The sequence below is a fragment of the Suncus etruscus genome, chromosome 12, assembly GCF_024139225.1.
Source record: "Suncus etruscus isolate mSunEtr1 chromosome 12, mSunEtr1.pri.cur, whole genome shotgun sequence".
In the NCBI taxonomy this organism is placed as follows: Eukaryota; Metazoa; Chordata; class Mammalia; order Eulipotyphla; family Soricidae; genus Suncus; species Suncus etruscus.
Genome location: NC_064859.1, coordinates 83,525,899 through 83,597,987, shown reverse-complemented (window position 1 = coordinate 83,597,987; position 72,089 = coordinate 83,525,899). Strand labels below are relative to the sequence as shown.

The 72,089-nt window shown below is 35.5% G+C and overlaps 2 protein-coding genes and 1 non-coding gene across 3 annotated transcripts; all 3 read left to right on the top strand.

Moving 5' to 3' along the window:
- The first annotated feature begins 32,403 nt into the window (after positions 1-32,403).
- Positions 32,404-54,423, top strand: NT5C1B (5'-nucleotidase, cytosolic IB). Its single transcript, XM_049784663.1, has 9 exons — positions 32,404-32,491; positions 34,058-34,147; positions 35,445-35,582; positions 37,368-37,880; positions 38,165-38,332; positions 39,624-39,753; positions 43,625-43,747; positions 44,154-44,335; positions 54,094-54,423. The coding sequence occupies exons 1-9, from the start codon at positions 32,459-32,461 to the stop codon at positions 54,421-54,423; spliced, it is 1,707 nt and encodes a 568-aa protein (XP_049640620.1). The 5' UTR covers positions 32,404-32,458.
- On the top strand, positions 46,013-46,145 carry LOC126024795 (small nucleolar RNA SNORA51). Its single transcript, XR_007500897.1, has one exon. It is a non-coding gene; the product is annotated as a small nucleolar RNA SNORA51 (small nucleolar RNA).
- A 3,433-nt stretch (positions 54,424-57,856) lies between the features above and the next one.
- RDH14 (retinol dehydrogenase 14) lies at positions 57,857-63,217 on the top strand. The gene is made up of 2 exons (XM_049784858.1): positions 57,857-58,249; positions 62,350-63,217. Exons 1-2 carry the CDS (start codon positions 57,857-57,859, stop codon positions 62,965-62,967), a joined length of 1,011 nt encoding a protein of 336 aa, XP_049640815.1. The 3' UTR covers positions 62,968-63,217.
- The last annotated feature ends 8,872 nt before the right edge of the window (positions 63,218-72,089 follow it).

Genomic DNA, 72,089 nt, shown 5'->3' with positions numbered 1-72,089 from the left:
AAACTATAACTATTAACACTACTTTCAACATGTGATTACCCAATATGTAACAATTATATAATAAGTTGGAAAAAAACAGCAATGGACACTAATGCATATACCTATACCCTGACTATCCTTGACATAATTACAATCTTCTAAATAGAAGAATTGATAAATGGATATTGTCTGTACTCAGATATATTCAATGATATATTCTTAGAAGTTTAATAAATTAGTTTAACAAATATTGTATTAGTATAACAAATATTGGCCTTCACTTTTAAGACTTCAAAGCTCATATAATAAACAATGAATTTATTCAAAGTTATTTAACATGGAATGTGAATACGTGATGATAATAAATGCCTACTCTTGGTTATGTTCAGCAAAACTCAATGCACTTGGGTTCTGCTTCATCTCTAAGTATCAATTGGGTGATTCAAAATGATTCACTAAGTTTCCCCTATTGTTCTATAACTTTATGATTACTATATTTTAGCATTGAGATATCATGTAGAATATAATTACTATAAATCCCACTCTACTAAACATCATACATATCTGCACACATATCTCTTCTTAGATAGAGAGATAAACAGTCCTACATCCTCTAACCACTAGAAAACTATGGTTATTCTCTCCATCCTATTGATTAAGAAATTGAGACAGAGTTTAAGCATCAAGTTCATGACACAAATAACAAGCTAATTTATGTTTTTTTTTACTCAGCACAACAAAACTTCTATTTTAGGTCCCCATCCCCATTTTTTGGTTTTGGAGTCACACCCAGCAACATTCAGGCTTATGTCTAGATTTGTGCTCAGGGATTACTAATGGCAGGGCTTGAGGTAGCATATAGGGTGCCAAGTTCAAATCCAGGGCAGCCTTAGTAAGGCAATTGTCCTACCAGCCATTCTATCTCTCCACCCCCACGCACTTATTTATTTATTTATTTCCAATATCATTTAGTGAATAATGAAGTACATATAAAATGATTCTTTTTGCATTAGAGTGTAAACAGAATTATTTGTATCTATTGTTTGTCTTGAGTTAAACAGAACTCCACAGCAAAAACACTAGGCCTAGAATCAGGAAAATACTGTATCTTTCTTTAAACATACAATGAAGATACTATGTGATTTATTTTGGGGGGGTCACACCTGCCAGTGCTCAGGGGTTACTCCTGGCTCTGCACTCAGAAATAGCTCCTGGCAGGCTGGAGGGACCATATGGGATGCCAGGATTCAAATCACTGTCCTTCTGTTTACAAGGCAAACACCCTAATTTCATGCTATCTCGTTGGCCCCACTATATGATTTTCTTTAAATGTTCACTTCATCTCTTTAAACTTAAGTCTTGATATTTTTAAAATATTGAAGGATTAGATCACATCTAGGTTTAGTCACCATTCTGAGATTCTGAGAGAAGTTGACTGGTTAAAGTAACTTTGTCTTTATAAAATGTATACTTTATTTCAAGTGCAGTGACTGATTACCAAATTGCTAAGATCTTATAAAAAATGAGAATCATAATATATGTGCCATGACTGAGTAAATTTTTTGTTTGTTTTTTTTTGGGGGGGAAATCACACCCAGCAACGCACAGGGGTTAGTCCTGGCCCTACACTCAGAAATCGCTCCTGGCAGGCTCAGGGGACCATATGGGATATTGGGATTCAAAACACCGTCCTTCTGGGTCTAAGGCAAATGCCCTACTGCTGTACTATCTCTCCAGCCCCATGACTGAGTAAATTTAACCATTTGATCAACCTATTTATAAAATCAATAAATACCAGTCAGTATGTTTTCTTAATTTCATAAATATGTGAGATATAAAATTTATTTTTGTGATACATACAAGTAGAAAATATTATTATAATTAATGGCTTCCTCCAAAGTTTTACAGTTCTAGCTGTAGTCCTTATTTTTGTTATACAGGTAAGGATACTGGCTCTTAAAGTGAGTATTTTTTCAAAAAATATGCAAGGTGCAGAAAAATAATCAAGACACATCTGTTTTTCTGGCATAATCAAAAATGAGTCAGGTAGTTATATGTCCTTGAAATTATTTATACAACCCAATATAAAAATGTGATATTGGTGTGGAGAAATAGGACAGTAGGTAAGATACTTGTCTTGAATGCGTCCAACCCAAGTTTCATCCCCTGTTCCACATATGGTTCTTTGGTCTAAGTACAGCCATGTGTGGCCTATACACAAAATCGAAGACTTAGATGCATTAAAATTAAAAATAAACACGATTATCATGATGATTATAAATTCTAGTCTTAAAAATTGCTAAGTTAAATCCTGACTCTGATATTGTTACAGTTTATTTACTTTGAATTCAATAAACTCAATGCCCACATCGATCAAACTGATACAGTATGTATTTCAGAGTGAATATAAAATACTAGGATTAGCCAGGTTAACCTGACACATACTTAAAAATGGAAAATTATTCTTATTTTCCAATAAACATAAAAATACATGAGGGACTGGAGCGGTGGCACAAGTGGTAGGGCACACTAACCTAGGATGGGCCGTGATTCGACCCCCTGGCATCCCATCTGGTCCCCCAAGCAAGGTGCGATTTCTGAGCACATAGCCAGGAGTAACCCCTGAGAAGCACTGGGTGTGGCCCCAAAACCAAAACCAACAACAAAAAAATACATGAAGAACTTGAAATTACAAATACACCAGTATTAATAACCAAAGTTTCATCATACTCTAACATTAAACTACAAAATGTGTTTGTGGTTCAAAACGTATTCTACATGAATTAACAAGTCATTCTATATCTACTTGCACAAACAGCAAAAAAGTTAGAACCGGTAAATATATTAGTACCATCCCTAACTCTCACTATGGAGTTTTTGTGTTCAATATACATCTAAGTTTGAGGAAGGTTACTACAGAATAAGTAGTAACCTATACAATGTCTACTCAAAAATGATGAACTGGTTACAAAAAAAAACATCTTGTTCACTAAAATCCAACTACAAACATGTTTGTAATTATAGTGCTTAAATAAAGATATTATTTTTAAAAAATCAACTGAGATTTGGAGATATAATGCAGCAGGTAAGGTGTTTGCCTGACATGTGACTGACCTGTGTTCAATACTTGGGAATCCCATATGGTCCCTTGATTCCTGAGCAAATTGAATGTTTTGGGGCCACAAATGGTCCCAAAGAAAAGAAAAATTAACTGAAATTTTCACAAAACTACGATAATGAATATAAAATAAAAGAAGTGGTGGTTTTACCTCATTATGAATAAAGATTCGTAATTAAAAGAGACTCTGCCAGAGCTTGCAGGAAGGATAATTTGTCTTAGATGAGATTTTCTATAATAAAAACTTTTGTTTGTATGAAATTTTGTAGTGTTTTCCTTGGAAAACATTAATGCTGTCAAGTATCTTTCAAGTTTTTCAAGGAACAATTCTAATAAATGTTATTAGAACTACAACAAAATTAGTAAGGATAGGCATGATCAGAGAATAATAATAATATTCATGAGAGGCAAGAAAATAAGAATAATAAAATAAGATAAATGGAAGCACAAAGAAGAAGCAAAATTACATTGAGGTATTTTTTTTTTTTTGGTTTTGTTTTGTTTTCAGAAACGGTGAGCTTGGGGCCATAGCAGTGGTGCAAGTGGTAGGAAGTTTGCCTTGCATGCACTAACCTAAAGGACAGCAGAGTAATCCCTCATATAGTCCCCCAAGCCAGGCATCCCATATAGTCCCCCAAGCCAGGGACAATTTCTGAGCACATAGCTAGGAGTAACCCCTGCACATCTCCACATCACCGGGTGTGCCCCCCACAAAAAAACAGAAAAGAAAAGAAAGGGTGAGCTATTTCTAGATTCTCGTCATCCGATCTATTCTGTCACTTCTGCTATTCAATTATGAATGACAGGAAGGTAGGAAATTATATCTTTCATCCCTGTTTGCCTTGACAAAAGAAAATCAGTAAATTATTGCTGAATTAATGACTAAAATATAGGTAACGCCTGCAGTATATCAGTATCTAAGTACATCAGATCATACATCCCTGATTTTAAAATAATGTCTTTACTTGTCCTACATGGCAGCATGGATAGTGTTGAGCATAAACAAGTAAAAGATGATGACCACAAATCACTAGTCAGAGATGGAGGCTACAGAACCAAGGTCTTTGTTAATAATGCTCTCATTGCTTTTGAGCAATACACATTTAATATCTAGTCTACAATTATCTTGAATATCTACTCAATCTTTATATAATGCTGCTTTCATAGAAAAATATTTTAGTTTCAAGTATAAAATAAGTTATGGTGACCTGACAGATTAGGGCTCAGTTTGAAGTTAAGCACTGTAAATATCAGGAATAAAAATACATATAAGTGATTTACTTAGAAAATAAAAACACCTCTGTCTTATAAAATACGTGGGGTTACAAAACTTACACATCCCCTTACATGTCCAGGTAAGCAGGTAAAATTTAAAACTGGAGAGCATGTATGTTCTTATATGTCTTACTTCTAAATGACCCTCTTAGCTACCTTTCCTGTAGCTTATTCCACCCACCTTCCCACATCAGTCCATAATGTGTTACCAATTTTTATCCTTACTTAACCTTCTGAATCTGTCACTTCCAAATACTGAGCTTCAGCCATGGTCTCCTTAATCACTGCTCTTTTTAAAAATCTGATTTCTGTGGCACTGAAAGTATGCATTTTTGCAGAGTTTTCTTGCCCTCATAGACTCCTGTTCTATTATACTCCAAAAACTAGGTCATGATGAGTTTTGTCTGAATACTTACAGAACGAACATAAGCAAAAGTTTATAATATTCTAATAGATGAGGTATATTAATGGACTAATATCACATAATATTGAAAATGACACATAATTTTCAGATTCTTTTAAATATTGACCTATTGATCACAAGAAAATATAAGATCATTAATTTGAGAACTCATTTAAATAATGATTTAGCAAGCATCTACTACATATCAAACACTATGTCAGGCACTGGAACTTGGTATAGAATATATGATCAAACAAACCAAAAATTCAAGCAGAGAATTGAGCAATTTCTTCTATAAATAATGTCATAAATTGTGCAGCAAATCACAATTTGAATCCAGGCTAGAATTGACTAACTGGGTATCCTTAGAATTTATATCCATACTAAACCTGCCAAAACCTACATTTCTGCATTCTGGCTTCTAGAACTGTGAGACAATTTATTTTAAGTATTTACAACAGTTACTTTATCAGACTTAGTCAAGGCAACCCTAACAAGTGCATTACTCACTCATCTACCTTGATGTTGTCTTATATGAATATTTTTCTTTTGTAGCCTCTCTAAACCATATCCTTACCTTCTCACCATTGAATACTCAGAGTATAGTGCTTTGTTCCCTCTCTTAGAATGTTTATGACACTATAAGCCTATATAATATGATTATTATTCATATTATAACAAATATATTTCTAGTCAAATGTATCCTTATCTGACAGACAGAAAGTTCTTGAGAGGAAGTGACTAAAACCTTCCATTTTTAAAATGTAATTATTTTATTCATGTAACTTAACACAATACCTGAATTGTAGTTGAAATTCTAAGCCTGCCATTGAAAAGAAATAACTCAAAAGAAAACTTATAAAAAAAAAGTCTATGAGAACATGCTCTCAGTTAATACTATCCAAGCATTATTTTTTTCATGTGGAACATTGACTTGTGATTCAATTATTTGGCATCTAGTCTCTGACATGGATTATGAGAGACCCAATTGATACAAAGATAAATCAGACACAGAGTTAAGTAGTGAATCATATTATCTGTAAACAATATGGTTGGGTAAATAATATCAACATAAAGAGGCAAGAAGATTAAAACTAAATTGTGTTAATTTTATGGACATTTCAAAGGGGAAATATATGTATCTAAGGATCTAGAATCAGGGGTGTGTGAAAAATAGTGGATGATGAGGGCTAGTGACAGCAATAACTGAGAACAGAAAGACTGGGCCTTTTACTTTCTTTCGGAGGTGACCGTGAACACAGGCCTATGTGGTTGATCTTGGCTCTCCCAGCAATGTTTATTTGAACAATTCAGCATTTCTCAGAGTAGCAGGTGATTAAGCATGAATTTTCTGAGAAGAAATCAGTAGGTGGCACAGTTAGAAAACAGCCACCGCCTGTAGTCAGTTGTTACCCCTACCAGAAATAATATCTGAAAAGGCGGCAGGAGGGATGCTTATAATGACTTTGCAACAGAATGGAATGCAAGTCATGAAAATGCAAGAGAAAAGACAATGGGTTGCTTGGAGTTGCTCAGAAGGAACTGATCCAGTTCTCTGAAAAGGGCTCCTTAGGACATAGTTCTGAAAACTCCCAATACATCAGAAAACCCATCCTTACCTACAGTCTATTTTTGGGGGGCACACCTAGTGAAGTTCATGGATTACTCCTGGTTCTGTGCTCAGAAATCACACCTGGAAGGCTTGGGGCGGGTACATATAGGATGCTGGGAATTGAACCCAGGTTGGCCACATGCAAGGCAAATGGTTTACTCGCTGTGCTAGCATTCTGGTTCCCAGCATAAAAAATTTTAAGCTGAGTTTAGGACACAACAGACTGTGAAGCAATGGTTCCTCCTACCATTATTCTATTTGTGACTACATTAATAAAGCACTAAATTCTAAGTGGATTACACTTCTCTGGTGTCTTATTTTCTCATAACTTCAGTGACTACAAGTCAAAAGCCTAAATACCAATGGTGTAGACTGTTCTGAGAAATAAGATGAATATCTTATCCCGAGGTCTTCCTTCTGTGTCTGTGTATAAACTGATCCCTTCTTATCTGGGATCCAATCATATTTATTTCAGGTCCCCTCATAGGAGTTCATTTTACATTACTCGACTACCTCTTTAAAAGTCTCAGTTTCATAATGGGGGATACGGGCCAAAGTAACCAATATACATTGATGGGATTAAAGAAATCTTTGAGTACTCCCACTAAATTTCAATATATCCAAAGGCATATTGAACAATTGCAGGCATGCCCAGTTAGTCAACCAGGGTAATTTTATAAGTGTTGTCAAGAAGAACCTGCTATATGGGCAGCCACATCTGAAAAATCAAAATGATTCTAAAATGCATCCCATAACTCCTCAAACATTAGAGTACTTGCCTTACATGGTGAAGTTTGGCCTGGGTTTAATCAAGTATGCCACCAATGGATAAAGCACAATGAGGACTGGATTTCATCTAGGAACACTGAAAAAAAAAGTGGCTCATATCTGACAAATGTTGTGATCTTTAGATCAGGTAACTAAATATTCAGAAATACATTGCAACATCAACAATCCATCCCAACCCTGGATACCAACATTAGAACTGGTGCAATTTCCTGCACCAGCACCAGAAATCAGACTCCCCCGGAGGAAGCCCTGATACTGCTCTGGTACCAACTTCCTCCAGGATAGGTTAACATGACACCCCATTGACAAGGAATTAACAAAAACCCTATGTATGGGCAGGTTGCCCTACCTCACCACCTAATGGTGAGATGAAATCAGAGATGCTCCATCCTAAGATCCTAAGCAAAAACCAAAATCGCTAATTACGCAAGACTCTCTAATTACAGAGATCTCTAATTACAGAAGACTGACTTTAACAGCCACAACTGAACAGATCTTCTCCTAGGACCATAAAGAAAGACCTAGGGGTGAGACAACCAACATGCCTGGAACCTGTAATTGGTCTTATGACAGTGCTTCATGGATGGAGACCAAGAAAGTTTTCGTGGGTGGAGGCCAAGAAAATTTTCTTTCTTATTTCTCCAACTTTTACTGCACCTATGCAAAATAAAATCTTGCCACACCTGCCCCCTACTATTTTATTTATATCTGCCCCCTACTATTTTATTTATATCTCCTAGATAGGGGGTCCCACGTTTTTCATAGAACCTTAGAGCTTGAATCATTTTATTTGGCCTCATATTTCTATGTCTTTCTATAAATTGAGAAAAGAAAAAAATGTGGATGGGACCCTGGAGCCAAGTGCTCTCAGGAGCACTGAGTTAAAATAAATAAATAAATAAATAGATAAATAAATAAATGGTCAGATTTAAATACCCAAGCCAAAGTCAACAACACTAGAATAAAGACAACCAAACTATAACAAACTAAACACAAAATGGACCTGTTACACTTGTAGTACAGGGAGTAATTTGGTGGTATGGAATGCATGCTTGGAACTATGGAGCAGGGAGGTCAACACTATTGGTGGAAATGGCCCTAATTCACTGTCATATACCTGAAATATAACTTTAAAAGACTTGTAATTCACAATGGTCTCAATAAAATTTAAACAATAATATATATATATATATATATATATATATATATTCCAAGTGAAGAATCAGTGATAAAACACTAAATACCAATAATCTAATATGATATTAGAATTAGAAAAAAATATCAAATGAGAAAATGCAAATTTATATTAAAATTTTATGAAAAACATTAAGTAACAGTAAATTTGTATTGGTAAATATTTTTTTAATTATCTTTATTTAAACTCCGAGATTACAAATATAATTGTAGTTGTATGATTACAGTCATGTAAAGAACACCCCCCTTCACCAGTGCAGGATTCCTACCACCAATTTCCCAGATCTACCTACTCCCCACCCCACCCACACCTGTACTCGAGACAGGCTTTTTTTTTTCCCTCATTCATTCACATTGTTATGATAGTTTTCAGTGTAGTTATTTCTCTAACTGCACTTACCACTCTATGTGGTGAGCTTCATGTCATTAGCTGCACCTACATGGGAGGATGGGGGGAAGTAAGGGTTGGGACTGAGGCAGTAAAATATTAGAAATGAGCTTTGTAGGGCACTATCAAGGTCCCAATACAAGATGGATATTATGGATATATAGAATATATGCACACAATACTATCAATATGAAAACAAAGAGAAAAAAATTTTCACTGACAGTCCCAATATAAACCAGTGCTAGAACAGCCTGCCCTCCTCCCAGAGCGCATTCCCATTAGTGTAGGGAGACACAGGGGGAAAGCCTGTTGACCCCTAGAGAGTCCACCTAGACCAGTGCCCAGGGAAAGACTGAAGTCCAGGGGAGAAAAACCCTATACCTGGCAAGAGCTGGTCTCCAGAATCAAAGAGGAAACTGGAAGCCAAATGTCTACCTGCCCTCCTCCCCATGCACCTCCCCCATGGAGTACGGAGGGAGTGGGGAAGCCTGAGGACCACTAAGAACCCACTTCTGGACACCTGAACTGGCACCCAGGGAAGGCCTGGAGCCAGGGAAAAAAGACAAAGACAGCTGGGGGCCTGCCAAGCCTCCCAGCACTCCTCAGGCTAGGGAGAAAGGCTCTGGTATGGGGCCTCCCCAAACCCCATACCTGGCAAGAGCTGATTTCCAGAATCAAAGAGGAAACCGGAAGCCAGATGTCTGCCCGCCCTCCTCCCCATGCACCTCCCCCATGGAGTACGGAGGGAGGGGGAAAGCCTGAGGACCACGAAGAGTCCACCTGAACCCACTTCTGGCCATCTGAGCTGGCACCCAGGCAAGGCCAGGAGTCAGGGCAAAAAGACAAGGACTGCTGGGGGCCTGCCAAGCCTCCCAGCACTCCTCAGGCTAGGGATAAGGGCCCCGGTAAACTCAGTTTTTCTGATCTGTTAGTTAAGTGTGAAAATTTCTAATTTCAGTTGACAAATCTTCTTGATGCTTAATTTTGCTCCAGTCAAGTTTATCAATGCTTTTTTTTTTTGAGCTCCCTGAACATTTTCCATAATTCTATTCTAAACTTCTTATTTGAGAGGATACCTATTTGTTTCCTACTTTTTAGATTATTAGAGGAGCCATCTTGATTTCTGTAAATATGGGTGTGTACTGCAAAATTACTCCATTGGCAAGGCTGTAGATTGCTTCTTGAAATATGCAGAAATGGAATTCAGGGGTTACAAGATAAGTGTAGCTGTGAAGCAAAGTTTTCAGGTGTGGGTCCTGAAGAGGTTATAGTCCTTGGAGTCTAGGCAGGCTCAGCAGAAAAGGGGCAGAGAGCATGGCCGCCATGCTTTATAAGTCTCTGGGTACCCAATCACATGGCAGGAATTGGCCCCACGTGTTTTGGGTGTGGACATCTTACCGGCTGTGGGTCCTGAAGAGGTTATAGTCCTTGGAGTCTAGGCAGGCTCAGCAGAAAAGAAAAGAGCAGTAAATATTTTTTAAATAGCAAAACTTCTTATTTAGCTTTTTCAAAAGTTTTATAAAAGAGTATATGTTAATAATATGATCAGAAACTTTTTGGTGGTATACCTGATTAAACCCAGACTTTCACCATGTATGACAAGTACTCTAATATTTTGGAGGAGTCTATATATTGGAATTACTGGGGGCCACTAGGGTCATATACATATACATATACATACATATACATACATACATATACATACATATACATACATACATATATATATATACTATGGCAGGGTGGGAGTATATATTGTTGGGTACTGAACACAAAATCTCATATATGCTAAACATTTGGTCAGTTAGGTGTGAATAACTTTTACCAGCTATCAAGGTATGATGCATAATTATCAATCTCTAATCTTATGTATACAAAAATAAATCAAAACTTGTATAACTTATTCCTGTGGGGTAAAATAAAGTATTCCGATATGGATGAATATTTTCATATGTAGGGCTATAAAGGAGAAAGTCGTGTAATTAAATATATTGTTAAAATATATCCTAAAATGGAACAAATATCTATCAAACTAATTAATTAAACAAAAAATCAAACAAAACTAATCTAATCAAATATCTAATCAAAAAAATCTAATCAACCAAATGAATAGTCAAATTATTTTGTGAAAATAAAGCAATGCAATTTTTTTATTTATAAATAGATTTAAGCTAAAATACTACATGCCCAATCAAGTTTTAACATCATTGTAAGTATGTCCTTTACAGCATTTGAAATGGTTCATGCATTCTTTGTAACATTCTTTTACCAGGGATTGTTCATTGTTTTTCAGAAATACAAATTTAATTGGCCACCCTGAAATTTTACTTGCTCAATCTGGCAATCTTATTTATGATGTCATTCACTAAGACACATTCTCTATTTTAAATTTCTACTGCTCAAGTTCCTATAGGGGTTAGAACAGCCGAATTAATTAGAAATCAGCTCGTCAAGCAAAAAGTTAACTTTTCTACTTCAGAGGAAAAAAGTCCCAAGGAGAACATTTGAAGAGAAGCCATGCTTATAAAACCTGGTGTATATACCACACTTTAATTACCTTTGCAGACCTCTGCCTGTCCCCGTTTCTACTGTACAGTCTCAGATAAAACATGAGCAACAGGGAATCCAAGAGCCCTCATTTCTATGTTACTCCTAAGTGAAATATGTAGAGACCCCATAATGTTTTTCCCACTCTCAAACTATTCCTAGCCACACCATTGATCTATTCACAACTGAATGGGGAGGTACTGCATTGGATGTTTACTCTCTGCAGCACAAAAAGCAGAAAAATCAAGTTATGCCATTGGGATAACTCTAATTATTGAACTAAACAAGGTCATCTGGATTCTTTGCTGCTCTAAAGATGATTGTTTCATACTGTGATAAATGGAGATTAGCCAACAAAGATCCTTGAACATTTGATTTTCTATTACCCTGTAACTGACATATACTTATCCTGTTGTTACATTACAAACATGTATATATTGTAGAAACAAAAGATTCAGAGCAAATTATTTTCAGATACCAAGTCAAAGCATTCTTACTTTCCATCTCCTAAATAGTCAAGGACTCATTCTGTGAAATGACATTGTTAGCCAGAGAGATGTTTAAATTTTTTATTAAGTACTAATCCCAAACCTAAAAGATATAAATTCATTATTTTGTACAATTTTTAAAATGGTTTAGAGTAAGACCAGTAACAGTCCTGAACCCTGAGGCCTGAGGATCATATCAGTGAGAATAGGAAGGAAGGCAGCAGAGGGCCTCAAAGGAGAATATTTTGGGGATTGGATAGATAATATACATGTTAATGCATTTGCTTTGCATGCAGCCAATCATGATTTAATCCCTGGAACTATATGGTCTTTTAGCAACCTCAGGAGTTATTACTGAAAAATGAGTACTTCTATATGTGGCCGTTGCCATATTCCCCACCAAAAAAAAAAAAAAGCGAATGAAATAAAAGGACATTTATGCTATCTGATAATTAAACCAACTGATTCACCTTACCTATACCCATAGGTCCTGGTTGCTACCTGATAGGTCCAGATACCTCAAATTCTCCAAGAAATCCTATTCTCAAAAATGTTCTCAGGTTCCTCTGAGCTAGGATAGGATGTGCCTTTAGTTAATTGTATTCTGAATATTGATCATGTATTCATCCATGCAACCAATATATACTAGAGTCCTAATATTTATAAGATGTTTTTATAGATATACCACAAAGAATAAGACAAAATCACTATTATCATTGAATCTACATTTCATAATAAAAGGTAAAGAATGTACTCAGGCATACGTAATTGAGGAATTTTAACTTTATAAAGAAAAATAAAGCAGACCATTAAATAGAAAATTGCAAAAGGAAGCCCTAAAATGTAGTGACTGAAAATTCGTTTGAAAAAGAAATGATATTTAAGCAGAGACTTTAGAAAAATAAAAGATGTTTTTTAGTAGGAAATCAGGGTGGAAGTCCTTAATTAAAAACTTTCTTTACAATGAACAATGGGAAAATGGGAAGAAAAGAGGACAGATGACATCCAAAATGTAGCCAGAAAATGTGCAAAGTTGCAAGGTCATTTTTATTCAAACTAAGGGGATAGCAGATTGGAAGTCTGTGGGAAAAAGAACAATTTAACATGCGTTGTAGAAGGTTCACTCTGGTTGCTAAATGCAAAAGAAAATAAAGAATAAGGGGCACTAATGGAACCAAGGATTAGTGAGGATATGTAAGTAGCTGTTAAATTATTTAAAAGATAACAGAGAATTGATATAGGAAAAAAGCAAAAGTGAGGAAAACATTAGTGGGATTTAGATACATGATGAAAGTAGATATGACCTAATGTAAAACTGAACTAAGGAAGTGATAAAGGAAAGCTGACTTTAAGAATGTGGTGTGGGTGGCATGGAAGAGAAGAAGGCATCTGCCAAGCAGTTCTCTGAGAACTCAAGGGCCAGATAGGGTCATTTTGACATAAAAGAATCTTTAGATCAATAAAAGTGATTAAAATTCCCTAAAGTGATACTGCTTGGGCAAGGATTACCAGGGACACCCTAGTGGTTTTCTGGGAGCCTCCAGGGCCACACTCAGTATCAGTTGTATACCAGGCATGTACCTTACCACCTATATATCAATCCAGTCCTTAGTTCGACTTGTATTTTTTCCCATTTCAGGGTCAGATTCAATAATACTCAGATATTATACCTGATTCTGTATTCAGAGTTCTCTTTTCACATAATTGGTGAGACATACAATGGGGAGTGCTGGAGACTGATCTTCAGTTGGTCATATGCAAAGTAAATGTCTACTTTGCTATCTCTGTAGCACTGATTTAAGACTTTTGACTTAGGACACTCAATGAATATACTTTCCATTCACTGATATGAGAAGTGTCAAGATGTAGACTTAGCAAGTAGAGGTGACTGCTAGGTCTAAAAAGTATATTCAAATAGCAAAATTTAGGTGCTGATTTAACAACTATATGTAAGTACCATGTAGAAAGTTGCACGTAAGGTCATGGATTTACCACAAGAGATTGAATCTGAGGATATATGTATTACATATAGATGTCAGGAGCATTCACACAAAAGTAAGTAGAAAATGAGAAAAGTAATGGACATATCCCTAGAGAAATATTTTATTTAAAGGCACAGATAAGAAAAGGGATAATGTAAAAATATGCAAATAAAAATGCATAGTGATATGAGGAAACAAGAGAACACCCAGGAAGACAAGTAGAAAAAATGTTCCAAAGAAAAAGAGAATATTTGTGTATGAAATAATATAAACCAGGCCAATGTCCCAGATTCATTGCCAATCCCACTCATCTCTCTAGAGACAGTGAGGTGACATAAACTCCAGGTATGCTGGTTTTGTGGCTGTCATCTCCAAAGATGATTTGGAGTTAGAGAGCCACACACACACCACACTCCTTGGCTTTGTACTTCCAGAGTCCTGGCAGCCACATCCACTAACCACCACTGTCACTATATGAGTTTCACAACCCAGCTGCATAAATCCTCATAGTCCTGGACCATGCTGCAGCAAACTTGTAAATTTCCAGTAGGAATATATAAAGTTATATGTGAAATTATTTTAGGAGTCACAAAAGATCAACAAACAAAGCCAACAACAGAATGATCAGCAAGCAATAAACATCTTATTAAACCTTAAATAATGACATAACAACCCCTTTGCAAGATAATAAAATTTTCACAGATTTTAAATTAATGAAGATTTTTTTATAATTCCATTACTATTTCGTTTTACTAAGCAATATTAAATTAAATTATTCATACCTGTCAAAGGGCAGGCTTCAAGCAGGTTGAGAAATTGATGAAAGGGTAGAAAGAATGTCATAATGGTAGTGGAATTGGTGTTGAAATATAAAATACCAAAAATAATTATATCATGAGAAACTCTGCAAACCACAGAGTCTAAACTAAAGAAATTTAATTTAAAAAAGATATAGTTAAGTATTGTAAAAAAAATATTCTCTTAGCTAAAGGGAACTTAATTTCTCCGTTAATTTAACAAATTTCCTCTCAAGTATTCTATGTGACAAGTCTACATCTACATTAGAAATAAAAGATATAAATTTTTATTTTCTCTACAACTTTGTTTATATTATTTCATTACAGTCTTTTTGATATTATACTATTGATAAGAATGTAAATTAGTGTAGTCTTCTGGAAAACAGCACAGAGAATTCTGTAAGTTCTAAAAATATAAATACAATACGATCCAGAAATCATAGCCCTAGGATTATATCCAAATAATATAAAAACTTCATTCAAAAGATACATACAATCCTTCATTTACTGCAACAATATTTACAGTAGCCAAGTTAGGGAAACAACACAATAAGTGGATAAATAAAATATGGTACACCACAATGGAATACTCCTCAGTTAAAAGAAGAAAGATGTTAGTGTCCAGAGTGATCAGTTCCAACTATAAATGTCATAGTACCTTTTCATTAACAATAATTCAAACCACAATGTCTAAAAAAATAAAGGAAGGGAAGGGAAGTAAATACTTGCCCCAGTGGCAAGCAGGGGCAAGGTGGGAAAGAAACCAGAAACATTGATGACGAGAAATGTTCATGGATACAGGGTGCTGTACATTGTATGAATGATACTCGATCATGAACAACTTTGTAATCACAGTGCTTAAATAAAAGGAAAGAAATAAAAAAGAAAATTGATGAAATCCTGTTATTTTCAACATGAATAAAGTTTAAAGGTAAAATACTAAGCAAATTTTCAGGAATATAGTACAACGTCCCAAGGAATATTACAGGGGTTAAGGCATTTTCTCTGCATGTGACTAACTCCTTTAGCTCCAAATATGAATCCCCTAAGCAACCAGAAGAATACTCCTGATCATAGAGACAGGAATAAGCCCTAAACAACATCAGGTGTGCTCTCTTCCCCAAGAAAATATATCAGAAAGAGAAAAATATTTAATGACCTCACCTATCAGTGAAATATTGAAAAAAATTTCAGAACAAAAACAGAGACAAAACCAACCCAACACATCAACATATGTATTCAGGCAGCAGAACTGAAGTTGTCAGATAATGGGACTCAAAAGAGGCATAAAGGTGGATGAAGGTGGGTTAATTTCAATATTCTCATGATGGATACTGTTTGAAAACTTTCTTTCGTGATACCAATGATGAAACCTAGGTGAGAACCACATCTCTGTCTCCTTAAGTTTTATTTTGAAGATGTTTGAGGAATCATATTAATTAATGTAAATCAACATACTTTTGAAGAAATTTGAGAATCAATTAATCAAAATTAAAATATAGATTTTTTTTAATATTTTTAAACAGTTTGGATGGAAATAAAGGTAATTATGCTAAGAAGTCGTCAGAGAGTGATAAAATTCCTGGTTTGTTTCACTCATACATAAACTCTTCATTAATAAACTAAACAACTATCAATAATCAATAATCAACAAGAATAATTCAGACTCTGAGTACATGTTACTTGCTAGATCATGGAAAAAGGGAGAAGTGACTGGCATGAGGACTTTAGTAATAGATGAAAGGAGGTATATACACACATTGAGATGTGAAGCAGTGTCCTAATTTTATAATATTGTTTTCTCACAGGAAAATAATTATAAATAACAAAATAAAAATAACTTCAATATTTTAATTCAAGCTACCTCCTTAAAAAGGGGGAAATTGAAGTCATAGAAATATTCTCATCCTAGCAAAGTTTTAGCACTTAATTATAGCAGGTAGCATTGTTATCTCCTGCTGTTCCATCATTTCTTTTTTTTTGGGGGGGGCCACACCCGTTTGATGCTCAGGGGTTACTCCTGGCTATGCACTCAGAAATCGCCCCTGGCTTGGGGGGACCATATGGGACGACGGGGGATCGAACCGCGGTCCGTCCTACGCTAGCGCTTGCAAGGCAGACACCTTACTTCTAGCGCCACCTTCCTGGCCCCAGTGTTCCATCATTTCAATGGCCTCAGACAGAAGTAGTAGTGCATTTATAACCCTAAAAATACATATTTCCTCACTTTGCAAATGTCCTACTTCCTTGAACAAATAAGCATGACTGGTCAGCAATTTAAAATATATCTTATCAATTAATTGTCTTAGCACTACTTTGATACAAACCAGAAATAGAAATCTTCTTTATAATATTTGCACTTTTATATAATTACCCCAAAGGCGATATCCTACATAACTTTTTTATTGTATAGTTTTTTTCAACAACATTGTCTTATATCTAACATTATATCTAATGTTAAGACTCTGCAGTCTTTTCACTCAGTCTGGATTCTATTACTTGTTTAACCTCTAGCATCTAAATAATATATGGATTCAAATTTTCGTTTAGTCTTCCCTGTAGTTTATTTTACGTAGCTCTTAAAGTGTGTTTTGTGAGTCCACCTGTGGTGATATAAATAAAAGGAAGTGAATCTCAATTTTGGGGTTTAAATATATGGTTTATTTCAATAACATATTAATAAATAAGTAGAAAAAAGATATCTGGCCTGGACAGAGTACAATGGTGTAAGTATTCATTTGCCTTGCATGGTCATGACCCAGGTTCAATTTATGGCACTCCTAATGATTCCTAGAGCCCCATAGGAGTGATCCCTGAGCTGATTGGAGTAAGCTCTAAAATTTTCTGGATGTAACCCCAAAACAACAAACAAAAAAAAAGCAGAGATCTGAAAATAAATTTTACTTATATCAGGAATAATTTCAATGCATATCTTTTCTAATATTTTTATTGCATTGGCAAAAAATCATCTTCCTGTGAAAAAAACACTATGATCTTGACTATCTCTTTAACAAATGCTCCTGATAAATATATTTTCAAATCAAATCTACTATTAGACAACCTAATAGTTCGTTACTATAATAAATGATCAGTCGGTTTGTATTTGCTAAAGCAAAGTGATTGCCAAGGGTATATATTTTTCCTTCATCTTGATTATCTATGTTATGATAGAACAACACCCTAAACATGATTCTATCAATTTACTAAGCCATTACAAGACTTACAGATCATCTACATCATTTGTTCTTTAGGACCGTTAACCTTTATTTTAGGGCATCCTGAAATACCTCTTCTCTCTCCTTAGGCTAGTACTGGGGTAGAATATTCAAGAGCCAGAAATTCTGGTTATTTTTCTAGTTATTTAACTGACAGAGGGATCTTGGGAAAGTCCTGGTATCCAGGATGCAATTTACATCTTAGGTTGAGAATAGGAAATAAATGAAATAAAGTATACAAAAATATTCCACAAATTGCTAACGGACCCCTTAATAGAAGCTTACAAATTTTGAGTTCTAGCCACAGAGGACAGTTAGTCTTTTGGATTCCAGACAACAGGGAGAGAAATGATTATTTTAGAAATGATTATTTTATTTTAATGTAATACAAAACAATATAGAAATATAGTCCTTCACCAAACAAATATATAATTGAAAAAATAGCATGATGATATTTCCAGTTTGTTTATCTTATACCACTCTCAGATACTAACAGAGTTCTCTCTCTATGAAAGTCCTTCCTGACCAATAATGTGTTTAACCACAACTTTAAAGAGGATTTTAAACTATCACGATTCTCAAGTTCCTTCTTCCCAAAAAGAACCACAGAATAGCTTTATACATCTCGTTTTTGTCTGGACCAAATCAAGTCAAAATGCCAGAAATATATTAATACATAGTTGCATTATAAGACAGTGTCATCATAACAAACTGGTGAAAACCAGAGCAGTTTTTATTAACAACAGCAGAACCTAATTTCATTGGTTTTAATTTACCATTTTTACATTTTACTATGACATTATCCAGATATAAATTGTTATGATGAGAAGTCATTCACTAGGGACAAAAAAAGTTATAACTCTGCTTTTTAAAAAAGATTTTGCATATATCAGTGAAGGACACACTAATAAAGATTGGTCTGGAACATTTCTCTTTATGAAGATTGACTTATCAGCAATAGTTACTGCAGCAGAGTTGGAAATTACATAATTGCCAGAAACTGTAGATATTTGACTTGGCAAGAACTTTAGATTTATCTGATTATTTTTGTAAGAATTGGGCCCCTCGCATATTTAGAAATGTTTAACAAAAGAACAGTAGAATACAAATGAAACAAGTAAAAATCCTCTTTTCAAAGACTACATTTAACTCTATCGCCATTGTTGTTATAACACAAACAAACTAAACACAAACCTTTGGTGATGGTGTTGGGCAAAAGAACTACTTTAAATTAAAACATTATGAGTTACTCACATCTGGATATTTTCTCCTGCTCCACAATCATTCTCGCCTATTCTCTGCTTACTATTATCAGTGGACAATGCTCTATGCGACAGAGCCTTGGAACATATGCAAACATAGTAAGTAGCACACAACACCAAAGGTCATATTCATGGGCAGGCATGCTATGATCTCTGTCTGTATTGAAAAAGAAAAACTTAAGAAGACAAATGACTAGAGAAAGAGAGAAGACTGGAGATAAGAGAAGAGAAGGAGAAAAAGATAAAAGGAGGGCAGGAAATGGGAAAATAGGAAGATAGAACAGAAAGAAGGAAATAAGGAAGAGTGGAGAGAATATTGAGGAATATTATAAAGTTACCTTTTAAATAATTTTCTAAAATAGCAACATTAAAAATACAAAAATTAAATAGTTGAATTAGGGAAATGATTAATAGAAATAAGAAAAATAAATACAATACATTATTTTGGATTTTAACCTGAACAGAGAATAATATAACAACTACAAAGAATATCATGTTGAGATCATTTTAAGCATGGGCCAATACCATGGGTTAGATAATAGTAAATTAATGTTATTTATTGACTATGATCACTATATTATACATTCAATTTTCTATATACTTCCACAACAGTAAAAACGCCTGTTTTCAATAACACATTGAAATATTAATGTGAATAAGGGATACAGTATCTCCTTATTTTAATTTTGTAAAAAATTAACCACCCATCTATATAGGAAAAGAATAAATGGATAAATTAACAACTATCTGTGAATACACATAAAGGCAATCCAAAAAATTTCCTTGGATATTTCTTGAAAAATCAAGGAAATTTTAATTTTTCTCCAAAGGAAATTTCAACAATTTTCTTTTATAACTTGTTTACTTTTTACTGTTTACTTCTTTTTATAGCTCTAATTACATCAGTAATCACATGCATTTAATCAATTAACATTATCCTTTTTCTTATTCAGTTCACAGTGTTCTAGGATAATCTAAATAATTCCATATAATAATACCATGTTACATGGTCACAGTGTCATCCCAAGATAAAAATGGTCACTTTTTCTTGGGAACTCTTCTGAATGTCATTTAAAAGTTCTTACCAAAAGTGATAAGTGCATAAAGTAGATAATGATGTAGAGGAATTGAAAAGTGCAATGGAAGTAAGTTGACTCAGTAGAATTCTGTGGTCAAATGAATGTCACAGTGTTGGGAGAAGCTGTCTATGGCATTCATATTTCTGCTCATTTAACAGGGCTTGAATACTAAAACATTTGGAGCACAAGTCCTTAAACTATATCCCTAGGGACACATGCCACCCACTTTGGACTTTTATCTAGCCCACTGGGTGTTTTTGCTACTTCTGCCTGTCCTGCTTAGCAGTCAATTCGTTCAGGCCTGCAATGCACGTGTGTGGAATTGTGCTCCACACTCTCTGACTCCTCCGTCTCTCAACTCCTCCTCTTAGTTTCAAGCAAGAGTTCTCAATCTACAGTCCCTGGTCAACTATTGTTCATAGTCTGGCCCTCTAACAATCGGAGGAACAGTGAACTGGACCCCTGTTTTAAAAGTGTGAGGACATCTGATATGGAGGAAAAGTATCAGTTCAATTTTGATTCTAATTACAGATTTCCAAATGTGGCAGCACTGACATTCTTTTGTGTAGAACAGTCTCTGTAAAGCTATCAAGTATACTAAGCACCAAGGTAAACTAAAGTTGTGAAACTCAAATTGCTACCATTTATTTTAGGGCTGCTACACAATGAATTGTGAGGCTAATTTTAAAGGTCATAGAAGTTGACTTGTCAAACATCTATTCTCTAGCATAGAAATTCTCCAGCTGGGGACAGGAACTTTTACATTCATTCTCTTTTTATTTTTTGTTCTCTAGGAAATATTTACTTCAAACAGTGCATGAGATGCATACCGAAAATGAATACCTATCTCTACATGTCCAATGTGTTGCTAGCACCCACAGTCATCAGAACAGAGAGAGAATGGGAGATGGAAACTAATAAAAGAAAAACTATCAATCTTAAAACCAAACTCTAGAAAGCTGAAAAATGTCACAAAAGTCTAGTTTTTCATATGCATCATTCAAAGTACAGAATCCAAGGTGGACTAAACTCATAATCATCCTTGAAGCTGCATTGTATTGGGAGATATATATCACCGACCTACATTTGGCAACAGCCACGAGGGAAGCAACTTTTAAAATAAAGCTATTTGTTCCCCAAATAGCAAATATACATATTTTCCTCACCAATAAAGTTGTCAGAAATTCACACAGATGCCAAATTGAAAAAATAAAAATAAATGAAACAGACCAAAGGAAAACAAAGAAACAAAACTCTTACTCTCTCGTTCATGAGGCACTGAATTTCAGGGCAAGTCCTTCCCTAGGTGGCCACAGGGTTCAGATAAAATCCTCCCCCAGATTCAATGAAATTTGTTTATGCAGGTGAATCTGGAGGCAGGGACCTGAAGAAAGGGGTGATTTCTATGCACCTTTTCTGTGCCAAACATTGTGCTTCGCCCCCCTCATTCCTTATTTCCTTCCTCTCTGTGAGCTCGGTATGATTATCATCCCTGCATTACAAGTGAGGAAACAGGCTGAGAGGTTAAGCAACTTGCAAAGACACAAGCGAAGTGGCAGCACTAATGTTGAACTCACCCACATGGGACAACATCTGCAGCACTGTGGCATTGTTAGGAGGTGAACTTGCTGCCTGGAAGCTCCTGGGGCTTGGGAATAAATTTTCTACAACAGTCACTTCCACTATGTAATGGCTGAGTGACAAAACAGTGATGCTGCCTTGTGGGGAATATGATGTCAATATTCTAGTCTATTTTGTTGCATTTCTTTCTAAATCTACCTAAGAAAGAGACTTCCTTAGTGCCCCCACAGTCCTACTCAGATGAGACATTTGCTCTTCAGTAAATCCAGAAACTCCTAAAGGTGACAAGCATGTAGTATTTTCCTGCTTTGTTCAATATTTCTTCCAAGGGTTGGTGGTGGAAAGCGGAAGCTCCGGCTCCCACAGAGTCAGTTTCAAGACAGCCTTTATGAAATCCAGGAAAGATCCTTCCTAATGCACAGTAGTTTCAGGTGCAGGAGCTTGTCTGTGTGCCAGGAACATGCGGAGTACACACATTTAAGGACTGCTTAGCACTTGTTCATCTGGCTGGCATGCAGCAGGAAACTCAGTAATATGTTTTTTTCCTATGGATGAGGCATAGCAAACTGATTAATGATGTGAGGGAGAGTGGGCTAAGGAAGGGAGTTCTACAAATGTTTCTTTTCCCAGAGCAGCAGCAGGCATGGGGAAAGAAAGGTGTGCATTGTAAGGGGGTGGCAGGCAGTATTGGGCTAATTAGAGTTTGGTTAAAGCTGGTGAGTGTCAAACATTCCTGCTGATGGCTGTTACTAATGGGAGAAATGGAATCATTTGTTAACTTTACTTATGAAAGTGAGTGTTGAAGGCAGGATGGAGGGGGAAAGGGTGAACATGGGCCATTTGGACTAAGTAATATGAAAAAGTGGAAAAAACTTCTCATGTTTTTTAATTTGTATAAAGCAAGTCCATTTTATATTGGGTTCAAGTTCCCTTGGTTTTATGAGAAAGTGGTCACCAATTCTTATTTAACTTACATGATTTTCAAATTCTTTATATATATTCCAATTAATTTATCTGTAGCTGCTGTTTAATATGCCTCTAAAAATAATAGTTATTGTCTTAGTGGGTTGTGTTTTTAAGAACTTACCATGATCTGTGCTATGTGCTTTTATTCACATCATTAAAGTTTTACAACAAAATTGTCATAGAGAGATATTCATTTAATTCCCACTTTAAAGATGAAAATACTGAAGATCAAAGCCCTAGGGGGTCCTCAAACTTTTTGAACAGGGCGCCAGTTCACTGTCCCTCAGACCATGGAAGGATCTGACTATAGTAAAAACAAAACTTATGAATGAATTCTTATGCACACTGCATATATCTTATTTTGCAATGAAGAAACAAAACAGATACAAATAGAATATGTGGCCCGCAGGCCATAGTTTAAGGACCACTGTCCTAGGCTACAGTCAATGGCTTTATAATGTTTCTTGCATTTGTATTTTACAAAGCATTTTTACCTTTAAAACTGACCTAAGAAAAATATTTTAATATATTCCTGAGTACAGGTATTTTACATTTGAAATGTTTTGTTTTGTTTTGTTTTGTTTGTTTTTTTTGGAATGCTCACTGGATATTTTATTTGACAGTTCTTTAAGTACTGCTGTGGTGTTTCACCTTCTTTTTTCCCTTCATCTTTCAAACCAAGGATGAAAGCCTCTAGAAGGACTCCTCCTATTTCCAGAGTATCTGTTTATTTTTTTCTTTTCTTTTTTCCATGTTATTACTTTTCTCTTCTTCAAACAAAACCACATAACTTGATCTAGTCCCGCCTCCCAAATGGGGGGGTGGGAATAAGGGAGGTACCGAGACCAAATAGGTGTAAGACCACTAAATAGTAAGCTAGGCACAGAGGGGACCACTTATTCTAGCAGCCCCGGGGGTAAGGGAAGAGGATATGGGAAGAAGGACGGGAACGGAGGTGGAGGGAAGACAATTCGGTGATGCGAATTCCCCTGATTTTATGTTAATATGTACCTAAAATATTATTGTCAACGATATGTAAGCCACTATAATTAAAATAAAAATTATATTAAAAAAAGAAAAGTTCAAATGGAAAAATATAGTACTTTCTTTCCTTGAAAGCCACTGAATGTGACTAGATCCACAAAACCGTATGATTCCACAAGCACCTCTAGAGTGATCCTTGTACACAGAAACAAGCGTAAGCAGCCTACAAATCAAAACACTGAGCAAAAAGAATTCAATATGACAGAATTTGCATTCTAGGACCCCTTGGGATCACTTAAATCTCTGAATCGTGTGTATATATTCTAGTTGGTAAAGACTGGACTTAATTCTCAATGCAATCAACATGAAAATTCCTAAGAACCAATTAAAGAACTTTGCTAATATATAGCAACTTGACGACAAATATAAATTTTTGAGTGTTTGGGCCACCTAGTTGAGGTGAAGTTCACCCCAGACTATGTATGTGTTCAGGGATCACTCCATATTGAGCATCTATATGTGATACCAGGGTAGGTATGCCAGACAAGCACCTTAACTGCTATACTATCTCTCTAACCTAAATATACAAATTCTTCAATGAAATCTAATGTGCAATAATACTCAGCCTGTCTAGTGTTTGCTTATCTGGGAGGATAGCGCCAGCACCTTGTGGAATCATTTGTCATTGATAAGCACTAGGCATGTACTGTGTAGTACCATATGCCAATATTTGGAATCATGCACAGAAAATCCAAATTAGGATTGTACAGACCAAAAGATCATACGCAGTTCCTGGAGATGAGTGCCATGGTTCTTGGCAACAAAGAAGTTGTCAGATTAGACAGACGAATGCCTTTAAATCCTTATATTAGTGCTTAAAAACCTTATCAAGCCTCTGTAGGGGAACAACTAAGACATGCTTTTCTGTGCTGTAAAACATCTAATAAATGTTACCAAAATTTCTCTTTGTTTGTGTGACCATTTTTTTTTTTTTTTGGTTTTGAGCCACACCTGGTGATGCTCAGGGGTTACTCCTGGCTCTGCACTCAGAAATCGCTCCTGGCTTGGGAGACCATCTGGACGCTGGGGATCGAACTGAGGTCCATCCTGGATCAGCCATGTACAAGGCAAATGCTCTATCACTGTGCTATCCTTCTGGCCCTGGTTTTGTGACCATTTTTATTAATGCCAAGAACCAACAAACTCTAGAATCTACAACATATGAAATTAGCCAAACATCATCAATTTCAAAAGTAAATTATACGTCACTGGAAATGTATTAATGGCATACTCACATAATGAATAACCTTCCCAGAACTTTTACTTTGCAACCTTGATTTATCATCAGAATGCTGGTATAACTATCATTGGGGCTAACCCAGTGTATGCATACTGTCTTCCAGTCAACTATTTCAACAAAGAATTCCCACTTATTTCTTTCTTTTTTTTTTTTTTTTTTTTTTGGTTTTTGGGCCACACCCAGTGATGCTCAGGGGTTACTCCTGGATGTCTGCTCAGAAATAGCTCCTGGCGGCACGGGGGACCATATGGGACACCGGGATTTGAACCAACCACCTTAGGTCCTGGATTGGCTGCTTGCAAGGCAAACACCGCTGTGCTATCTCTCCGGGCCCCCACTTATTTCCTTTGATAAAAGCAGTCTACCTATATACATGAACAAGCTGATATAATAAGATAGTTCTTAATTGTGCTCTGACAATTATAGAAACATGGCCTGCACATGGCTCATCAGATGGATATAGATTAGGGCTCATACTGATCTGTGAAGGCATGCATGATAGTTATTTAAATTAGCCAATTAATAGCATAATATTTCATAAGTACTTTTTGTTCATCTGAGTATGAAATAATAAGTCCTTGGTGAGAAAATTAAACTAACACATTGACACTGGTACTTGTGGGAGAAAGTAGCTGGAAAATAAGATTTCTGCAAACTGGCCTTGAATATAAAAGAATGTCTCTGATGGGAGACTTGTGTTCCCTGCTGCTATGTGTGCAGGATGAGCTAAGGAGAAAGTCATCCAGGTCAAATAACCTGTCCTTACAAACTATTTAGGTTAATAGTGCCATAAGCATTGCAACCACCATCTTCACATACTGTATGATTTAATGATGCCATGAGCATTGTAGGCACTATCTTTGCATACTATCTGTTTTAATGATGCTAGGTACCTTCTGACCACTGTGTCCTCATACTTTCTGTTTACTATAATGCCTAAGTAATGTAAAGCTGTATTACCCACATTCTAAAGTTTGCCTTTAAAAGCCCTGCCACTACCTTCAATAAACAAAGTCTATTGCTCTGACAATACTTCCCTGCAAGTGGTCTGTGGCTCACAACCTTCTCTCCTTTTCCAAAGTCCAGTCTCAAAGGCTTTAGGCTGGGAAGAGACCCTTACCCACCCTTGCATTGGCCTCATTGTGGGTCCCCCAGCTAGAGCCCGTCATTACTTATAACTGGAGGTTCACATTTAAATGCAGCTTAAATAACACAAACTACAGTATATTAAGCATCGATACACTAAGTAAATAAAATATTTTAAGCTTTAGCTGCAGATATTACTATAGTACTATCAGTTTTGATACTTTGAATTTAAATTGTTTAACTCTGATGGAGAAGTTAAAAGTAGAAAATAATATGAAATTTGTAAATATATCAATAAAGAAATTAATGAAGGCTTTGAATGACCAGTCTCTTTTGTCCAAAAGGAAACTAAGAAACCAATCATTTATCCTCACTTTTATTTTAAGATTAGGTCCATAAAATGTTAGTGTATACTCCATTTACATACCAAGATACTCCATTCTATATCAGTCTCAAGCTCACAAACCTAGGATTACTACAGGATGCCCATTTCCACCAATCCTTAAACAATATCTAAACATAAGCATAAAAAGGATTTACAAAAAAAACACAGGAATTTCTTTATATATTTCTTTTTATTACCCATATCAACTCTCACTATTCTTACACACATGAACTTTCTCTCCCCCCTATATAGAGTTATTCCTACATATATATATATAAATATATATATATATGAAAAGTCTTTAAATTAGTACCTAGAACTATCCTAATTATCAATTATTTCCTGGGGTACATAAAGTTATTCACTAACTTGAAAAATCAAATTTTATTTAATTATTATTTTTAATTCTCCAAAATAAGGTCAGTTAAAAGCATATAGGAGAGAAAAATATAAGTTGACATCTGACAAAATACAGATACACTTTAAAACTTTTGATAATTACCTACAGTACAATTTTTAAAACTTATAAATACTGGAAATTAAACTATGAATAATTATGTAAACCACATTGCCTTTAAAACTTTAAAAAGAAATAAGAAAAGCCACTCAAAAAATCATATCTTTTATGCCCATATTAGTGTATAACTTACTAAAAAAAACAAATATAAAGAGACAATACAAGCAACAAATGCAAATAACAGGAAATCCTGAGTAGTGTTTTTCAATGATTATGCTAACATCTAAGTTGTTTTTTTTTTTTTTTTTTTTTTTTTTTTTTTTGGTTTTCGGGCCACAGCATTTTGATGCTCAGAGCTAAGCTAACTCCTGGCTAAGTGCTCAAAAATTGCCCCTGGTTTGAGGGACCATATGGGATACCGGAGGATCGAACCATGGTCCTTACTTGGCTAGCGTTTGCAAGGCAGACACCTTACTTCTAGCGCCACCTCGCTGGTCCAAACATCTAAGTTAAGGTATACTGATATGAACTCATTTTAATCTTAATATTCCTCAAACTAACAAGTTTTTGACATCATTAATGAATAAGTATACTGAATTTTCTAAAATAGTGTTAAGGTAAAATTATCTAAGTGATAAGGCACTGGTAAAAAAGATCAGAACAATGACCCTGTTGTTTCCAAAATTCTACATTCAAAATTTACTAACCATGCTTGATAACAACTTACTTTGTAAAATTCTACATTCAAAATTTACTAATCAGGGCTACAGAGACAACTCAGGGTTTAAGTAAGATCTTCTCTTGTATGTAAATAAACCCAATTTAAGCTTCATCACAAAACATGATGACATGAACACCTCTAGATATGGATCTGAGAACAGATCCATGAGTCACACCTAAGCATAGCTAAGTGTGATCTCAAAACAAAAGAAAATTTCCTTAAAAATGTCACTCATCAAAAAAAAATACAAAAGGGTAACAGAAAAATTTACTAGTCAAAAATTAATTTTTTCCTATCAATACTAGGCAGTTTATTATGATGTCAATAGTTCTCAAAGCCCTTTAGAGAGTGTTATATTATTGCCATTTTAAGAATAATAAAATGAAATCTGAGTCAAATAGGTGAATCAAAGATATAGACTAGGAAAGTATGATTTGAACATAGTTCTATTTTACTATAAAACTCAGAACTCTTTTAATGCCAGTGATAAAAGATCTCTAAAGAAAGTGGATTATGGGGCCGGAGAGGTGGCATTAGAGGTAAGGTGTCTGCCTTGCAAGCGCTAGCCAAGGAAGGACCACGGTTCAATCCCCTGGCGTCCCATATGGTCCCCCCAAGCCAGGGGCAATTTCTGAGCACTTAGCCAGGAATAACCCCTGAGCATCAAACAGGTGTGGCCCAAAAAAACAAAAAACAAAAAACAAAAGAAAGTGGATTATTAATTACTTAGTAAATGACCAGAGAGGTGATTAATAGTTAAAGTATGCACAAAATGATAAATTGTCTAAAATTAAAAATACAGAAATATTCTTAATAAACAATGAACCACACAACTTGAACTAGCTAGTCCTGCCTCCCAGTTAGAGGGGGAAATAAGGGAGGAACCAAGACCAAATAGGTGCAAGACTACTAAGTAGTAGGCTAGATACAGAGGGGACCACATATTCTAGAAGCCCTGGGAGTGAGGGAAGAGGATATGGGAGGTAGGACAAAAACGGAGGTGTAGGTAGGACAATTTGGTGATGGGACTCTCCCCCGATTTTATGTAAATATGTACCTAAAATATTATTGTCAACAATATGTAAGCCACTATGATCAAAATTAAAATTATATTATAATTATAAAATAATAAAAAAATAAACAATGAATTATAACTTTAAATTGGTGAATTGTTTAATATTGTTAACTATAGTTCAATAAAGTAATTTTCTAAAAGGGGCTATGTGAAAGCTTATTAAAGAGAAATTGAAAATTGCAAGACTAAGGTAGGTGAGGAATAGAATTAAAGTAAAATTACAGAAATACATTAACAGTTGATGAATGTATCTAAAATGTATTTTTTCCAAAATAATGTCTCCCACAATATTTCTTAAGAGAATTAAAGATCATATTGATTTTTAAATAGGTCTTTATTCAAAATTAATATTGATAATTTGAGAATAAATATATAATACTGTAGAGAAGGTTGGTGAGGAGACTATCCCTATCTCACTAAAAATCTCATTGACCAAAGGCTAAACATTAAATAGGCATAATTAATATACCTAAACATTAATATGTTAGTAAAAGTATTTAATATTTTGACATATTAATTTTCTTTTTTTTAACTTTGAAGGCAATAGAACCACTTTCAAGAATATTTATTTCTAAATATTAGGGTGGAACTGATGCTGCTGGTACTTGTGAAAATGGACATTTGGAGACTTTATAGGATAACTATACTGAGTTTTATTATTCAATATGTGTCATACATTGTAGAAATGTACTAGCTTAAGGAGACTCAAATAAATTCTGCAAAAGTTCCAAATAACATCACAAATTCTCAAGAAAATAATAGCAGAAGGTCAGTCAAACAGGAGTCATGTAATCTGTCATTCAGTAACATTTTTGTGCAAGAAGATAGGTATCCTTATAGTGTAATAATTATGATAAAATATTTAGCAAAACAACTATTATACTTAACCTTGATCATATTGTAGTATTCTAAAATACGTAAGGGACCAGAGAGATAGTATAGTGGGTGGGGTGCAAGTCTTGTACATAAAAGACCCAGGTTTAATCTTGGCATCCCAAATAATCCTTTTGAACACTGCAAGGAATAACTCCTTAGTGCATGGTCAGAAGAAACCCCTGAGCATCTTCAGGTGTGGTTCCATAAACAGTAAAATTATAAAATATGTAAAACCCCATTTTAAGAAATTTACTCACAACTAGAACTAATGATCATGATTTAATTTAGTTAATCCAATTTTCATTGATTTGGAAAGGCCACAGACAATGCCATAGCTTTATAACAAATGAGTTTTATTTCCAAGGTTCTACCATGGTGTAAGTAATAGAAGCCAAATAAAAGATAGGAGTCCATTGTGATTAATTTTATATATCAACTCTTCTGAGCTAAATAAAATATGTCCACATAGTTGCTAAATCATTATTTCTAGATGTGTATGTAAATCACATTAATGTTAGGGTTAATAGAATTAAATCAATACATTATTAAAGAATATTAATTAATGATTAAGATTAATTAATTAGTTAATATGGGCATTATTCAACAGATGGGCCATTAGAGCAGAAAAGTGGAAGAAGTAATGAAAAATTTTCTAACTAGAATATCCACTTTATTCTCTTTCTCTTACACATCTAACTTCTGATATATTAACCTTTGGATTACATAACATAAATCTAAGTTCTCAAATATTGATTTATATTGGTAGTTAAAGCATCAATACTCCTACTTTAAAGGCATTAAGATAAGGATTTATATCACTGGTTTCTCTGGTTCTGTAGTTTGAGATGACATATTGTGGAACTTTTTGGTCACTATAACCACATGAATCAATTTCCATTTATAGATATATATGTATATATAAGTACATATATATGTTTATATAAGTACACATTCATCTTATATTTTGTTGATTTTTTTCCTCCATAAAAATTTAAATATCAAGTTTTTACATTATTGTTTTCTTATTCAATTCAGGTAAAAAATTAAAAAATAATAAAAGAGAACAAATTAGAAAATTTGGAAAAATATAATAATTACTTAATATCCCCCACAGCACTGAACAAAACACTACACCTACATATTTAAGTTCCAAAATATAAAATAAATGAAAATACTTAAAATGCTCATATTTTTCCCAGACTATATGCTATGAGAAAAAAAAACACTAATCAAAACCAAAATTAACATATGGATGCTGAATTATATAAAAGAGCCATAGAGGAAATTTATCTTTCATGGATGTTAGAAGAACTAGTTAGAAGTCAATGATGTGGGCCCGGAGAGATAGCACAGTGGCGTTTGCCTTGCAAGCAGCCGATCCAGGACCAAAGGTGGTTGGTTCGAATCCCGGTGTCCCATATGGTCCCCCGTGCCTGCCAGGAGCTATTTCTGAGCAGACAGCCAGGAGTTACCCCTGAGCAATGCCGGTGTGGCCCAAAAACCAAAAACCAAAAAAAAAAAAAAAAAAAAAGAAGTCAATGATGTGTTCTCTTATATTTTGAAAAAAAAATCTGAAAATATTTTTATTCAGTTACTATTAGAATATCTGCTCTTTCAGCCTGACCTACTTATTTTGTATCAATAATAATAGTTTTTGGCATCTAAAGAATGTGAAATTACCATTTGATTGGTTATGCAAAATAAATAATTTGAAAATTATGTTCCACAATAAAATTTTTAAATGGGGACTAAGCTAAAGATTTTCTATTTGAATTTGTATTATAGGTAGGCAAAATTATGAAAATACAATAACTAACATAAATCACTTACAAGTGTTGGTCATTTTCTAAATATATTAATAGTTCAAATCACAACTATTAATGATATTGCTGTCATTATTATCACCATCTTATAAGGGAGGAAATTGAAGTATGAAAATTAACAACATCCCCAGATCACAATCAGACATGGGTAGGAAATGAAAGAAAAAAAAAGTCAAATCCAGGTAGTTTAAATTCAAGCCTTCATATTTTACTTTCTTGAGGATTTCTGATAAACTTAAAATTGCCAAAACATTTTTATAATAGTTAAATTAAGGGATCAACTCTTTTAAAGCAAAATGAGAAATCTGTCTTGATCCATAATAATTTGACAGCATTTGGCAGGCATAAAATGTATATCTAATCTAGTTTTCTTATTGACCCTAAAACTAGGTTTGTGAGATGCAGGGCTATCTAAAACCAGGGCTGGTTTTAACATCATCTCTGAATGTATGCAAAAGGGACATGATTGTTTTAGTGGTCAACAATGAGCAAACAACTTATAATACAGAGCAATTGTCAATTTTTCATGCTATATCTAGCTACCAGTTTCCTACTTTGTTAAAAACAAATGGCGTCTCCATTGGGAAAGAAAGAATAAAGACTGCGGCTAAACTCTAGACAAAGAATGTAAACTCAAAATGAACTATCAAACAGTTCTTTCCCAAACTGTAATAAATAATAACAACTAGAGCCACAAATTAGTTTTACTTTCATATTTGTTTTTTTCAGACATCAGAGCAACAATAGGAGTGATAAGTTTATGACATAATAATGCTTCAAGATATTTAAAAATAAGGTAATAATATTGTATTCTATAAATTAAACACTTAAATATGATTTTATAAATAAATACTTAACAAAATGAATAGTGGCTATGAGTGAATACATTAGAATACACAGAAATAGTATTGTTTATTTTTAGTCACATTCAAAGAGTCAGTTTGTTACTATGGAATCACATATGATGTCATGAGTTTGAGATTTCACCACTTCAATCCTAGACTCAGCTGCAGAAACAGCAGGAAATGGAGCTGGGGAAACAAAAACCTGCTTAACAACAAAATAAGTCTGAAGAAATGAGTCAAACATCTCTGAAACCAAAAAAGAAGGTAAGTGAATTGAAGAGTTTAGAATCTTGCCAAAGAAAATCAGAGAATTTTCCTCACGTGTGAGAATTATAAGGTGAAAAATAGACTTCTTTTGATGAAAAAACAGTCGAGTAAGAAATAAGATATATAAACAGGATACAATTCAGTGTTCGATAAAAGTATACTCAAAAGAAATAGGAAACACAAACAAATTCTTGAAACAAGGGATTTCTTCTAAATCATGCTCAGCTTGATTTTGAATAACTTTAAAGAAAGGGAATTGTGCAAGGAAATATGGCTGATATGAAGGCAAATACAAGGCATTTGGCTTAAGAACAGAAATAAAGTCTTGAGTATAGTGCATGCAAATCAGTAGTAGGAAGGATACGTTGAGGCTCCTGATCTGTCTATCCAAATGAATACAGACTGAATCCATAGATAAAGTATAACTAAAATTATGTTTTAAAAAGATCACTTTAAATAATTGTGTCAAAAATTAGGAAGTCTTGTGGTCATGACAACTGATCAGTGCTCTTAGAAAGTAGGTCTCTGTAATCACAAACTCAACTACTAATGTTTTGTTTTGTTTTGTTTTGTTTTTTTCTGGGGAAAATATTTCCTGGGGAAGACACAGAACATATGAGGAGGAATATAAACCTCAAGTCCTCATAATCTATGCTAAACATTGAGGACCTTAAATATGTATACATATATTAAAAAATACCAAACATGATTACATTATAGCTTTTGATGTAATTAACAGCATAAAATTATACAAATAGTGCCCAAATACAATACTATTTACTGCAATAAAAAATTAGAGTACATACCAAATTTATACAGTGAGTTATCTTCTTAAATCTCCTGTATGTTCTTCCCTGTGTTTACTAGTAATAAATATAATTTAACAAGCTATAAAAATTAGATAATATAAACAAGGCCTAACAAAAATTATATGTATAGGAATAAGGCTTTTTTGTTTTTTTGTTTTTTGGGCCACACCCAGTAGTGCTCAGGGGTTACTCCTGGCTATCTGCTCAGAAATAGCTCCTGGCAGGCATGGGGGACCATATGGGATGCTGGGATTTGAACCAACCATTGTAGGTTCTGGGTCGGCTGCTTGCAAGGCAAACACTGCTGAGGAGTAAGGCTTTTATTTTAAAATCAAATCACAATTTTGTGATACTTAAAGCATATAAAATTGGAGCTATGACTTGTTAACATAAATTGTAATGATACGTGGAAAAGGGAAAAGTTTCAGCAATTAACAATGAAGTGTGTGAACAAATTCACATTTTAATACAAATTTTAAGCCCTAGAAAATTCTCCCAAAGCATTTTCATATCAGTTTCAAGTGGTAAATTCTTCTTGTTTAGAATATATAGACCAACAAATACCTATTTTTAAACTTTTTCTCTGTTATCTTACTCATGTTTATCAAAGGAGATAGAGCTAGAGTTTATATACTAATGATAATTTTAGGATATAGACAGAATAATTCTGATCTATTTATCTTTTTCTAAAACCCAGGATTTCTAATGTCCCTTATATTAAAAATTAATAAACATTTTTTGTTTCCATATCAAGAATGAAACTGGATCAAGATACTCAAAAGACAGTGTAGACTCAGACAAACGAAGGGATTCCGAGAAATCAGGAGTTCGACTGAACACTCAGGTGAGTTGATCTCTTTAAAGTTGGTGAAATAATCAGAGCAAAAAGTGTAATAGAAAATGTTACAGGACTGGGAATTCTGGGAGAGGAGCATGAGCTGTCAATATATGTTTTAAGGGCTATCTAATATCCTCGTGGATAGGCTAAGGAAATCTAGAATAAGCAGGCCCCTGACTTCCCCCCGCAGTCTACATTCCCTTGTAGAATATATGATTTAGGAAACACAACCATCTCCTTTGCTTAACCTATAGTAGGAGATGCTCTTTGCTCAATTTAGGGATGGAAGGGGATTCTGGCCATTTCATTGACCAATTTCTGCACAATCTTTCAGATGAGACGTGCATGCAATCCGAATCACATCCTGAGATGTTGCCCCATGAGAGGTCACACGTCGTGTAGACGCTGCCTTTGTGCAGCTGAGGGAACAGTACTTCTTACCCCCTGCCGCACAATACGTATTTATATTCACATGTGCCTGTTGTGGCAGCAGGGCCAACAGATGACCAATCTGAGGGTGAGCATAGATCAAACTATTGATTTTGGAGGGGAGTTATATAGGCAATCTGGGTGAGGGGAAGGATGTGGGGAACAGAAACTCTTCCACTTGCCTCTCATTGCCTCCTCTGTTATCATTTCTCCAGAGGAAATAGTAAAAATTTCTTCCCATATATTCAGCTGCCTTGGAGCTCATCTGAAGCTGTTTAGACACCAGCTGCCCTTCTCTTTGTAGTCTGTGGGGGGAACAATGGTGGCTATGTCATATTTTATATGTATAATCTCTAAAGAAAGAAATGGGGGAAGAAAAATAATGAATGCTACTATGTTCAATATAAGAGGATATCAGTTAGCACCTTGACTTTGCATGTTATTTTAGGTATATCCTACTTTATGTTTTTCATAGATGTTAGGATTGGGCCTGATATATAATATTCTAGAATACAAGGCCACGGTTGTCATGAGCAACCTTGGCTCATAAAGGCCAAATATCTCATTAAGTACTGTTATGTTCTGTCTGACATGTCTCTTCTGTTAGATACATTCTGGAATGAGTGGTCATAAATAACCTTATGTCATAAAGGACAGATACCTTATCATTAGATACTACTATATTTATTCAGAAATGGCTTTTCAGTAAGACACACCATGAAGAGTATAGCCATAGACAACCTTGGGCTACAAAAGCCAGAGAACTCATAAGATCTTGTTATATTTAGTCTAACATGTCTATTCTGTTAGATACATCAAGAAAAGAGTGGTAGTGTGAGGCATTACATCCTTGGGTTTTTTCTCTCCTTCAAAGGGATCACAGGACTTATCATTGCCGAAGACAGACTCTCGAGGTTACCTCTTGCGAAATCAGTGGTCAGGAACTTCACGAACCCCATCAACAAGAGCTCCATCAGTAGACGAGCACAGAAGCAAGACAGCCAGTCTTAAGGTAGAGATCAAGGTGAAAGGCAGGAGTGCATGATAAAATAATAATAAAACTAGTAGTAGTAAGTCAATATTAATGCTTGTTTATGCCAGGGTTTGTTTTATAAGTTTTCTCGGTTTTAATTAGTTTTGTCTCCCAGACCAAAAAAACTATCAATGTTAAATATTCCGTATGATAAACTAAAACATATTAAGAACATAGCTGATATTTCATATTAATAATGCTAATGAAGATAAGTTAAAACTTAGGATCTCTAAGCCTATATAGTGCACTCAATTATTAAATCTTTAAAAAATAAAGCCTTTTTATTAGATTAATAATAAATTTAAAATAAATTTAATTACATTAATAGTAAGTTAAAACATAGGATCTATAAGTCTATATGTTACACTCGATTAAATCTTTAAAAAATAGAGTTCTCTTTTCATTGTATTAACATTTATTGAATACCTGACTCAGAAAAGAGGTTTAAAAGTCAGAAAAAAATTTAATTGTTGGAGAGTGTGAGATTATATGGTACTTTGAAGGTTTAACTAGACTTGGTCTCACAAAAACAAGCAATAGTTTTCCATATAAATAGATGTTTTAATAAATTCAGTCACTAAAATAATATGCATTTCTAGTTGTTCAGTTATGTGTTTAACTATTGGTGCAGTAATGTAACCAAGAATATGTGAATATGTTTCTTGAAACTTGTAAGCAATAATCTGAAGTAACATATAGACATAATGTATCACACATATTAATAAAGGATTCCTTCCTCTAGAATAGTTCCTATTTAGGAAGCTGACTCAAATTGAGTTCCAGTAGCGTAAGAAGCTATAAAGTCAATAGTTAATCTACTACCAATCTCCTAGTAATTCTATTCACCAAACTCTTAGTAACATACATACATATATATATATATATATTTATTTATACATACATATATATACATATATATAGGAGGATGCTAGTAGGTTAATTATATATATCAATTAGTAAACACTTCTAGTAAACATTGGAGATAACAGTGGAGATGATGCTCGGAGTTACTTTCAGGGTCTTTTGGCCTGCTTGTTCTTGGTATTGATTGGTGATCACATTAATAGGCAGTAATAGGTCCTTTTCTCAATCCCTCTGCTCTACTTGTAGGTCTCTGACTAAAACAGATATTCCTGAAGCAGATGATAGAACTTCACAAACTCAGTTCAGCCGTCAAGGGGCAAAAAAGAAATGATGTATCTATCTAATAAAAGGGAAATTATGGGCCTGGAACAGTGGTGCATCGATGGGGCATTTGCCCTGCACTCAGCTAACCTAGGATGGACCGAGGTTAGATCCCCTGGCGACCCATATGGTTCCCCAAACCAGGAGAGATATCTGGGCGTATAGCCAGGAGTAACCCCTGAGCATCACCGGGTGTGGCTCCCCTCCCCCAAAACAAAAACAAAAACAAAAATAAGACAAAAAAAAAAAAAAAGAAGAGAAATTAAAACTGAAATAGGCTATGGAATTCTTAAGAATTTAACAGGACATCATATCTGTAAATATCTTGAAATAAAATAATTAGACCCTGTTAGTGCTAATTAAATTGCTAAAATAATTAAGCAGTTTAACGATTTTAAAGTCTCTAATACTTTAATTTAACTTTAAATGCTGAAATAATCACCCCCAGTACTGCTAATTAAGGTGTGTGTGTGTGTGTGTGTGTGTGTGTGTGTGTGTTAGGGTGGTTGGGAGGCAGAGGGAGGGGGCAAAGTCGTTCCAGATGAACATCAAATGCAGGTTCCTATTTTGCATTACCAGGTCCCCAGCAGCTCTACCACCTCCAGGACCTCATCTACCTCCCCTAGCCAGCAAGAGTCACCAAAACTATCTGCCCAACCTTCACCAGCCACAGCACCTTTGCAGCATACACCAAGCAAGCCTGTAGATTCTTGTCCTCCCACACCCCCGGAATCACAAACACAGCCCATCTCCTCCCGGCGCAGCAGCAAGATGCATGAGAGTCCGGACACATGGACTCCCGGTGGTACCCGAGATGGTGCCCGAGATATGCGAGACGGCCGGGATTCAGTGCAGCATCGTGACTATTCCCGCACTCCCCCCGCTGAGTGGAAGTCCTACAATCAGCCACCGCCCTATAACCAGCCCCCACGCAGGTCCATGTACGGCCCTCAAGTGGATCGAGACTGCTTGTCCGAATTGGCTAGGCAGCCACCGCAGCAGCGGGATGAAGAGGATGAAGATGAAGAAGCCTACTGGGCCTCTGTGAGGACTCTGTATGAGAAGACCCCGAGCAGCTCACGACCTCGGCCGGTGAGCAGGCTCTCTTTCACCCTGGTACGCTCAGGTGCCCTCTCTCAAAGCCCCACCAACCTGAACCCAGCTTAGACTCCCTCCTTTCCAGGGTTCAGAAAAGTCCCCAGTGTTCTTTTTTCTCCTCCACACTCCTCTCTTCTGAAAACTGGAGGTTGCTAGCTTTGACTCTCTCCAACAGAGCCCCTATTTGTCCGTCTCCCCATGCTATCCTGGAATATGACCATTCCTGATTCCTTTTGAGCGCATGATGGTCCTCCTTCAACTGGTGTTCTTCTCTGCAGCCCAAACCCAAGCATGCCATCACCATCGCAATATCATCCCAGACACTTTTCAACATGATGGATGGTAGGAAAGTCTATGAAGAAGAAGGTCTGGAAAAGTACATGGAATATCAGCTCATGAATGAGAACGTCATTCTAACCCCTGGTCCAGCCTTCCGCTTTGTCAAGGTAAGCTATAACGCTGTTTTGGACCAGGACCCTTGATGGTAAGGAAAGGACACAGGACACTTGGGATCTCTGCTAGATTTCTTTATAATTCCTAACCGATCTTATCATTCTTTTGTACTTGCCCTTAAGTTATTTTTGCTTTTACAGATGTCTCCAAACTGTTGAGAAGGGACAGTCAAACCCAAGCTCTCTATAGAGGCCTTTGAGCTCCCTTAACTAAAGACCTAATTATGACATAGAAAGAGAACTCTGTTAATTTCCTAGAAAGAGTAGAAAGAAACAATAAGAAGTTAACAGTTCTAATTAACAGAAGTTAGCTGAGCCTAAAATTCAACTATTTTATAAATGTCTCAATTAAAAATTAATTTTTAAAACAAAGTTTAATTTCTCTTGTCTTCAAATATAACTTTTTTAAAAAAGTAATACGCTCTTGTCAGGAGCATAGATTTAAAATTTTTAATAGCCAAAATTCTTTGAATTGAACTGAAATGTATGTCACATATAATTCTGAAGTTCTATATAATGAACATAAACAAATTACATGATATACTACACAAAAACAGCATTACCAGGCAGAAATAAATGGCAGATGTAAACTTTGAATATAATTATAATTACTAAATAAGTTAGTAACTATAGGGGCATGATAGATGCATAAAGAATCCAAATTGATAGTCTTATAACACAGACTTAATTACACATTTTGAACAATACAGAAAACATTAGCATGTCTCTATGCAATTATGAACATTAGCAAGGTCCATATATAATTTTATAAATTATTCTATATTGTTAACAATTAAAATATTTTGATAGAGGCCAGAGTGTTAGCACAACAGGCAGGTCATTTACCTTGCATATGGCTGACCCGGGTTTGATTCTCAGCATCCTGTATAGTCCCCAAAGCACTGCCAAGTATGACCTGAGTGCAAAGCAGGAGTAACCCCTGAGCATCACTGAGTTTAGCTAATAAAAAATTATGATAGTCGATTTACCAGTCACAAAGAAAGTATAAAGTATAAAGCAGTTACTCCTTCGTTCTTTTTCCAAAAGATCATCATAATAAATCAAAGCAGAAATAATATTCAGTGAACACTACCTATCAGTTAGCATTAACTGAGGTCACGTAAAAATGCAGGAATGAGTGGCATAACCCTGCCTTAAAGAAGCCATAATCACTCACGGAAGAAACTTCAGTGTCTTAATTTGACACTGATGGGATCCTTTCCCTCCAGTTTTCCAATATTCACCTTGTCTGGCCTTTACACCCACTGATGTTTGTAACCTGCAGGCCCTGCAGCACGTCAATTGCAGACTCCGTGAACTGTATCCTGATGAGCAGGAATTATTCGATATTGTACTGATGACTAATAACCATGCCCAAGTGGGAGTGCGCCTTATAAACAGCGTCAATCACTATGGTAAGTAAAATAAATACCATGTGGAAGAACAGCTTGCTGCTCTGGAAGAGAGAAGCCATGTTATTTTGCTAACTGTGAGCCTAACTAATGCTGTGTCTTTGATACTGACACCCCCTTCGGTGTGAGAAATGTTTATTTGCCTATGTCAGAACAAGAGAGACCATGTTCATTTTTTAACTTCAGCAGAGAGTTGGGCCGAAAGCTCTGGATTTAACTTGTCAAGTGTGAATTTCAAAGTCTTAATTCCAGGACCTGAAATATATTTCCCTGTTTTATGTTTTTCACTTCTGAACTTGACTTCAAGGAGCTGTGAACCCAGAGGTTTTCTCTTTGTGATCAAACTTCTTGCTCACCACAAAAACATGTTAAAGGTTTAAAGGTTTTCACCTTTCCTTTCCTCTCTTAAAATATGGCCATTCCTGGCTATTATATCTATATACTAAATCCAAGCTCATGCCAACAAAATTAACTTTTTTATATCTTTACATGAAAAATTTGATGGTCTCTAGTTTCTTCATACTATTTCTGTAAGTGCGATTTCTAAAAGAAAATCTCCCTTCTTCCTACAATGAAACTGCCCAACTTACTGGTTTGTTTTACTTAAGAAACTATAAGAAACTATTTCTAAGTGATATTAACAGTCCTATGGGTATGAAAAACAAACCAAAACTAAAATATTTATATTATTTTAAAGTATAAGTAAAGTTTAAATAAGGGGTTAAATAAGGCCAACTTAAGATAACCAAGATATATTACATTGAGCACTGCTATATGTGTTCAAAAACATTTTAAGAGGAGCCAGAGAGATAACATGGAGGTAGGGCATCTGCTTACATTCAGAAAGACGGTGGTTCGAATCCTGGCATTCCATATGGTCCCCCATGCCTGTCAGGAGTGATTTCTGAGCCCAGAGCCAGGAGTAACCCCTGAGCGCTGCTGGGTGTGACCCAAAAAAAAAAACAAAATAAATAAATAAATTTTAAGAATTTTTAGAAATTAAAAAAAATAGATTTAGAAAATAAAAAGTATATTATAAGTATGAGTATTTATTGTCAAAATTGGGAAATGCAAGAATGATAGTACAGTGGATAGGGTGTTCACCTTGCATGTGGCTGACCAAGTTCAATCCCTGACATCCCAAATGGTTCCCCAGACCTGCCAAGAGTTATTTCTGAGTGCAGAGCCAGGAGTAACCTGGTGTGGCCCCAAATTAAAAGCAAAGAATAAAATGCAAAAGAAAAAACTTGAGAGGGGCATACTAGAATTTACTTGTGGTTATGCAATTACTCCTGGTAGTGCTTCAGGTATCATAAGAGATGCCAGGGATCAAACCCAAGTGCTTACAAAGAAAGCACTTTATCCAACCTACTGTTTCTCCAGTACCAAGTATTGATTTTTTTTGACTTTTTGTTTGTTTTGGGGTCACATCTAATGATATATAACCCTGGCTCCTCTGTCAGAAGTCACTCCTGCCAGTGCTTAGGGAGTCATCTAGGATGCTGTGGCTCAAAGAACATCAGCCCTCTTCCCAAATTGATTTGGTACTGAAAAATATTTAAAAGTTTTTATCTAAAAAATGCAAACAAACATCACAGAATTATGACACAATAACAGACAGCAAGTAACAGTAACAGTAAGGTGTCTGCCTTGCAAGCACAAGCCAAGGAAAGACCGCGGTTTGATCCCCTGGCATCCCATATGGTCCCCCCAAGCCAGGGGCAATTTCTGAACACTTAGCCAGGAGTAACCCCTGAACAGCAAACGGGTGTGGACCGAAAAACCAAAAATAAATAAATAAATCATTTATTGGCGCAGTGGTAGAGTATTTGCCTTGCACAGAACTGACCCAGGATGGACCTAGGCTTGATCCCACGCATCCCATATGGTCCCCCAAGCCAGGAGAGATTTCTGAGCTCATAGTGTCACCTGAGTGTCACTAGGTGTGGACCAAAAATCAAAAAAAAAATCTAGAAGAAAAAATTAAATTTAGGTCAAAAGATATCTGATAAAGATTCTGTATTTACATAGTCAAATTACTTTCTGATGACATATTCCTTTATGGTTTTTTTGTTTTGCTTTGTTTTGAGATGATTCCTGAGATGCTCAGGGCTTACTCCTGGCTCTATGATCGGAGATTATTCTTTTTTTTTTTTTTTTTTTTTTGGTTTTTGGGCCACACCCGGTGACGCTCAGGGGTTACTCCTGGCTATGCGCTCAGAAGTTGCTCCTGGCTTGGGGGACCATATGGGACGCCGGGGGATCGAACCGCGGTCCGTCCTAGGCTAGCGCAGGTAAGGCAGGCACCTTACCTTTAGCGCCACCGCCCGGCCCCGGAGATTATTCTTGGTGCTTTGGGGACCATGAGGCTCTGAGGAGCAAACTGGGTCAGCCATTCATAAGCCAAGTTTCCACCTACTGTGACCCTGGCTTGTACCCATTTATAAAATACGCATAGTGTAATGGGTATCTAATTTGTAAAACTCACTAATACCTAGTGTTTTTTCTTAAACATTGTTGATTAGAAAATGATTTAATGGTATATTAACTTTTTGTATTCTAATAATTTCACAAAGTATCAGGAAATAAAAATAGAATGACACTTAAATTTGAGTCACCCCTCAAGTGGTCTTTTCAATAAGTTGAGAAAGTTAGAGAAAATAAGACTTTCACAGTCTTTCTACAAATAACTGTGAAGCCAGGCACCAGGGACCAGATTAATTAATTTATATGTATTTTTGCACAAAGCAACACAACTCAGCTACTAGAAAATGATGAATTCATACAGTTTACAAAATATTAATGAATTTATAGGTTGGAATGTTGAACAAAGTAAGTCAACAAGAAAAACACAACTATCAGATTATTTCATTCATATTGAATAATTTGGAAATAAAGCAAGGAAACAAAAAATTTAAAATCTTAAATTTTGATCACAGATCTGCATTTTCCTTAGGGAAGAGCAGCAACTAGAGGAACAAAGTCTGTGGGAAGGAGAAACCAATCTTTGGGGAGTAGAGGGATTTCAGCACTTAGAAGGGTATACTTGAGGTGCCTATTTACTTTTGAATGAGTGTGAAAAGGCACTTTTGATCTCATATCAGGTATTCAGAGAAATAAATCAAAGAAATAGACAATGGTTACTAAAAATAAACCCTTAGATGGACTTGAGAAAGCAAATTTTAAGGGTGGAAGGAAGGACTGAAAGGGTGAGTACTGGGCACTTTAAGTGCTGAAGTGATGTGGTAACACTGTACCCTAAAATACATAAATTTAAAAACTGCAAACAAGTGTTATATCAATTAAAAGAGAAAAAGATTTCCCTGGGAAACAATAGGTTGTCTCAATTTAAAATGAAAAAAGTAATAGCAACAACAGTAATAAAAAGGAGTCATTAGAAACACAAGCTACTTAGATGAGATTTTCTTTTCAATAATGAAGATGATACTTGCCAAAACATTGCGGTAAGAGTAAATTGGGACTCAAAAGAGATGGTACAGCAGGTAGAGCACTTATCTTGCAAGTGGTCAACCCAGGTTCAATGTCCAGCACCCCACATGGTCACCCCAAAACTATTCCAGGAGTGAACCCTACGAATAGAGCCAGGAGTAAGCCTTGAGCACAGCTGTATGTGATGCAAAATAGTAAACAAAAAGGAAATACATTGGTGTAACCTATATATAAAAGTTCTTCAGAATGATCATGAATAAGATCTATTTACCTTCTGATATAAAACTGCTGAGACATTGTCATTCTCAGTGAATTTTTCAGTATCAGCAGACATTCGATGTTCAAAGGGTAACTACGTTTGCATTGAGAGTATATCATTAAGTTCCTTCTGTGCCATAACTCAGCCTTTCTTTCTCAACAACAGGACTACTAATTGACCGCTTCTGTTTGACTGGGGGCAAAAGCCCCATTGGCTATCTGAAAGCATATCTCACCAATTTCTACCTTTCTTCTGATTGTGAAAAAGTGCAGGAAGCAGTACAAGAAGGTATTTTGTTTTCCTCATTCCTTAACAAAGAGGTCTCCTCTACTAATCACATTAGACTTTACATATGTTTTATTTGGCTTAAGTGTTTGCTGTATGTTTTTTCTAAGGTGGTCACACAAGTGGCAGCCCTTAAATTTGTATTTTAGGATTTTCATTTTCTTGGAGACAAACTTCCTCAGGATTGTTCTGCAAACCGTGTTATTTTAATTTAATTTTATTTTGTTTTATTTATTATTTAGCCATCTCTTAAAGAAATGGAAGTAGTGTAAAACATTGTTTAGAGATGTGTAGCTAGAAGAACTGAGTCAAGTTATAGCCAAAGAGAAAACACAGGTCTAGGAAAGTGTTACCTTTATTTATGTGATAACTTGTGTTGAGGATATAATAAATCTTTATGCTCTATCAGGGATAGCAGCTGCAACAATGTATGAGGGACCGAAGGACATGACTTACTGTGACACACAGCTCCGTGTGGCCTTTGATGGGGACGCCATTCTCTTTGCTGAAGAAGGAGAGCATATTGCTAAGGAACATGGGCTGGATAAGTTTTATCATGACAGTCTATGTGAGAACAAGCCTCCTGCTCAGGTAGGTTTAAGAGTGTAGAACTGATTTTTTTCTACCTTTTAAAAATATTTAGACAAAATATTCATTGTGGTGACCTAAATTATTTTTAGGCAGCTCCCTCTTCACCTACACCCTATTTCTTTTATGAACTCTCGTCTTGAAGTATTTTCTGTTGTATTTAGTATTATTTTACCAACCTTATCTGTCCTTTTGAAAATGTTTCTAAGATTCATATCCATAATTATTTTCTCTATAAAAGTATACATAGAATCCTTAGTGTATTATTTCCCAATTCATTGCTTAATTGTGAAAATCTGCACACTTAAGAGCTAGAATTTAATAAAAAGTTGATATTTAAAGAAGTTTATTACTAATAATGCCTAATCAATTTAACTTAATGTTTTAGCATTTTTGCAATCCATTCCTGTAGTGTTGAAAATCATGGTCTGAAATATACAAAACCAGTAATTCCTTAGTGGAAATTTAAAAAGAACATTGAATTCTCTGAAAAAAGTTGAATATTAATTTCTGAATCTTAAATTATGGAAAATTAATTTTAGATGGATCATTCATTTAAGTTTCAATAATCTCAAAGAAAGCAATCGATTATGTGCATTTATACAAGTATTTTACATATTTCTATATAAGTTTCCTTTGCAGCATAAACCTAGTATTATAATTCATTTGGTTTTTGGGTCACACCCGGCAACACTCAGGGGTTACTCCTGGCTCTACACTCAGAAATCGCTCCTGGCAGGCTTGGAGATCATATGAATGCCAGGATTCAAACCACCGTCCTTCTGCATGCAAGGCAATGCCTTAACTCCATGCTATCTCTCCGGCCCACTAAAAAGATTTTTAAGTTTTATTTTTTTTAATTAAAAATTACTTCAGGATAATAACAGCATTTAATCCTCTGGGATTTTGCACCATAAATTATCCCATATTTTAAATCATTCTTGCATTAAACAACTAAAATTGTAAAACACAAAATAGGTTATTGAGAGAATACGCTAATTAATGCATTTTGGGGGGGGGGGGTTTGGGTCACACCCGGCGGTGCTCAGGGGTTACTCCTGGTTGTCTGCTCAGAAATAGCTCCTGGCAGTGGCCCGGAGAGATAGCACAGCGGTGTTTGCCTTGCAAGCAGCCGATCCAGGACCAAAGGTGTTTGGTTGGAATCCTGGTGTCCCATATGGTCCCCCGTGACTGCCAGGAGCTATTTCTGAGCAGACAGCCAGGAGTAACCCCTGAGCAACGTCGGGTGTAGCCCAAAAACAAAAACAAGAAAACAAACAGAAATAGCTCCTGGCAGGCACGGGACCATATGGGACACCGGGATTTGAACCAACCACCTTTGGTCCTGGATCGGCTGCTTGCAAGGCAAACGCAGCTATGCTATCTCTCCGGGCCCTAATTAATGCATTTCTATAAGTATTTTTATGCATCACCCAATGGAAAAAGTGTTCAGTGAGTGAGTGAGTGAGTGTGTGTGTGTGTGTGTGTGTGTGTGTGTGTGTGTGTGTGTGTGTGTGTTTTATTTGGTTAGTTTCACTTTTTTTTTTTTTTTTTTACATAAAAGGGATAACTTTTCTCCCTTGGGGAGGAAAGACACGTGGGATATTGGTCATGGGAATGTTGCACTGGTGAAGGATTTATATATATATTAAAAATATAAAAAATAAACAGAAAAGATAAGGCCTCCCAATTCTTACCACAGGCTGTGTTCTTTACACTGACTGTATAAAAAGAGAAGGTACAGTACATGCACCCCATATACACCTCAACCCAGGCCCTTTGCTTGGTCTGTATTGTGAATTGGGGGACAAAAAAGGGATAACTTTTATATAAGGACTAGACTTTTTCCAGATGGATCTATCTAATAAAAAAATAGAAATTATTGTGTGGATTAATCTCAATTCCACAGCTAGATTTCTACCCCAAGGACAAATAAAACATGCATTTACAAGGACTTATACACATCATTGTCCATTGGAGCATTTAGTACATAGGTAAACTATGGAATCAGTCTAGATGTTCAACAGCAGATAAGTGAATTATGAAGATGTGACATAATTTACAGTGGGATACTATATGGCTGCAAAGAACTATAAATGCATGCAATTTTCTGCAGCCTGGACAGAAATAGAAAATAACACTTCAAGTGAAATAAGTCCAGAAGGAAAGACACAGGGTGACCTCACGATCCGTGGTATATAGAATAACTTGGTAAGGGAATGCAATATTTTAAACAGAAATGCTAGATCAACCTTGACCTCAAAGTAGGGAAAAGAATAAAGAAAGAAAGAAATTAAGAGGGAGAATTAAGTGGGAGAAGGAGAAGATGAAAAAAGAGAAGTTATAAGCGAAATGGTCAGTGTCTTCAGATATGCTGGTAAATCAGCATGGTATATATTCAAATCATAGGCTTTACTGAAAAGTTAAGAGCAATGAAACATAAGATTCAAACTAAAACTATCAAACTTAATCATGTGCCTGTTAAGATGGCAGGTTGAGGAGTGGGGCGAGAATTAGGGAACATTAGAACACTGGTAGAGAGAAGTTGACATGGTTATTGAAATTGATGCTAGAACTTCTCTCCACCATGTACTGTACATGCGTACATTTTACTTTAACCTGTAACATAACACTATTTTTATTTAACACATTGACACTGGTGCATACACCTTAAGGCTTACAATTGAATATTGTGTTATCACAAATTGCCTTACCAGCATCAATATATTAACTATTATCTTTATGATGAATATAATATCTATTAATATATTAATAAAAATCAATGATATATTAATAATAGTAATATAATAAAATGTATTTTGCATTCACCCTTGCTTCAAATATTTACAGCAATCTACGTTACTTTGTGTATAACAAAAGCATATGGGTTTTGTATAAAAATAAAAATCTATACTTTTAAAAATACATGGTCGCCAAAATGTTTTTACTTTTCTTTGCCTCAGAATCTATTATTTTTCATTCTGAAAAATGTTTGTTGTATTGTATATAATTTTCTGTACTTTCGTTTAATAGTGTTTTTGGTTTTGTTTTGGGGTCACACCCGGCAGCGCACAGGGGTTACTCCTGGCTCCCTGCTCAGAAATCACTCCTGGCAGGCATGGGTGATAATTTGGGATGCAGGAATTCGAACCACCATTGGTCCTGGGTCAGCCGCTTGCAAGGCAAATGCCCTCCCACTGTGCTATCTCTCTGGCCCCACTTAATAGATTTAAAGGTGCTTGTCCATTGTGCTATGATGCATATTCTTTCAACAAATTATTTAAAATGTATCTTTGGTTCTTTCTATGTGCAAAGTGCCTGAAATTTTTCTTGCTACTTTAAAAATTTGTTATATTCATTGGTTTCAACTGCTTAAATAAAGTGTGTGAGGGGTGTATGTATACACAAATAAATTCATTTCAATATGTTGCTTTTCCACCAATATTTTCCCTCTATTTTTAAGTTTAAGTAATTTGTTGATCTTTCTGCAAGTTCACCAAACCTTCCCTCAGTTATGTGGATTCTAGTAAAATAGCATAAAAGGCATTCTTTATGTACCATAATAACTATTTCTATCATTTCCACTCCATTTCTGTTCAAGCCACTAGTCTACTCATGTCATTCACTTTTCATTACAATTATATATGTCATTTATTTTCAAATATGTCTCTGATAATATTTATGAATTTAACTTGAAACTTTATTGATCTTTTGTTTTGGTAACATTATGAATCTTTAGTGATCTTCATATCATAGCAGAGGGACAGTAGAAGCTTCATTAAATAGTATTTTTACCTCGTAATGGATATCCCTCTTCTTTTATAATTAATATAATGAATGAAATAAATAAAAAAATTCAATTTAGCATGCACTATTATTATTTTACTTAATTTCACCCAGATTTAAAATTTCTTTAATGTGCTAAAGTATTTTAACAACATTCCTGCTTGTTTAAGCTTTTTTTTAAACTTTCAATCAAGTCTTTGTTAGTTTCTATCAGCTAGCTTAGTGATATGGAGAAGATAGGCATTCTTTTTTGTCATAATTTAATTCATAACTAATAAAAATTTTTTATGTCCCTAGTCTAAGAAAAGTTTCACCATTTATCTTGTCTTTCTGCTAGATATATATATTTTATATTATGGGGTCACACCTAGCAGTACTCAAGAATTACTCCCAACTGTACTCAGATAACACTTCAGGTTGTGCACAAAGGACCATATGTAGTTAGTTCCAAGAATTCACCCTGGCTTGGCTGCATACATGACAAGGATATATGTTGTTCCTGGCTCCATATTTCTTTTTTGTTTATCTATTTTAGCTTGGGAGTGGCACTGAGTGATAGTCAGGGCTGCCCCCTCAGTGATCAAAGATTACTCATGATATAAAATTAAACAAAAGCATTTAGTAAGCAAATTTAAATTGCTGAGTTAGCTCCCAAATCTTCATATTTCTTCTTTTTATAAATTATATACTTGCATTATTATGCATATCCATACATTATAAAATATACAATTATAATAATAAAGGTGAATTCTGATACCTGGTTTGAATTGATGATAAAAAACTATACCCTCTCTACTTTTCTGTTATTGCCATAAAACATATATACAACTTTATATGTTACAGATATTTGTGTATATTTACATAAGATATCTACATAGATTCATGCAAAATAGAGATAGATAGATAGATAGATAGATGATAGATGATAGATAGATAGATAGATAGATAGATAGATAGATAGATAGATAGATTATAGGTTACACATGATATACCTAAATAAATACTCCTCACCTTTTGGACATGAATTATTTTTAAGTTAGAAACAACAATATTTGACACTGCAAATGGTCTCCAGAACACTACCAGGAATAAGCTCTGAGCACAGTAATAAGGAGTAGCCCCTGAGCACCACCATTTTGAGACCCAAAGTCTCTCCTTTAACCAAAAAAAAAAATATTGCAAGCAAGAGTTAAAAAAAAAAGTTAGATAAACCACACTTTCAGTAATTTTTTTTTTCATGAGTAGAGAAGAGGGACTATTTTTAATGTAGGAACAGTCTGTATAAAAATGTTGGTCTTTACCATCCTGCACTACAGTTTCAAGGAAAACCTTTATTTGGGTGATAGATAAAAAGCTAGACTACACAGATAATATAAAAATATATCATGAGAAAAATGTAAAAAAATATATAATATCAAATGAATTGTTATCAATTGAAGAAATGTTGCCAAATTAGAAGTGAAAATTTACACTAAATATTTAATAGGACTTTCAAAACTTACTAAAGTATGTTCACAAAGTTAAATGCAAGAATAAGGGAAGCAATGATAAAATATTAGTACTCCAAAATGAATGGAATTGAAAAATATTTTTTAAAAAAACTAAAACATATCACAAATAAAGAATATTTAACATGTACATGAATGAATACCTTAGAAAAATACTAAAAATATATGACTTTAACCCAACAATAACATGTTTGTAACTATGGTGCTTAAATAAAGATATTATTAGAAAAATTAAACCAACAATTCAAAAAAACTAAAAGCATATTTCACATGGAAGAAGAGAGGGCTCAGAACAATTGATATAAAATATATTGGGGCCGGAACAATAGCACAGCGGTAGGTCATTTTGGTTGACTTAGGATGGATCTCAGTTTGATCCCAGGCATTCTATATGGTCCCCCAAGGCCAAGGGCAATTTCTGAGCATAACCAGTAGTAACCACTGAGCATCACCAGATGTAGCCCAAAAAAATAAAACAAAACAAAACAAACAAAAAGAATATACATCAAGAAAACATCTTCAGTATGAGAAATTTAATGGTGGGAGTCAGAGAGATAGCACAGTCATAGGGCTTTTGCCTTGCACGCAGCTGATCCAGGACTACAGTGGTTCGAATCTGGCATCTCATATGGTCCCCCATGCCTGCCAGGAGCAATATCTAAGTGCAGAGCCAGAAGTAACCTGAACTCCACTGGGTGTGACCCAAACTCTGTCCCTACCAAAAAAGAAAATTTAATGGATTATTAAACTAGTAAAATATTACAAAGTCCATACTATGCAATAGCATAATAAAATGTTAATCACTGAGATAACTCCTAGAAAAATAATTAAACTTTAAACATATAAAAAATAATTATCTGGAAATCACATAAATATATAAGTGGGTGGAAATTTTTCTGCATAACACTCAATTGCAAAAGAGAGAACACAACTTAAAAAATAACAATAAAGAAACTAAATTGGGGCTGGAACAATAGCTCAGCGGTAGGGCCTTTGCCTTGCATGTGGTTGATCCAGGACAGACCTGGGTTCAATCCTCAAGTGTCCCATATGGTTCCCCAAGCCAAGAACGATTTCTGAGAGCGTCACCAAGTGTGGCCCAAAAAACAAAAGGAAGGAAGGAAGAAAAGGGAGGGAGGGAAGGAGGGAGGGAGGGAAGGAGGGAAGGAAGGGAGAGATGGGGGGAGGGAAGGAGGGAAGGAGAGAGGGAGAGAAAGGAAGAAAGGGAGGGAGGGAAGGAGGGAGGGAGAGAAAGAAGGAGAGAGGGAAAGAAAGAAAGAAAGAAAGAAAGAAAGAAAGAAAGAAAGAAAGAAAGAAAGAAAGAAAGAAAGAAAGAAAGAAAGAAAGAAAGAAAGAAAGAAAGAAAGAAAGAAAGAGAAAGAAAGAAAGAAGAAAGAAAGAGAAAGAGAGAGAGAAAGAAGAAAGAAAAAGAAAGAGAGAGAGAGAAAGAGAGAGAAAGAAAGAAAGAAAGAAAGAAAGGAAGGAAGAAAGAAAGAAAGAAAGAAAGGAAGAAAGGAAGGAAGGAAGAAAGAAAGGAAGGAAGGAAGAAAGGAAGGAAGGAAGGAAGGAAGAAAGGAAGGAAGGAAGAAAGAAAGAAAGGAAGGAAGGAAGAAAGGAAGGAAGGAAGAAAGAAAGGAAGGAAGAAAGAAAGGAAGAAAGAAAGGAAGAAAGAAAGAAAGGAAGGAAGGAAGGAAGGAAGAAAGAAAAGAAAGGAAGGAAGAAAGGAAGGAAGAAATGAAGAAAGAAAGAAAAAGAAAGGAAGGAAGAAAGGAAGAAAGAAAGAAAAAAGAGAGAGACAGACAGAGAAAAAGAAAGAGAGAAAGAAGAAAGAAAGAAAGAAAGAAAGAAAGAAAGAAAGAAAGAAAGAAAGAAAGAAAGAAAGAAAGAAAGAAAGAAAAGAAAAGAAAGAAAGAAAGAAAGAAAGAAAGAAAGAAAGAAAGAAAGAAAGAAAGAAAGAAAGAAAGAAAAGAAAGAAAGAAAGAAAGAAGAAAGAAAGGAAGGAAGGAAGGAAGGAAGGAAGGAAGGAAGGAAGGAAGGAAGGAAGGAAGAGAAAGAATCTAAATCATGGATTTTCTATTTTTGATCAATTAAAAGTAAAATAGTGTAATAGTTAATAGTTAATAATATGTCATATTATTATTTCCATGTTATTTTCATGTTATTTTTTTAGAGGGACAAGTATTGGAGGTCATCTTTTAGCAAATTTGGAAATGCCCAAAGGCATAAATGGGTATTGATTATATTTAGACATGAAGCTAAAGCCATAGAGGGAAGCAACTTAAAAGAAATAAATTGTTAAATGCTTTAAATATATTAAAAGTGACCCTGCATCTTCAAATTTACAGCCTGCTAGGATCAAAGTAATTTTTTTTTGGGCGGGGGGTCACACACGGCAGTGCTCAGGGGTCACTCCTGGCTCCAGGTTCATGGCTTGGAGACCAAATGGGATGCGGGGATTTGAACCACAGATTTTCTGCACACAAGGCAAACGCCTTACCTCCAGCTATCTCTCCAGGATCAGACTAATTTTGATGCAAAATTATATAGAAACTTACCATGCTCAATGACTAAAATCAGTAACACAGAAGGATCAACTAGCACCACAGGCTCAGCAAACCCTCAGACTTTCCTAACACTAATTTAAGATAAAATGATCATCACATAATGAATTTTATTAGTCTTCTGACATTCATTTTGATAAGATCATGTTGCCATCTTGTTGTAACGGGCAGTATGAAGTCAGTAAACAGGGATAGATGGAACAGGGAATATGGAGAAAGGAAGGCCTCAAAGTTGGTGGATTTAATATTAGATAGAATGTTAAATGCTTGAGACAACTGTATTAAGAACAGCATTGAAAGTCACTGTTTAAATTAAAAATATTGAAAATTATAGAAATTATATATGCTCATGAAAACTATAAAATTATGGAAGAAAAACTTTTAGAATTACAGTTATAAGTTATAATATACAATTAGTGAATACAATTCAAATCTAATAGAAACATATTTAAAAAATAAAATGTAATAATTTTATAAATATGAAAAACAAACAAAAATAGATGACAAAAGAGTCCAAAGTCACTTTTTCATTATCATTAAATCCTAGATTTTAGGATCAGAGCAATAGTACAGCAAGTATGGTGTTTACCTTGCACAAGGCTGACCCGGGTTTGATCCCCGACAACCCATTTGGTCCCCAGAGCCTGTCAGGATCGATTTATGAGAGCAGAGCCAGGAGTAACTCCTGAGCACCTCTTGGAGTGGCCAAAAAGAAAAGAAAAGAAATTAAAACCTTACATTTAAGAAAGAAAACTGAGGAACTAAAAGTTATAGTATAAAGGCAATCAGTAGAAGGAAATAATATAAACCTCCCCATTGTTAGAAGAAACACAACATTGTTAGAAGAAAGACAAAATGACATGTTAGTATATAATCTTAATAATCATTAATCATGGAAAATATGGCAAAATATGGCAAAACCATTAACTACATGTGTAATAATAATAATAATTGGACTTTAAAAATAACTAAGTTTTAGAATTTAAGACTTTAAGATTGACTCACACTGGGCTGGAGCGATAGTACAGTGGGTAGGGTGTTTGTCTTGCACACAGCTGATCACCAAGGTTCAATCCCAGGCATTCTATATGGTCCACCAATCAAACCAGGAATGATTCCTAAGAAAGAGCCACCTCTGAAAATTTCTGGGTTTTTCCCCAAAACTAAAATAAAAGATTGACTTACATACCAAAATCCAATTCAGTTTTATTTTTTATTTCATGTATTCCAAACACAATGTGTTCAAAGAAATTAAAGATAAAAGTGTGAAGTTATAAAGAAAAATTGTAGATTGCTCTAGTGAACAACTGTTCAAGTGAACTGAACCACTGAACATACAATATACAGGTGTTAATTTAACAAAATAGCAAATTAAAAGCTTATGTGAAGTGCTGGAAAAATAGTATAGTAGATAGTGCACTTGCCATGCACACAGTCAACCTGGGGTCATTGCCTGGCATTATGCCTGAGGACAAAGCCAGGAATAAACCCTGAGAATCAACAGGTATAGTCCCCAAACAAAAACTATAAAAACTAAAATGTAAGTAAGGGCAAGTGATAGACATTTTAGTGAGGGAGAGTATCAAGAATCCTATTTTTCATTGTTGCCCTCACTTAAATTATTTATAAAATTATTAAACTTCAAATCATTTACACTTAAATTGTGTTTAGATAATATATTGTCACATTTACTAATTCCGTGAATATAAGCACAATTTAGTACAAGAAAATATCTCCATTCAAAGGCAGGATATTTTAGCATTTGTAGTTATATAACACTGTATGTCTCACCACTAGTGAATTGTTCTTATCTTTTTACCAGCTCTTACAAGCCTATGAATTTTAAGTGGTCAATTCCCTTTGCTTCCTGAATCACAGCAGTGACATATATTTATTTCTTTTACAGATTCCAATGAAAGGCTTTCTAGAAGAATTGGGAAGAATGCAAAAGAAATTTTATGCCAAAGATGAGCGTTTACTCTGCCCAATCAGGACCTACCTCGTTACAGCCAGGAGTGCTGCCAGCTCAGGTGCACGTGTGCTAAAAACCCTTCGCCGCTGGGGTCTAGAAATAGATGAAGCACTTTTCCTAGCAGGATCCTCCAAAGGTCCCATTTTGGCGAAGATACGGCCTCACCTTTTCTTCGATGACCACATGTTCCGCATTGAAGGACCCCAAAAATTTAACCCCAACGCACCTCATCAATCTTACGGCAGTCAAAAAATGAACAATTAGGGGTGGGAGCACTTGACATCAAAGATGAGGAGAAATAGTGCAATGAGTCTGGTATTGTAGAAGCTACTTCGTTTGGATTCTCTAGGGTATTTACAAAGGTATTTTAGAAGATTAGACGTTAGAACTTTGTTCATGTAGAAAGGTTTTCTTTGGAGTTTTTGAAAAGACCTTGAATCCTCCTGTTACCATCTTCAGGCTACATCTATCTGATCAGTCAATGCTGATGGATTTCATTCTACCTATCTTATTAGGTAAGTCATTAGAATGACTGGGTCAAGTTTATAAGTTGCATATTTGAATGCTGAAAGGGCCACTTCAAAACTTAATTTTACAAACTACAGCTCATTTTTAGATATTGGTATACAGAACAAATTATTACAGTATTATAGAATGGGTCTTCAAAGGTAAAAGTGCATTGATATTTTAATTTGTGAAAGGGACCAGAACAATAGTAAAGAGAGTAGGAAGTTTGCCTTGCGTGAGGTCAACTTGGGTCCAATATCTAGCATTCATATAGTTTCTTAGTCTTGCCACAAGTGACCAAAATCACCCTTCAAATTAGAATAATATGGGGTCACAATGGTAGCACAATGGCAGGGCGTTTGCCTTGCATGTTGCTGACCTAGGACTGACCAACGTTGGTTCCATCCCAGCATCCCATATGGTCCCTCAAGCCAGGAGCGATTTCTGAGCACATAGCCAGAGTAACCCCTGAGCATTACGGGGTGTGGCCTAAACAAAACTACTTAGATGAGTCATACAAGTTTGACATTGCTCAGTCAGAAATAAATCAGCTACTCATTCATGTTGAGAAATTTCTATCAGGATAAGTCTAAAACAGAATTTCCTTGGATAACTGAAACTTGTTGGGGATTATTCTCAAAGCTTTTGCTCTGGTCTAATAAGTTAAATGTGATGCTTTTAATGCCATAAAGGAGTCCTTGGCCACTTCTTAAAGATATGATACAAAGTATAATATCTTGATATTTTATTATTTTTATTGTCTTAGTTTTGTTTTCAAAACCATCAATTATTATACATAATAGGAGGCAAAATGATCTGGTCATTTCCATATAAAACTTTCTCAAACAAAATGTTTGCGACATAGTATTACTATTCCCCTTTTTTAATGAAGAACCACAATTGTTTCAAAAACTTAAGTAACCTATGCAAGGATATGAAGTTAAAATTGATTTAAGATTAAAATTCAGATCTTACTTTAGTAGCTATAAATACTGTTTCTTTTCTCTGTATTACACAGCCTTCCACAGGGAGTTGTTCTTAGGAGTTCTCTTTCACAACTATAGTACCCAACTGAGCATATTAGACGTTCCATTAAGTTACATGGATAATTCACAGAAGTTACACAGCAGGTTGGTTAATCTTATCTTTCTTTTTACTACTCCCTGCCTCCATCTATAATATCTCAATCATATAGTCATTTTCTAACTCTGGGCCTAATTTATGAAGACATCTAATATATAGCTTTGATTTGCTTTCTAATTAGATGTAAGCCAGTGCAAAATATGCCATGGCTCATTAATTATTATTTCCTAGCCATTTCACATTCTGAGTAAAACAAGTGTTTCTGACATAATTCCATCCTTTAAGAATTTTTAAAACCTAAAACTTCATCTATCATTTGTAAGAAACCCATGTGCAAAGTCAATTAACTAATACTAAAAGTCTGTGTGAGTCTCTGTGCCAAGTAAAGTCAAATAAGAGGTTGAAGAAGAAATCTTCATGGGCTAGAAGTAGATCAGGAAATTGAGATAACTATGAGGCTTTAAAAACAGGAAACAAGAGGCTATGTAGATAGAGAGCACAGGACACTGTAGGTGCTTGACTCAGTGAATTTGGATACAGCTTCAAATTAGAAACAAAGGACAATTAGGTCCTGCTCTCATTTCTTTTCCTGTTGCTTTCTCCAACCTCTGCTCTTCATTTTTAGCACTCCCAATACTGAGCACTTCTCTGAGAATTCTACCATTTTTTTTGTATTATGACTTTGTAATGTAACTACAGTGTTCCCAAAGTGGAAGACACTTTTTCAAGTCATGTAAATTATATCTGTATTCTAATTCCAAAGAGTCTAGCCAAGGCTGGGACAGGAAGAGTCTATAATAGCATAAAACACCCTGAATGCAGATACTGTTTGCTTACCTGCCCTGTATCTCTAGGAGGGCACAAGGCAAGTTGATGAATAAATACATCTTAAGAGTAGCTTGGTCTAACGCTATTAAATTTGTGGCCTGAGGTGCTTACAGCAATACACCATGATATTTCAGGAGCACCTTACAGCATACAATGATTTTTTCCTACATTGTTCAATTAATAATGGAATGATTCAGAAAGTATCTGTAAATTAGACTGTTCAGAAGTCTACATTTACTAACACAACCTTACTCCATTCTATTGATTTCTCCCAGTGTCAAACAAGACCTGTTTGTTTGAGGGCCATATCCAGCAGTGCTAAATACTCCTTCTCTGAGCTCACTAAAACCTAGGTGAGCCATGGGGATTGTATGGGGTTCTGGGGATGCAACGTGAGTCAGCCACGTACAGGGCAACCCTCCCTAACCGCTGTACTATGGCTCCAACCCCAGTGTCAAATAGGACCTATTTTTATAGGCAACAGTGCCCTAATTTTCTTCAGCAACTCTCAAAATGTTCAGCTGCCTCAGAATTGTTTCAGAAATGCATATTTTCAGGTCCACCCTGATTCAATTGAATGTGAACATAGAGCCCCCAAGTAAAGGTTTGACTTGCTAGTCCTAGAGGGTAATAGAATGTAACATTAAAGTTTAAAAACCCTGGTCCAATCTAGTTCCCAATACTTAATGTTAATATCTGCTTATATCAAGTAAAGTAAAGGTTTGACTTGTTAGTCCTAGAGGGTAATATAATGTAACATTAAAGCTGGAAAATCCTGGTCCAATCTAGTTCCCAATACTTAATGTTAATATCTGCTTATATTCCTGGAAGCTAAGGGAGGAGGGAACTTCAAAAATTTTTGAGCAAGACAAAGAAATCAAACAAAACTAAAGGCTAACAGGCCCCAAGAGTTATTGACTGCAAGTACTGTCAATCCTAAATTATGGAATTCGGATATTAGCCTATATAATAATACTATATATTATATATGATCTGTAATATTAATATGTATAATATGAAAGATACTTAAGACATCTTCCAAAACTGGAAATGCCATCAATCTGAAACTCTTAAGAACTGTGCTCACCCTCAGGGGTAAAGGTTGAAAAAAATCTCAGCCTTGTCAAATGCTGGGACGTTATACTTAGCCTGACCAATATGGTCGTCAGTCTAGGGAGGAAAAACTACAAGTCCCAGCATGCCTCGAGGCTTCCCAGAATTCCTCGCGAACAGGAACCCGCGACCCCGGAAGTCCCGTGCTGTCTCCTGGGGGTCGGCCATGGCGTTGGCGACGGTGGCGGCGCTCATGGCCGCTGTGGGCGGGGCTCTGTGGCTCGCGACGCGACGGTTTGTGGGGTCCAGCGCCCGGCAGCTGCACGGAGACCTTGGTTCGGGCCTCATGCAGGGGAAAACTGTGCTCATCACGGGGGCGAACAGCGGCCTGGGCCGAGCCACGGCCGCCGCGCTACTGCGCATGGGTGCGCGGGTGATCATGGGATGCCGGGACCGCGCGCGGGCCGAGGAGGCGGCCGGGCAGCTGCGGCGCGAGCTCAGCTCGCCGGGGTTCATGGGTTCGAGTCCCGACCCCGGCAGTGTGGGCGAGCTGGTTGTCAAGGAGTTGGATCTCGCGTCGCTGCGCTCCGTGCACGCCTTCTGTCAGGAAATGCTTCAGGTGTGGGACTCGGGGTGCTGGTGCCCGGATTCCTGGGATACAGTGTTGTGACCTTGGGAATAACCCTGGCCTGGAGTAGAAGCTCCCAATGCAGCGAGTTAACTGCCTGCCCTCCTGGGGGTGTTGAAAATAAGCTTGCAAATAGATCTGTTTCTGCTTTATTTCCTTCTGTTTTATTTTGCACAGGCGAGAGCAAGAGTCCGTCCTGCTGAGGGTGCATTATCTTGTATCAAAAGTCAATTTGCAACCAAACCTCCCTCCTCTCTCAGATCCTCCCCCAGAGCAACCCACAGGAGTTTGTCAGCCAAGAAGAATCTTACAGAAATTCTTGGTTTGAGTGGCCCTCTAATTTTCCCATCATCTTTTCCCTTACTGCTCTCAGGAAGTGTAGCTTTTTTGCTATTTGCACCATTCTCAAAATGCTGGCCTGAGTTTTCACTTTCGAGGTCAGGCAATGCACCTAGACCCAAAAGAGGGACCGAAAGAGAAAATCTAGAATTTGTCACACTACTCCTTGCCAAATGTTTTGTGTACTTAAAATAAAAAAATAAATAAAGTAATGGGAGGAAGGGTTGATGTCCAGAGTTGTTCTCAGCAGGAGGACCAGAGGTCAGGCTTGAAAGGCTCCTTAGGGCTATTCTGGAATAATTTGACTGAGCAGTTAGTTACTGTCTGGGCCCTGTGATACCAGGGATTCCAGGCCATGGCGTTTCTGGGGATCTCCCAGGGCCACAGCTGGTAGGTAGTGTTTGGGGACCCTGTAGTGCAGGAGTTCAGGACTTTAAAAAATGTTAAATGAGGACCTAAAAAATATATAGCATACTGGTCAGGTCACTTGCCATGCATGCGACTGAGCTGGTTTAATCTACAGAATCCCATTATGGTCCCCAGGAGTGATTCCTGAATGAAGGATAATCTCTGAGCACATCCATTGTGGTCCAGAAACAAACACCTAAATGAATGAAGGGTCCTTGACTTATTGTCACCAACTCTTCAGTTACCCTGAGAGCTAAATAGTTTCAGTTTGATACTCCAAGGCATCCAGAGGCACTTTTCTAACTCTTCTCTAGTTATGCTGTTTGTCAGGGATATAAAGGATATTTCTGAGAAAATGATAGTCTACTTAAGTAGATAACCTCTGTTAAATTGGGACATAGGCTGTGTAGTAGAGGGGAGTTGCAGTAAGAAAGAACAAGATTTAATAGGTGTTATAGGAAAAGTGCTTTAATGGAAAGGAGTCTATTAATACTTTTCCAACCTCTTTTTCTCTGGAGAGATGTTTGAGTCCAAGATGTGTGTATAAAGTAGATAATGCAAGTCATATAATTACTGATTGTAAATGTTAAATTTACTTTAAAACAAAAATTTTATTATTTAATATAGTGTTTTTGGAAAAATTTTGATTTCATCCGTAACATGCGGCTTTGGCTCCCAAGTAGATCAAACATTGATTATTTCATAATAAAGTAATTATAAAATAATTTCTTTGTTTATTTGATTCCTATTCAAGAGAATTGCTTTATATATAGTCCATATAGGCACAGAGTTAATTATTTTTAACATTTTCTAATGGTGGTGTGCCGCGTGATATTTTTTTCGTGGAAAAAAAGTATACCTTTGCACAAAAAGGTTGAAAAACATTGATTTAAGAAGCAGTGGGCTAGAGCTGTTTTTCTCGTTTTTCAGATTGTTCCTGATGTCCTTTGGCCAAAAGAAATTCAGGGTTATTTTTCAATAACCAGGATTGCAAGTGGAAACTGTAAAACTTTTTAATCATGGTACCAACTGCTATAGCTTGGGACTCAAAATAGACATTCCGCCATATCTTGGTGTACATTGAATGTTCATGTTGTACTTGTATTTTATTACAGAAACACAAAAAATCAGCATACAAAAACTTGACATCACAAGCATTTGTATGTGGCAGCACAGTATACGGTTGACAATCCCTCACCCCTTCCCGGAGTTAGCACTTTTTAAGAAGTTAAGTAGAATGTAAGAGAGTTTTCTGGATGATTTATGATACTGCAGTAGCCTCCAGAATGGTCCTTGATGCACAGTATGACTGCTGTTGTAGATGTAGGAAGTTTTTTTGTTTGTTTCTGGTGGCTGGCATTATGAAATGAGAGTATGCTTCTCATTCCTGGTACCTTACCGGTGTTTTGCTCCTTTGACCCCAGGAGTCAGAACCAAAAAGAAGTTAAGGAAATAAGGAGGCAACTAAGTTATTCTTTGCTTGTAAATATTTATTTAGTTCCTTCCTGGAGTTCTAAAATTCAGTGATCATAAAGAGAATTTACAACAGAAAGTTAGAATTATATATTTCCCACAGTTGGTATTCTTGGCATTTATGTCATTTATCTCCTAGAATTTAAAAAAATAGTAAATGATAAAGTCTTAAAATAACATCAGCCCAGCAAAGAATGATAGCCCCAAAATGATTAATTCAGGAAACTATTTCAAGGATTAGTAAAAAAGAACACTCCTTTTTTTCCCCCACCAGTGAACTCTTGTTTTTTTATTTTTTTAAAGTTGACTTAGAAAAAGCTAAGGGTGCTTAGAACAAACAGATGAGAAAAATAGTTAATCCTCTGACAGGAAGGCTTTGATAACAGTGATAACAGTTGTCTTTTTTTGTTTGTTTGTTTTTTGGGCCACACAATAACAGTTGTAAAATTTAAGACATTTTTCTTTTCACTTACACTTGGCAAAAAAAGGCAGTGAAAGTTGAAATTAGACCTCAGATAAGTTTGATTGTGGGCCATCCATATGTCCTAATGCCTGGGATTCTATCCTTTTTTTTTTTCTTTCTGCCCCTTAAGAGACCAGAGGGAAATAGGCAATACATAATAAATTATTTATGAAAGGAAAGGCCTTATGTTTTACAACTTTATTCTGAGGAGATGCAGGGGTGAGATACACATTTCTAACTATAGGGATCTCCTGACTTGAATGTCTTTCGGAGTTAGAAAGAATAGTTTTTAATATAGGGTTCAGGGGACAAATTCTAGAGTCATCATAAGACTGAGAAGATCATGCGATGGAGAGAAAATACAGGAGGGTGAAGTACCTGGTTTGAGCTGGCATATGGTCTTTCAGGCACTGCCAGGAGTCCCCTGAGCACAGAACCAGGAGAAAACCCTTAGCATCGCTGTATGTGGCTAAAAAGGCAAACAAAAAAATGTATTAAGTTCTACCAACTCTGTTAATTCCTTTACTGTCACTTTGATATTTAGTATTATGTTATTTCTGATCTTCTGTATTTTAATTTTTATATCCACTTTATTCATTTTTCTCTCAAATCATAATTGGCATCCCTGATACTTAGTGTTACTTGTCCCAAGTTTCAGGAAATAATTTGAGGTTGCTTTATCTTCTTGGTACCATTACCTGTCCTATTTCTACTTGTGCTCACAGAAACTATATGAAATTTTCAGTTAAAAATGCAAGTTGGCTTACCATTAAAGGGGTAAGAAGGGGGACGGTCAGGCATTGGTATTAGTAACAGCAATTTTTGGAAATGCTTACTCTGGACAAGAAATAGGGACTGAAAGGAGGTAAAGTGATATGTGTGATACCCCTTCAGTAACCATATTAAATTTAAACCATATTGTTTAAAAGTGGAAAAAGAGGAAGAGGGAGAGAAAAAAATGTCTGCCACTCACAGGAGTGGTAGGGTGGTAAATAAACTGCAAAATTTTGGCAGAAAATTGGCACTTGTGAAGGTATTGGTGTTGGACATTGTATGACTGAAACTTAATCATGAACAACTCTTAATTTTACCTCAGTGATTAAATTAAATTTATTAAAATTTTATAAAGATCTAATTTGTAAGAGTCTTTTGCCTCATGGTACTGGACAATATATCCAACTTTGATTCCTTGTTTTCTTAATAGAGATGTTGAGAATAGATGAGATAACTTGAAAATCATAAGGCCAGATCCTAATTAAGCTTTAAGTCTTTTATTTTTTATTCTCAACTATTAAAAACCCACACAGGCATTTTATAGAATCTTAGTAACTTACAGAATATATATGTTTTCAAATTTTTATTGAAAGCCAGTGTTCATTTGCCTCTTGTTCTCTTTTGACACTTGAAGGAAGAACCTAGACTGGACGTCTTGATTAATAATGCAGGGGTCTTCCAGTGCCCTTATATGAAGACAGAAGATGGGTTTGAGATGCAGTTTGGAGTGAACCATCTTGGACACTTCCTACTCACCAATCTACTCCTTGGGCTTCTCAAAAGTTCAGCTCCTAGCAGGATTGTGGTCGTTTCATCCAAACTTTACAAATATGGAGACATCAACTTTGAAGACTTGAACAGTGAGCAAAGTTATAATAAAAGCTTTTGTTACAGCCGGAGCAAACTGGCTAATATTCTCTTTACTAGAGAACTCGCCCGCCGTTTAGAAGGCACAAATGTTACTGTCAATGTATTACACCCTGGGATTGTAAGGACTAATCTTGGGAGGCATATACACATTCCACTGTTGGTCAAACCACTTTTCAATTTAGTGTCATGGGCTTTTTTCAAATCTCCCATGGAAGGTGCCCAGACTTCAATTTATTTAGCCTCTTCGCCTGAAGTAGAAGGTGTGTCAGGGAAGTACTTCGGAGATTGTAAAGAGGAAGAACTGTTGCCCAAAGCTATGGATGAGTCAGTTGCAAGAAAACTCTGGGATATCAGTGAAGTAATGGTTGGCCTATTAAAATAGGGTCATGGGGTTAAGAGAACACCTTATAAAATGATAATTGTATCAGTAACTAGCAATGGTGTGGCCTGAGTGTTTGCTGCTTGAAAATCATTTGGTTTAATGATAGTACTGCTAAGAACTGAGGTATATTTGGAATTTCCTAAAACTATTTTTGGAGGTTATATTTCAAAATAAATACTTAAGGACCCGAGTGGTGGCACTAGAGGTAAGGCGTCTGCTTTGCAAGCACTAGCCTAAGATGGACCGTGGTTCGATCTCCTGGTGTCTTATATCCTAAGCCAGAAGCAATTTTTGAGCTCATAGCCAGGAGTAAGCCCTGAGCGGCAACGGGTACAGCCCCTCCAAAAAATAAATAAATAAATAAATAAATAAATAAATATATTCAGTAAATATGAACATAAGTATAATGAACAAAATTTAAAACTCTAAGTGAACAAGCATGGGTTATACATTAAAGAATTGAATTTTTTCATTTGTCTTTGAGTTTCGTGGCCAAAGTGTGAGTATTTTTATTTTTGTTAAAATAATAGGCTTAATGTATGTGTGCACAGTTCATATTTGGAATAAATATTTTGATACAATATCGTAATTTGTGATTCTTTAAAGGCTGAAATTATACTTTCATTTCATAGGCTCTACTGATGTTGATATGCCCTAAGTCTTTCCTCCCCACCTGCCTTCCTCATGGCCTTTTCTTTATTTTTTTAAAGCATCATGCTTTACAATTGTTATCGATAAAGTTATGGGTACGAAATGCCAACACCACACTCTCCACCAAAATATGCACTTCTCTCCACTACCATTTTTCAGTTCTCCCTTCATCTCCAACCCACCCCAAACCCCTCAAGCTCAATTCACGAGAATAGTTTCAAATCCTATTGCCTTTGTGCATTTGTTATTTTATTACTATTTTTCTTTACAACTCACATATGAGGGATCCTTCTGTTTTTATCCTTCTTTCTTGCTAATTTTACTCAGCCCTATACTTTCAAGTTGTGATTTTTGTCATTTTACCATGCAGTATTCCATTATGTATATACCATAGTTTGTTCAATCATCTTTTCTTAGAGTCTTGGATTATTTCTAGATTTTGACAATTGTTTGAACAGAGTGGTGCAGTCAGCTCACAAGATCACTTGTCTTTACTGAATAGAATTTTTGGGCTCTTGAAGTACTGCTGGACCACACTGTTCTTTGCTTTAGATACTGTTTCTAAAATCCAGTTCTGTGCCACTTTACCATACTCCTGCTTAAAAATGTTGCAGAGAGAGAGTGGATAAGGGAACTGCCTTGCACACAGCTGACTTGGGTTTTATTCCCAGCACCTCAAATGGTCCCCTGACCAGAAGTAGATGTGACAGCCCTCTAAAAAGAGTAATTTAAACAAGACAATAAACTGCTTGTGTTCAAATTTTTATTTGGCTTTTTAACCTTTTTATATTACAGAATTTTTGAAAAGAAATCTTTCTTTATCTTAAAGGTAGAAGTTGTTGGTTGGGTAAAATATAAGCAAATGCTTCCTCAAGCTAATATGTAGAATATGGTACTTTGTAGATTACTTTTTATCTCTATATGAGGACCAGTCACAGTGTTACCTTAGACTCAGTTGCTGTCCAACAGAACTTTTTAGACAATAAAAGTACTTATTCTTTCTGTATTGTCTAAAATGATAGACTCTTAATATACATGATTGTTGAGTACTTGAAATCTGAGAACAGTATTTCTGATCTTATTTAGTGTTTCTTTTAACAAGCACAAAATATCTAGGCATTAATGCCAGAACAGCATTCTTCAGCCACTGGTCAGACTAGTGCTGCTCCACAGGTGTAAGTAGGTTGAAAACCACTGATTTACTGCCTTCGTTATGTCTGCTGATCTGCAGGCATTCCAAAGTTGAAGAGCGCTTTCTCAGCCCACCGTTCATCAGCTCATTGTACCATACAGTACTCAATACTAACCACTCATCCACTCGTGTCTCTGGACCTTTCTTGCTATTTTTCATTCAGTTTGCAATACTCTTTTTCTCCCGTTCGAAATACATTTCTGCTTACCCTTTAACATTCCCAGTGATTTTCTCCAGCTCCTGTAAGTAGAAATAATTCTATTTCTAAAATATTTCCACTGACCTTGATAGCTTTTCTAGTAGCTTAGTGTATTATTCAAAAGTCTATTTAGAGCACTAAAATATGCCAAAGATTTATTCTTTGATGATATTTTAATTTTATTCAAGTATACTTCTTGATACAATGAAAACAATGACATTTAGTGATGTATATGTAATGCATAATTGATGTTCCTAAAGATAATTGAACAAGAATACTATGTCTCTATGAGAGTATCAAAATTATTCAATAAATTTTATCTTAGCCATCTGTTAACATTGGAAAAACATGGCAATGAAGAGTAGACTGAATGAGCTACACTCAGTTTAATGGCCATTCTGATCAGGGGCAATTATCAATTGGTTATTATTTTTAAGAGTATCTAATATCTTGCTACCAATATCAGCTGTCTTTGAGAATAACAGGATCTTGGCAGACCATACAGAAGATCTGTTTTCTGTTAAAGCATGTGTCATGAATATGAGAGACACTTAGTGTTTGTATCATGACAGGTGTGTCTTTGCAGGTGTAGTAGGTATAACTGCATCATATCCTTTGAAATTTATTTTTCAAAAACTAATCCTACAAAGAGACCTCAGTGAACTTAGGAATGTGGGCAGGAAATACAAGAGAATGCAACTTGGAAAAATGGAAACTAATAAATCTGTCCTACACCTTGACTTCATTAAGAAGGAGCCCTTTTTCTTTTTTTTTTTTTTTCTTTTTTTCTGTTTCCATTTTATACCATCTTTTCTGGCCACATCATGATACCCGATGCTCTTCAGGGTATCTGGACCTTTTTATAAGAGGTGAGCCCTTCAGAGTTCTTGTTTATGATGCCATAATAAAATATGATATATTAATTTATCATGATGGGAAACTACAAGCTCATCTAGAAACACCATGTAGTAGGGGAAAATTAATTACCATTTGGAAGATGTCCTTCCCACCAAGTATTTGATAGAATCTTGAAGATTTATAGCTGTAGCTTAACTAGAATGATTTTGAAAATATTTTAAACTCTATACTTTCCTCCTGTTCCTTTTGTTAAGTCTAACAGTTTCACTGAGAAAACAGTGAGTAATAGTTCTGGTGTTTTTGTTGTTTTTTATTTTGAGGCTATACCCAGCAGTGCTTATAGGTTACTCCTGGCTCTGACCTCAGGAATTACTTGTGACAGTGCTTGGGTGACCATATGGGATGCCAGAGATTGAACCCAGGCTGGCATGTACATGTCATGCTCTTATCTGCTGTACTATCACTCTGGCTCAATAATTCTGAGCTTCTTGTTTCGTTTATCTTTTATGTGTGTTTTGTTGTTGTTTAGGGGGTGGCACACCCGGCAGTGCTCAGGGGTTACTTTTACCTCTTTGCTCAGAAATCGCTCCTGGGTCGAGGACCATATGGGATGCTGGGGATTGAACCCGCATCAGTCCTGGCTCAGCCACATGCTTCTTTTCCTGATATACCTATTTATTATCACAAATTTGAATAATAATGAAAAGTGTTGGGTGAGTGCAGACCTCGGAAACAATTCTAAACTAAGGATCAGATCTTTTTAAAAAAGGATGTTAGGTTATAAATAATTAAGATTATTAGAATATACAGTACATGTTTTGTTTATAGTTTATAAAATCCTTTAGAAAGTAAAAGCCATTCTTAGTTTATGCAGGTTTGTATTATGATGAAAGTCTTTCAAACCCAATGTGTCTAGTTGTTTATTCAAGACTCTGCTAGTAGGTTTCAGATATAAATTTTGTTTCATAAGAAAAGGTATCTGTTGTTTTGGTATCATCTCTAACCGTGAATGGTGATTCATTTGCCTGGAGGCCCAAGGAAATCCACAGAGTATATTTTTTAAAAAGCTCTCTTCAGCTATAGATTCTGGTGTGAGGAATAACAGTTAATCTGCCTTGAACTCCCTTCCCTCACAAACTGCTGGGCCTGGCCAGAGATCTGAGGGAATCTGTATTTGAATATTTAATTGAGTCCAAATGTCCTAGGAAACACTGTAGGGGGAACTGTTACTAATCACGCTTCAGGAGCTCGCCCCCACAGACAGCTTCAGATGTTTCACAGCCATTCTCTGGAAAAGGGGGAGTTAAATTAGTTACAGGTTAACATGGTGGAAGGTAATCTATTCCTGGAGAAAAATTAGATGGAGCACTCAGTTTTTATACAGAACAGAAGGGACAAGTTTTTGCTAACTTAGATGTTTAGTCAAAGACCAATAAAAGGCCTGTTCAGCAACCATCACTTAACAGACTTGCTGTAATAATTTGAATGTCGTCTTTTTTTTTTTTTTAAGTTAAAATACACCCAACTGATACCCAGTGAATTAGTCTGACAGGATTCTTTCTAATACATTCCTGTCACTGTTATTCTCACTTGTTTTATTATCTCCTTAGGAACAGTAAATATGTGTACCTTTCATTTTATAAATATCTGTTCAACACATATTATACAACATGCACTATTATAAGCTCTGGGGACATAGAATATAATAAAGAAAACCAAAATTAACATATGCATGTTAACTACTTTTGTTGTTAATCAAAATACAGGTTATTAATCATAAATTAATGAAATCTGAGTACAAAGAGATAGCATTTCTATAAAAATCAAATAGTGCTTTGTAAACTTTCTGTGAAATTAAATGTCAAAAAATTCTAATATTGGAAAAAAATATAAAAATCTAAAAGGTGTCTAAATCCATTTTAAAGAGACACAGGCTAGAAATCATAGACTAAGTAATCATGATCATAAAAGGATAATATTCCAAGTGAACTCATATTCTGGGAAAAATGTATTTAACCCCTTTGTTTTCTATCTGAAGATAAGCAAGCAGAAAACATGATACAATGCTAAATTCAAGTGACAATTTCATGGGACACATGATTCATGTTAATGATCTTTAATCACATTTTTTCTAGATCGAGACTACAATATAAAATAGAACCAGCAGTGAATATTTCCACTGGAGTAATTAGTAATAAATATACTCAAATCAGTGATTTATTTTTATGAAGATTCCTAACCTAAATGTGGGGATGTATTCTTTTCTAAACTATTCCAGTATACTGAATTAATTGATATTTTGTCCTAAATATTTTTGCATTAAATTTTTTTCATGACCAATCTTTTTGCTCCTCTCTCTTTCATGAAAGCACCTACCAGTGGCACTAAATAAGTTTTTTTTTATCTTGAAAAGTTGCCATGTTACATATTTTACAAAGGATCCTGTCCGGTTTCAGGTTTTAAAGTATTTTTAAGAAAATGAAAAGGTTACTAAATTCACTTCAACATTATGAATTAAGGAAATAATTCTTTACTGGTTATTTATACATGATTTTTCATTTATTTTATGTACCTTAACTTCTAAATAGTTATTTAATTATTAGTAGACTAAAACGGTTTTTTTTTTCTAATGGCATCATTTTCTACTAATTTGAGAACTCTACTATTCTTGATTGTGTTGAGTTGTAGTCAAAAGATTTGTGTCTCTGAGAAATTACATTGAGTGTTGGCATTTTAAGGATACCTTGAAGATGTACACATGATTTGGAGAAATGCTGAACATGAAGAAATGTATAATCTGCATTAGTTTTTATAAAAGCAAAGCAAGTTACTGCCACTAACTCATGAAAGCACAGGAAATGGCTTCATGTAGTAGGGTGTTCCAGCCTAAGCATTCTGTTGACAGAAGCGGGTTCTACCCAGGGGTTTTGTGTTAATGTAATCAAATATACTTCATAGCTGTAGCATAGCAAGCTCAAGTCCACCCACCTCAGAGTTTATCTTTAGCTCATCTGGAAGAGTTTATTTTAAACATTGAACATTGTTTGCTGCTGTTGAAATGAAAGTGAGAGAGTTACAAGCTTTCTTCCACTGCCATCTGGCAGATTTACTGATGGATGGCGTTCTTTAATCCATGTAGCCCTGTGTGTGGGAGCTATTGTCTTTGTGTTGATCATGCAGCTGGCTTGGCTGAACTTGAAAAAGCTCACACAAAGCTCTCAAGAGCCATCCTATAGATAAGGAAGATTGGGGATACTGCAAAAGTCACCAAAGCCTTCTGGGACAGGGTGGGAATGATTTTTATTTGTATTTATTATACTACTCTGAATGCACATGTTTTACAATTCCCTGGGATGGAAAAGAGCAAGATAAATGTATTTAACTTTTTAAAAGATATATTTGAAAGCATTTAAAAGTGACTGCAGGGCCTGAGCCATGGCGCAGCGGTAGAGCATTTGCCTTGCAAGCTGCTAACCTAGGATGGACCGTGGTCCCCCAAGCCAGGGGCGATTTCTGAGTGCATAGCCAGAAGTAACCCTGAGCGTCACCGGGTGTGGCCCAAAAACCAAAAATAGATAAATAAAAGTGACTGCACTTCGAAAAGTTTGTAATGAGTCAAAAGACAGATTTGGAATTGCTATATCTGAGTAAGGATGGGATGGAGGAAGTCAATAGAGGAATATATTCTCTTCAATGAGGTATGGATCTTCCCTCACTATAAAAAAAGATACTACTAAATAATATACACATTGCATATTAATCATCTGTTGCCTCCTTGGTTTCAGAACTCTAGAGGGTCTCCTATAGCATGTCACACTAAGTATAACATAAAATCTGCTCCAATGCAGATTTTGATCAAATCCACAAACATACGAAGTAATCATCTATAAGCAATAGGCCATAGGCAAGATAATAAACCTTCCCTAAAACTTACATACAGTTTATAGTTACTATAAGAAAGTTAGTGGCACTTCAAATATCTGGATATTTAATAGAGTTACATATGAAATTTTAGTAGTACTCTATATCATGCTATTCATATTTCAACCCATTATCATATTTGTTCACCTTAGTTACTCACTACTTTAAAACATTTGTCCTTTGGATGGAATTAGAAAATATCGTAGGTGATCTGTCAGAAAGAGACAAATACAGAATCATGTCCATAGACTAGTACAAAGAAACAGTAGGAGAATAACAAATGACCAAAGGCAAAAGAGCCTGAGTTAGAGTATAGAACTGAGCTTAAGGTGGAGAGTAGATGAGAGGCCCTTTAAACATTGATGGAGGGAAGCTGATGTTCTGGTGGTGGGGTGTGGTAAAACATTGCAGAAAGTACTTATGTTAACAAATATTTAAGTCACAGTGCCACAATAGATATTGAAAAATTAAACCTTATCCTAAGGCTAAGTGAATGTCTCTCAAAATCTATACCTTTGTTCTCTGTCATATAAATATCTCGTAAACTTCCTGATTTTTGTCTACATTTTGTCTTGTCCTTAAGTTCTTTCTCTGAAAAAAGACATGAACCAAGATCTACAAGTAGATATTCTCACATCTTTGTCAAAATCCTAAAGAGTTAAATCTTATTCCAACCTAAATTCTATGGGCAATAGTTAATCCATAAGTTAAGGGGAACAAGTGAATATATATCTAGCATAAAAATTGCATTGAGTGAGAATGGCAGGGTAATTTCCTGTGAAGAATAGGAACTCACTATACCCCAATCCTTATCTTCCCTGAGGATTCTGGGGTGAGCAGAAACCTATCTGGGTTCTTTATTTCTGTGACTTCCCTGATATGGACCTTTACCTAAAAAGCATCTTGCAGATGGCAGTATATATATTATTTCTCTAGTGAAATTATACAATTTAAACGTTTAGCTCTTAAACAACCTGAGAAAGTTGAATTTATCAGAACATCCTTTGACAAAGAAAAATCACTGATAAGAAACTGGAAACCTCTTCCTTTGGGCAGCACATATATCCCAGCAAGGAAATCCATTTTCAGAACTAAATTATAATCAGAATCTTGATTTGTTATTATAGAATCAGCAGAGGAAGTTACTGTTGAGGATAAATGTTTGGTTATATTTGCAGTGATATCTATATTAACTGAATCCATAAGCAGGAGATTTACCATCTTGACAGACATGGCTCTTGAAGTGGGTAGTATAAGAATGTGCTCTGTTGTGAGTGGTTATGCGACCTTCGTTATGGCATTTTCTTTATCTTTTTAAAAATTATCACTAAAACATTACTAGTATGACTCAATATTTTGCCTCTGTATGCCTGAGTACAGTAAACTGACTACTCTAAAATAGTTAGGTAGAGATACAGGATGTGTTTTTAGCTGTAAAGACGTGACTATTGAGAGAATATTTGAAAGTTTTACCTAATGTGATATTCTAATTAAAGTTGATTAACTTACAGTAACGATTTTCAACTTAGAAGAAATATCAACACTAGGATTTTTCAAGCAATTCTATTAAATTATAGAACAACTTGTGATAGATAATTCTGAATAAGTAGCTTGGATAGAGTGTGGATTAGAGAGACGTTTACAATAAAACTTTTGGATACTGGAGTGAAACACTCAGATATTCCAGGTCTCAATCCCTAATATCCCAGGTGATTGCCTAAGTCTTGCCATGAGTGATCCCTCAACACAGAGCCAGGAATAATCCCTGAGCATCACTGTGTGTGGTCCAAACAAACAACAAAGAACTTGGATACCCTAGTAAAATATCTATTTATAAATTTAGAGAAGTAAAGAAAGGTCAAGGGATTTAAAGGGTAGACATGCATTGTCAGAAGGCAAGCATTGTGGTTGAATGTGTTTTTGCATCCTACAAACATCTGGTATGGGCTTAATATACCAACTTTACTACATGTTGTTTATTATTGAAATCTTAGGTAGCTGCCAACCTAGTGATGATAAAGAAGGATAAAATAAATCAAGCTGAATTGGGAGATGATACTTTCCTTCTTCTCTGAGGATAAGTGTAGCCTATGCAGAGAGATAAGAATCTTACTGGCCTGTGAATGTCATGCTGGAGTTTCCTATACAAGTTTTTTAAAAACAATGCTAGGCATGAAAGGTTCAAGGTTTGTTTGTTATTATACTATAGTTAATAAATGGGGATTCAAATGAGGAAAGCTAGAATATCTGCAAAGAAAGCCAACAGATCATTTTAATTTGGGGGAAGAGGACCATTTTAAA

What these genes read in the sequence shown, in the direction of transcription:
- NT5C1B (XM_049784663.1), top strand. Translation starts at nt 32,459, where the DNA reads ATGAGTCAAACATCTCTGAAACCAAAAAAGAAG. An exon ending in GCAGCTCACGACCTCGGCCG is followed by an intron (nt 37,881 to 38,164) that starts GTGAGCAGGCTC and finishes TCTTCTCTGCAG; the next exon opens with CCCAAACCCAAGCATGCCAT. An exon ending in AAACAGCGTCAATCACTATG is followed by an intron (nt 39,754 to 43,624) that starts GTAAGTAAAATA and finishes TCTCAACAACAG; the next exon opens with GACTACTAATTGACCGCTTC.
- RDH14 (XM_049784858.1), top strand. Translation starts at nt 57,857, where the DNA reads ATGGCGTTGGCGACGGTGGCGGCGCTCATGGCCGCTGTGGGCGGGGCT. An exon ending in TCTGTCAGGAAATGCTTCAG is followed by an intron (nt 58,250 to 62,349) that starts GTGTGGGACTCG and finishes TGACACTTGAAG; the next exon opens with GAAGAACCTAGACTGGACGT.